This window comes from Gossypium hirsutum, chromosome D08 (assembly GCF_007990345.1).
Source record: "Gossypium hirsutum isolate 1008001.06 chromosome D08, Gossypium_hirsutum_v2.1, whole genome shotgun sequence".
Lineage (NCBI taxonomy): Eukaryota > Viridiplantae > Streptophyta > Magnoliopsida > Malvales > Malvaceae > Gossypium > Gossypium hirsutum.
The window spans coordinates 63,947,381-64,019,469 of NC_053444.1; the positions used below are offsets into that span (position 1 = coordinate 63,947,381).

The 72,089-nt window shown below is 32.0% G+C and overlaps 5 protein-coding genes and 3 long non-coding RNA genes across 15 annotated transcripts; 2 read left to right on the forward strand and 6 right to left on the reverse strand.

Annotated features, from left to right (window-relative positions):
• The first annotated feature begins 2,332 nt into the window (after window positions 1-2,332).
• LOC107933799 (ethylene-overproduction protein 1) lies at window positions 2,333-7,268 on the forward strand. Of its 2 annotated transcripts, XM_041098813.1 has the most exons (5): window positions 2,333-2,803; window positions 2,850-4,650; window positions 4,868-5,159; window positions 5,807-6,116; window positions 6,601-7,268. In XM_041098813.1, exons 1-5 carry the CDS (start codon window positions 2,668-2,670, stop codon window positions 6,834-6,836), a joined length of 2,775 nt encoding a protein of 924 aa, XP_040954747.1. In that variant the 5' UTR covers window positions 2,333-2,667; the 3' UTR covers window positions 6,837-7,268. The 2 variants fall into 2 exon arrangements, with proteins under 2 accessions (XP_040954747.1, XP_016721567.2); XM_016866078.2 differs by having other exon boundaries at window positions 2,334-4,650.
• A 294-nt stretch (window positions 7,269-7,562) lies between these two features.
• Window positions 7,563-11,847, reverse strand: LOC107933800 (inactive receptor-like serine/threonine-protein kinase At2g40270). The gene is made up of 10 exons (XM_016866079.2): window positions 11,720-11,847; window positions 11,284-11,446; window positions 11,054-11,192; window positions 10,493-10,564; window positions 10,264-10,407; window positions 10,021-10,161; window positions 9,121-9,647; window positions 8,664-8,854; window positions 8,450-8,582; window positions 7,563-8,344 (listed from the first exon to the last, which is right to left on the reverse strand). The coding sequence occupies exons 2-10, from the start codon at window positions 11,402-11,404 to the stop codon at window positions 7,746-7,748; spliced, it is 2,067 nt and encodes a 688-aa protein (XP_016721568.1). The 5' UTR covers window positions 11,405-11,446; window positions 11,720-11,847; the 3' UTR covers window positions 7,563-7,745.
• A 9,301-nt stretch (window positions 11,848-21,148) lies between these two features.
• On the reverse strand, window positions 21,149-24,353 carry LOC107933798 (uncharacterized). Of its 3 annotated transcripts, none has more exons than XR_005917002.1 (5): window positions 24,063-24,353; window positions 23,772-23,935; window positions 23,320-23,420; window positions 22,785-22,872; window positions 21,149-22,481 (listed from the first exon to the last, which is right to left on the reverse strand). It is a non-coding gene; the product is annotated as an uncharacterized lncRNA (long non-coding RNA). The 3 variants fall into 3 exon arrangements; XR_001693711.2 differs by having other exon boundaries at window positions 22,750-22,872; XR_005917003.1 differs by having other exon boundaries at window positions 23,772-23,978.
• Window positions 24,354-26,965: 2,612 nt separating this feature from the next.
• LOC107933775 (protein NODULATION SIGNALING PATHWAY 2) lies at window positions 26,966-28,471 on the reverse strand. Its single transcript, XM_016866059.2, has one exon. It carries the CDS (start codon window positions 28,469-28,471, stop codon window positions 26,966-26,968), a length of 1,506 nt encoding a protein of 501 aa, XP_016721548.2.
• A 4,444-nt stretch (window positions 28,472-32,915) lies between these two features.
• Window positions 32,916-34,597, forward strand: LOC107933787 (uncharacterized). Its single transcript, XR_001693707.2, has 3 exons — window positions 32,916-33,045; window positions 33,487-33,562; window positions 34,380-34,597. It is a non-coding gene; the product is annotated as an uncharacterized lncRNA (long non-coding RNA).
• A 2,561-nt stretch (window positions 34,598-37,158) lies between these two features.
• LOC107933761 (uncharacterized) lies at window positions 37,159-39,767 on the reverse strand. Of its 3 annotated transcripts, XR_005917004.1 has the most exons (7): window positions 39,242-39,767; window positions 38,967-39,022; window positions 38,615-38,737; window positions 38,408-38,525; window positions 38,259-38,314; window positions 37,840-38,089; window positions 37,159-37,632 (listed from the first exon to the last, which is right to left on the reverse strand). It is a non-coding gene; the product is annotated as an uncharacterized lncRNA (long non-coding RNA). The 3 variants fall into 3 exon arrangements; XR_001693702.2 differs by having other exon boundaries at window positions 38,408-38,737; window positions 39,242-39,766; XR_001693703.2 differs by lacking the exon at window positions 39,242-39,767 and adding an exon at window positions 39,117-39,237 and having other exon boundaries at window positions 38,408-38,737.
• A 3,597-nt stretch (window positions 39,768-43,364) lies between these two features.
• On the reverse strand, window positions 43,365-44,371 carry LOC107933781 (uncharacterized protein At5g39865). Its single transcript, XM_016866063.2, has one exon. It carries the CDS (start codon window positions 44,104-44,106, stop codon window positions 43,384-43,386), a length of 723 nt encoding a protein of 240 aa, XP_016721552.2. The 5' UTR covers window positions 44,107-44,371; the 3' UTR covers window positions 43,365-43,383.
• A 1,564-nt stretch (window positions 44,372-45,935) lies between these two features.
• LOC107933802 (ubiquitin-activating enzyme E1 1) lies at window positions 45,936-53,356 on the reverse strand. 3 transcript variants are annotated; one of them, XM_016866084.2, is made up of 7 exons: window positions 53,195-53,356; window positions 52,591-52,964; window positions 51,285-51,502; window positions 48,688-49,482; window positions 47,451-48,319; window positions 46,943-47,375; window positions 45,936-46,815 (listed from the first exon to the last, which is right to left on the reverse strand). In XM_016866084.2, exons 2-7 carry the CDS (start codon window positions 52,958-52,960, stop codon window positions 46,219-46,221), a joined length of 3,282 nt encoding a protein of 1,093 aa, XP_016721573.1. In that variant the 5' UTR covers window positions 52,961-52,964; window positions 53,195-53,356; the 3' UTR covers window positions 45,936-46,218. The 3 variants fall into 3 exon arrangements, with proteins under 3 accessions (XP_016721573.1, XP_016721574.2, XP_016721572.1); XM_016866085.2 differs by having other exon boundaries at window positions 47,451-48,229; window positions 53,195-53,337; XM_016866083.2 differs by lacking the exon at window positions 53,195-53,356 and having other exon boundaries at window positions 52,591-53,125.
• Window positions 53,357-72,089: the final 18,733 nt, after the last annotated feature.

Sequence of the window (72,089 nt, forward strand, 5' to 3'; positions counted from 1 at the left end):
TTTTATTTTTTATAATTTTTTTCCACGTGTCACGTTGTGGTTGTGATATGGGATGACTTTAACTAGATAAATTAGGGGCAGTTAACTTTAACGGTCAACTGTTAAAGTTAACGGTTAAAGGGTATTTTCGATGTATTTTGACAGTTCAAGTACTTAACTGAATGTAAAAAAAAAATTTAATTATTTTTTTTTAAAGTTTGAAAGTTTTTTACACCTTTATACCAAAAGAAAAAAAAAATCTTTGGATTTATAAATAAAATGGTAAAATTGTTACCATGCTCGTAGGTTTGACTTGATTGACTTTTTCTGAAAAAAAAAATCACGCGGCTGTATTATAACTGTTCAAATGTGTATTGCCTCATCATACTTTAATGCCGTTAGAGCTGGTACCTTTTAGGAAAATGGAAGCAAATTATAGGGGCATATTGGATATTTAGAAATTTTAGTTACCATATTGAAAGTTATTACTAAAGTACATGGGTAAACATGACATTATCCCAATAATATTTGATGCACCATTGACAAATGAATCTTATATATTAATAATTTTATTTAAACATAATTAAATATTAATTATAACTATTATAAATAAATATTAATAATTCTAATGTTTAAATTAAGGTTTAATTAAATATTAATAATAACATAATATCTACTAATTTTTGTTTTATTTAATGATAAAATTTTATATATTATTCATTAATAATACATTATATTTATGCACTCAAAGTTAGAGAATACACGTATATATTCTCACATATTATATATATGCAAATGTACATTAATAAATATATTTATATGCTTCATTCGAAGAAATATTTATATGCAAATACCAATATTAAAATCATAAATAAAATTTAATAATTTAATTTGGTGATTATATTTTATTTTTAAATATAAATATAAATATAAAAAATAAAAATATTAAAATATTTAGTATCAAACTATTCAAAATTGTAAACCAAAAGAGAGAAACAATATATATCGATGAATGCAAGCGATATCAATGCAGTCTCAATGACTATTACGTACTGTGTGACGCTCCATTTGCTATCATTAAATGCTGCGTGATGCTATGTTAGATTGTATAAAACTATAATTTCATGTCATCTTTATCATTTTTTAACTGGAGGATGACAAATCAAAATTTTTTTCCTAATTTTCAGCTTTTTTTTCTCTTCAAAAAAAATTAAATCTAACTAAAAATGCTAAAAATTAGGAGGAAAAATCTGATTTGTCATTCTCCTATTGAAAAGGATAAGGATGGTGTTAAATCACAGTTATTCTTCCTTGACGTTCCATTAAATTGTATGAAACTGTGATTCCAATCATTAAGTATTCTTGAAAAGATGACAACCCTAGGGTGAATTAATTTAATTAAATTAGTATAGTAAGACGTTGATGGATAAGGATTGAGCTAATTATTCAAAAATTTTCTCTGGATAAATGATAAGCACCAAACTTCATAAATTTTGAGTGAAATTGCCGTTCAATTTTGAAAATACCACGACACCTTCATTTATCTAACACATAAACAATTTTCTTTTGTTCAAAACTCAAACCTTACAAAACTTAGATTCTACCCAAGCAAATTTACCATCATTCATGCATCATAAATTTACCAATGAATTATAAAACTTTGACTTAGTTTTGCATCTTAAAAGTTAAGGTGATTAAGCTACCTTTGCTTAGCCTATTGATAGCCCAATTTTAATCCTTTCCTAATGTTAATTAATCAGCAATTAAAGCTTAAGTTACCTTAGAATAAATCAAACCCATACAGTTGACTAAAGATCGTCGGTCGATCTCAATTTCGATAAAAATACTATAAAAACTCTTGTATTAGGAGCTAGATTGTATTTTATTTTTATTATTAAAAAAAGAGCATATTAGCCACTTATAAATTAAAGAGTAAAATGATCATTTTTGTTAAAAAATTCATCAATTTCTACTATTTAAACCGGCATAATTGACAAAATAACTAAAAAGTTACACCATTCTTTTAACCTACAAAGATCAATTTTTAACGGTAAAAATAAATAAAAATTTAAACAAATTAATCTAATATATAGAGACTGATTTATTCATTATTTGAATAGATAAGACAAAATACATTCAGGGGACTGTAGTAGTTTTACCCCAATTCCATCCTCATCCAATGCTTACCTGGCAAAAATAATCCGGTGGGTAGGGTAGTACCTCCGAATTGTATTGTTCAGCATTGGCGTGTGTTAGCCGCCAAATTAACCCAGTTTGTTTGAGGTAACAAGTTGTATGGGTAATACCAACTCAAAACCGCCAAAAGTTTCATAATACTAATGAAAGAGCTCACTGCTTTTCCCCATCAGAAAGAGAGAGAAAGCTATAAGAATCTATCACATGAAAAAGAAAGCAAACTCAAATACTATCTCTTTCTGTTGGCTTACTTCTTTTTATTTTATTTCCAAAAAAAGGAAAAAGATACAAAATTTTGTTTCTTTAAGTTTCTGCCCTCTCTCTATTCTTGGTCATTGGAGCAAAGAAATAAGGTAAACAACAACTTGCTTAAAAATCTCTTCTCTTTCTGTTTAATTTGTTGATTTTTGAGTTGGAGGCACAACCCTTTTATGTCAATACAAGATAGTATATTCGTTTGAAGAAGTAAAGAAAAAAAACACTACCTACCATATGGTGCATTTTGTAAAGAAACTGCTTAGTCTTAAGCTAAAAGGAACATTCAAAAGCACTCAAGTTCATGCCTCGAGTCCACCAAATACCCCAATTGTTAACACTATTGGCTCTTCTTCCGTAGCTAGTAAGCTTAGTAAATAACAAAGAGTGAGACTCATAGGATCAAAACTCAAATCCAGTAAGGTCTGCTGTCTCAGGAGCTAAAACCATGCTTCCTTTTGGACTTCCTAAAACTGACCACCTTGAACCAACCATAGAACCTCAATTAAAACCAATTCAGTTGGTAGAAACCTTAGCTGATCTTTACCGCCGCCTTGGGACTTGTTTAGAATCAGAGAAATCATTGATATGCATTGAGCAGTACTCGATTTTGAGTAGCCTTGGCGATCCTAAGTTATTGAGAAGGTGCCTCCGTGCTGCAAGGCAACATGCCTTTGATGTGCACTCCAAGGTGGTTTTATCAGCTTTGTTAAGGTATGAGAGGAGAGAAGATGAACATGATGGTGTATCACCAATGGATTGCAGTAGTTTCATTCTTGAATGTCCTAAGGCTACTCTGGAATCTGGGTGTGATCTGAATTCAATTTATGACCACTGCAAGTGTTATCAAGAGTGTACTAACTCCGCTGATGTTCAAATCTCCAAGGAGGATGAGCTTTTGACATTGGAAGAAGATAGTGATATCTCCTTTTGTGTTGGCAATGAGGAGATTGATTGTGTTCGATCTAAAATTGCTGCACTTTCAACTCCTTTTAAGGCAATGCTATGTGGAAGTTTCATTGAGTCAAAAAGATCTAAAATTGATTTTTCACAAAATGGGATCTCTGTTGAGCTAATGAAAGCTGTGGATTTGTACAGTAGGACTAAGAGGGTGGACATGTTTTCTCCTAAGATTGTTCTGGAGCTCTTATCTTTTGCAGAAAGGTTCTGTTGTGAGGAAATGAAGTCGGCTTGCGATATTCATTTGGCAACCTTTGTCAACTGTATGGAGGATGTTTTGGTCCTTATTGAATATGGGTTAGAGGACAGGGCAAATGTTCTAGTAGCTTCATGTTTGCAGGTGCTGCTAAGAGAGCTCCCAAGTTCTCTTCATAGCCCCAAAGTGATGAGGATATTTTGTAGCTCTGAGGCAAGGGAGAGATTGGCAGCAGCTGGACATGCTTCTTTCTTGCTGTATTATTTCCTAAGTCAGGTGGCTATGGAAGAGGATAAGGTGTCAAATACAACAGTGATGTTGTTAGAAAGGTTGAAAGAATGTGCCACATTAAAGTGGCAGAAGGCTCTAGCTTTGCATCAATTGGGTTGCGTGTGGCTCGAGAGACTAGAGTACAAAAGTGCTCAATGTTATTTTGAAGCAGCTACTGAGGCAGGTCATGTTTATTCATTAGCTGGTATTGCAAGATCTAGGTACAAGCAAGGGCAACAGCATTCAGCCTACAAGTTGATGAACACACTTATCTCCGAGTATAAAGCGGTCGGGTGGATGTATCAAGAACGATCTTTGTATAATACTGGGGAGAATAAGATTGCTGATTTGAACACTGCAACTGAATTGGATCCCACCCTATCCTTCCCATATAAATATAGAGCAGTCTCAAAAGCAGAGAAGAAACAAACTAAGGATGCTATTTCAGAGATTGACAGAATCATTCAATTCAAGCTTGCACCAGACTGCCTTGAATTACGGGCTTGGTTCTTCATAGCGATTGAGGATTATGGAAGTGCTTTGAGAGATATCAGAGCAATGTTAACTTTGGAGCCAAGTTACAAGATGTTCAATGTGCGATTAAGCGGGGATGATTTGATAGATCTCCTGAACCATAAGGTTCAGCAAGGAAGTCAAGCTGACTGCTGGCTGCAACTTTATGATCAATGGTCTTCCATTGATGATATTGGCTCTCTGGCTATAATTCACCAGATGCTTGTTAATGATCCTTGGAAAAGTCTCCTTAGATTTCGGCAATCTCTTCTTCTTTTAAGGTTAGCTTTCTATTATAAAGTTTCCATATAGTTTTCTTGAGCTGCAATTCCTATAGTGTCTATGATTTTTAATAAGTTGTTGCTTTTCTATGATTTTAGCAATAACTGCAGCAATGTTTCTGTTTAAAATCTCCTGTTCTGGAATGTGATTGTTCTCAGCCTTGATCCTACTATATTTGATCAAATGAAGAATACTGGATATGCATTAACATTGCAGGCTAAACTGTAAGAAGGCTGCTATGCGATGTTTGCAATTAGCTTGTAACCTTTCAAGTTCTGAGCACGAAAAGTTAATTTATGAAGGATGGATTTTTTATGACACCGGCCATCGTGAAGAAGCTCTTGCTAAGGCTGAGAAGTCCATTTTGATTCAAAGGTCGTTTGAAGCCTTTTTCCTGAAAGCTTACACATTGTCAGATTCAAATCTGGATCCTGAGTCTTCTTCTTATGTCATTGAACTTTTGGAGGAAGCAATTAGATGCCCTTCGGATGGTCTTCGGAAAGGACAGGTGAGTGTTGGAACATTTTTCAAATATTTATAGTGTTCCAATAACTATAAATGGATGGGTGTAATTAATCAAAAGATTATATTATTTGATTATTTGAAAAAAAATTATAACTATTTAAATAATATTATTTGAATAGTTATAATATTAAATGAATAATTATGTGTTTATTTTACTGACATTATTATTTAGAAAGACATCTTTCATAAAGACATAAAGAGATGTCTTTATGAAGAGAAATAAAAATTCCTATAAATAGAAATGAGATTTTATTTGAAAAAGACACTAACAAATTCTAATATTCTAATATTGTTAGATTATTCTATAAAGTATTACGGCAGAAATCCTTTGTAGAAATTGAGTTTTTATTATACATTTCTCAGTGCGTAGTAGGCTATTCTCGTCAGTGCAAAATGCAAATAGTCATTAGTTTCATTGTATCCTCGAGGTTAATTTGTTTGGAACTTATTTGCACGCCGAAAATAAGTGGGGGTGAAGGCAAATATAAACTTAAAGATAGTGCCTTGATACACACCTTGGAGCCTTATGCTATTTCTTCCTTTTCTGTTCGAGTTCCATTTGCGTGTTCGAGTTCTGTTCGTGTGTTCGTTTGTTATTTGACCATCATTGTTTATGGTGATATTTTGCAGGCACTCAACAATTTAGGCAGTAAGTATGTGGATTCTGGTAAACTGGATCAAGCTGCAAACTGCTATATGAATGCCCTTGATATCAAACATACAAAAGCTCATCAAGGTTTGGCACGCGTATACTCTTTAAGAAATCAGCAAAAAGCTGCTTATGCTGAGCTGTCCAAACTGATAGAGAAGGCACATAATAATGCCTCAGCATATGAGAACCGGTCGGAGTATTGTGACAGTGAGATGGCAAAGAACGATCTCAACATGGCAACAGAACTGGATCCACTCAGAACATACCCATATAGCTACAGGGCAGCTGGTAATTTTCTAATGTCCTTTCTCAGTTTCTGATATTTGATTCTGGTTACCGACACGTATTTTTGCTCTTTAGCATGCATGACTCATGGTTTACAAAGACTAGTTGCAAATCTGAGAAATAGATCATTGGAACTGTTTAGATTTAGTAGGAGTTCTTCCCTTAAAGTTCTATACATGTCCACTTTCCTCTATTCTCCATTAGCATTAGAAAGGACATGAAGTTCTTATCTAGATATAATGTAAAGATGGAGCAAAATAAAATTGATTAAATGTCAAGCATCACCTCTTTTAGAAGCCTGGTTTTCCTTCATCCAAGAAAGAATAATCTTCTTCCAATTTTCTTTTTTGATAAATTTCAGGAAGGATAACTTCTCTATGATCATGTGTTTCTATGGATCTTTTTTCTTACTGTTTTGTTACTTCAGTAAATATATTATTATCTGAGAAATTTAATCAGTACTCACATCCTGCATTACTTTGGGTAGTGCTAATGGATAACCAAAAAGAAACTGAAGCAATTGAAGAACTTTCAAAAGCCATAGCTTTCAAGCCTGACCTACAAATGCTTCACCTTCGAGCTGCATTTTACGAGTCAATTGGTAATCTCAATTCAGCTCTCTGTGATTGTGAAGCAGCACTCTGCTTAGAACCGGACCATATAGACACGCTTGATCTGTATAATAGAGCACGGGACCAAGCTATCCACCCTCAACAAATTTAAGAGGCACTCTTGTTATATTTATGATATACTTGAGGAGAGAGTTGTCATTAGTAAGGAAATGAATCGTGGAGTCTTTCACATAATGTTACTTCCCTACTGAAATGATGGGGTTGCTAGAATTTATCTGCAGATGGCCATGAAAAATGAAAGACGAGAATTGCATGTAAATATGAGGGGTGACATAGAGCAAGTAGCCTATCCAGCCTATTCCTGGATGTTGGTTTCGTGCGACAGATTTAGGTCTACAAGGTAGTTGCAAAGGTTTAACCATGCAGGTTAAAGGGTTTAACTCTGTTGTAATCATTCCTTATAGAAAGAAAACTGTATATATTGTACAAATATCATTGGTTGGAAGACTTCTCATCTAAGTTTACTTGTACTGTTGTACCTGAACAATGTTAAAATAGGTTTAAATCTCTCTTTTAACTGTAATTTTTTGGTTCAAGATATTCTTCCTCCATGTCTAAATATCTCCCCCTTTCATCAAGCCACTTGATTTCATGCTTAATAGAGGTGGTGAGAGAAGTGGAAGAGTTGTGATGTGAATGGTCTTATTCAGATGGTGTGAAAGGTATTGGTACAGGATAAATGGAAAAGCAAAGAGAATAAACATATATTCATTTCCCAAGTTGCTGTACTAGAATTTATACAATCAACTTTAAAATCAGAATGAACAAATGAGTAAAAGGAAAGGAAACAAAAGCAAGCAAAGAATGGAGAAGCAGCAGCAAATCAAGGCTCACATCATATATTTTTCTCTAAGAATTATATACAAAGATTCATTTCTCTTTCCAATATTTTGATTAAAGAAAACAGAATCTACTCAGAACTCCGCTGCTTCGGAGCCCAACAATAGAAACAGGGAAAACAGAATGCAAATTTATTAGCGTTAAATTCCAATTTCACTGATTAACTTGATTCTGTAGACAATATTTCAAGCTCAGCCCACCAAAGGGGAGAGAGTTTTGGAGTTGCTCCATCAGGTCCCATTGCTGTGATCTCTTTTAACTTGGCTGCAACTTCTTTCATTGTTGGTCTCTCTTTTGGATCAGGATTAACACAAGTTTTAACCACTTCAAACAAATTTTCCAGATCATCTTCTTGGAAAAATTTAAGAGTTGGATCCACCGTTTCTTTCAAGGGTTGGTCCCTTTTCAAGTAGTCTGAGGCCCAGTCTGCAAGGGAGCCATTGTCTATCGAATACGGGATCCTACCAGTTATCATTTCAAACAATATCACCCCGAAGCTGTAAACATTGCTCTCTGCATCTGCTGATGGAGATTCTAAGAGCTCCATGGTAGCCGATCCCACCTTGGCTGCGGTAGCATTATTCAAGAAGCTGAAATCAGATATTTTTGCAGCATAGTCTTCAGTCAGATACACAGAGCAAGACTGCAAGTTTCTATGGGCTATAGGGGGAGTAAGCTGATGCATATGCTCAAGGCAGTACGCTATTCCCATGGCTATCCTTAGGCGCATTCCCCAGTCCAAGTGCTCAGCTTCTTGTACTGCAAGAAATCCAGAATTCAGCACCGCCTAAGCCGTATATTATGTGGCATCTATCAATAAACACTCTTCTAATGGTACAGATTAAAATGTAACCAAAGACTTACTATGTAGATGCTCAAAGAGTGATCCATTAGGAACATACTCAAAAACCATCATTCTTGTGAAGGGCGTATTTTCTTCACAATAGCCAATAAGGTTCACGAAATTCTTGTGGTTCACTTTAGACAACGAGTCTATCTGAAAGAAAGAATAAATTGATATTCATGTAAAGGCCTAAAAAGTATTTTAAGACTATAGTTATGAATAATGTTGCAGTACCTTGTTTCTAAATTGTGTCTCTAAATTCTTTGACCAGTCTTCACGAGATGAAATCGCAGTTGATGTCACTGCTATTTCGACCCCACTTGATAAAGTCCCCTTGTAGACTGTTCCATCAGAAAAGGTACCAATTACATTGCTGAAATCCTCACAAGCTGCTTCAAGTTCTGATCGCTTGAGCTTCGGTACACCTGAAATGCAGACATCAGCATAAGAGAGTGCAAATCTGTAGACTCACAGAGAGAGGTTGAAAGACTCCCATCTTTGTTTCACCAAGGAAAAACTTCAATCCGAAATTGAGCCAAAAGGCCAATATAGAATAGTATTTTGGTAGAAGATTCCAATATAAATTCCCTGAAAGAATGCTTGTTGGGTTCCATAATTTTTCAGCAAGTTTTACTGGGTCTGCAAACACTTAGAAATTTGCAGGACGTGTTTTGTAACGAAGGAAACATACCTGTTACAAATGCCTTCTGCAGCTGCCCACTTAATCCCGTGGCCCAAGGTTTGACAGAAACCACCTTACTATTTCGGAAGAGGATAATGCTAAGGACTGAAACCAAAACAATCAAGGAACCTCCAATACTTGCAATCAAAATTGGAAAAATATGATGTTTTGAACCAGAATTCTCATTTGATATTTGCCTTGGAGTTGAAGCAGGGGAATTGGCTGGGGCATTGCGTGATTGGGGTGGTTCAGAGATAGATACTGATGGATCTACAGGAGGTTGTAAAGCTGGAGCTGGTGCTAATTCAGGTGAAGGTGAAGGTGAAGGTGAAGGTGCAGGAGTCAAAAAGATACTGGAGGGGGATTCTGAAGGAGACAACGATGAAGGTGAAGGTGACATTGAAGGTGAAAATGAGGATTCTGATGGCGAAGGTGATGGTGACAGTTGGGAAATTCTTTCATTGGCTGTCTTAGAGGGTACAAGCACCTGCTGCAGCCGCCTCCCATAAGCTATATCTCCTGGCTGGGCAATGTTCCTAACAATGAGAAGACATCATGAAGCAAGTAGTTAATACTCTATATAACAAACTTTACAGCATAAACCAAAAACTTCCTCAGTATAGAAGGATGTGAGAGCTTGCTATAACTTCTCAATTGGAACCACTAAAGTTATATAGTAAGTAACATAGGGAGACACATCCTATAAGCGTCAGAACTCTGGGCTTCTTTCTCTGCATATGGTTCCTTGAGCTTTCTGCTCAGCTTTTTTCTTTCTTTTTTGGCCCATGGCTGACAGAATGAGGCAAGTCTAGAATTTTTATATGGACAACTTCTTTTTCTTCTTAAGATGGATGCATCAAAAAAGAACTCAAAGGAAGTTGATATATTGCATCAACTTTAATTGCTTACCAGGGGAAACCACTGCTTTTACAAGATGGTATAGTAGCAGCATCAGTTAGCCGATTCTCATCTACTTGAAATTCAGAAAGCATCTTAACATCGTATATTTCAGGTGCTAGATTTCCAAGAAACTCATTGTTGTCAAGTAAACTGCATTAAGAAGAAATTCGAATAAAATAAGGTAAGGGACTAAATAGCAGCTAGAAATAAAATAAAAACCGAAATATAAACAACTTGAAAAGAGGATCATACAGTGTTGTCAAGGAGAGATTGTTGCCAAAATCAGATGGAAATGGTCCACTAAAGTTATTGAATCCTAAATCCAACACCTCCAGCTCCTTCAATTCCCCAATTTCTTGAGGAATGCTTCCAGAGAAAGAGTTGTTGCGCAATATACTGCAGCAGTATATAAAGCAGAACTAAGAGAAAGAGTGACATAAAGGAGATTTGTCTAATTATAGACCAAGGATGATAAACTTACATAGATTTTAAATTCTCCAGCTTCCCAAATTCAGGTCCCAGGTTCCCAACAAGGCAAAGATCTTTCAAATTTCTGCAAGAAGCATAGCTCTGAATTCAGGGTTACCATCTAATTAACTATACAGTGAAAAACATGGCACATCTACAGGCAAAAGCCACAGGGTAGAGAGCCAGTTAACATCAACAAAATCTAAAATAAGAACATTACATGTAGCATTAAAACTTGGTTGTCTTATTTTTGTCAAGTTTTATTTATGTTAAATTCAGTTCTTCATAAACAACTTAAACATCAAACAACATCCAAAACAGGTCCATATCCCTTTAGAGAAAAATCACTTTGAGAAAACAAAAAGAGCCTTTTTTAGTATCAAGAGCCAAAAGTAGAAATTGACTCTGCAGTTTTCAACCCGTAAAAATTATTAAGAAAAGAATAGAACCTAACATGATCAGCTATCTACCATATGCAAAGGGGATTCCAAATATTTTCATATACTTCAACAATCTCCCTGTAAAACAAATTAAAAAGAACGCAATAAAATGTGCAAAAAGAGACAAAACTCACAAAATTACAACTTTTTCATCAGAGCATTCGACCCCGAACCAAGAACACGGATCAATCTCTCCATCAATTTCCTTCCAGTTCGATAAAGCACCAAAAGGGTCACTCACCACTCTCTGTTTGAACCTCAACAAAGCCAAACCTGCACCATTTTTTTGCCACACAGGCAAATAATTTCTTGTAAGAACATATATAATATACAAAGAAACTCTTGTTGAGGCCTGAATAAATACCTTCACGGTTCAAAGGCGAGGAGAAGCTCATATTCTGCTCAAACAATGATAAAACCAGCATTAACAGCATGACCACCATCATCCTGAGCTTCAACCGCTCGAATCCCCAGAGCCCATACATGTCCAAAAGAAGAAGAATTTTTTCTAGCTTTTCTCTATCAACCTTTGAGAACAATGTCAAAAAGAGTCGAAAATGTATTAATAGAATAAACACAAAAGAAAATGTAAGAGAGCTTCTTGGAGGCTGCTAAATGCCATAGGCAGCTAAGTGCTAGCAAATTTAGACAATACGAGAAGAAAGCGCGTGTGGTAGCGGCGCCACTGCCGGTGATCGTTTACTTTTTTTTATTAAAAAGGAAACCTTTTCGCAAGTTAAAGTCGACATTAGATAATTAAAGGGGGAGAAGAGAAGGCCAAGATACAAGACAGAACTTACGGTTTTAACAAATAGAGAAAGAGCAAATCAAGAATGTAATATTGGGTTTCGGTCTGAATCTGAGTTTGGTCTTCTTCGTCGATCAGCTGTCGCTGGTGTTCTCATTTTGTCGACTTGTTGGTGGACTCACTCTCTCCATTCTTTCCTCTATTTATAGCGCCGCCCTATGAAATCTCCCCCCACGTGCTTCTCACATGCTGAATATTCTTCCTTTCATTAAATTTTAAGGGTTAATTTCATCAAATTCCTCAAACTATCACTTAAATTTTAAATTAGTCCCCATATATTCTAATTAAGTTATCAAATATAATATTGCACCAATTAGGTTCTTTGGTCAGCCTAGCTGTTAATTTTTGTGTTAGTTCATACATGAAATGGTGTACATAGCACGTGAATCAAATTGTAAACATATATGTATTTATCGCATAGACACCTTAGATATGACGTGTTAAAAATAATCTCTTAAATTTTATAGGCAATGTTTATTTTCTACATGTCAAATCTAAGTCATCCATATGACAATTACATATGTATTTATAATTTGATTCACGTATTTTAAATATGCTACACGTAAGACTTGATTGATATGATACCGATACCTTAAGAACCCATATAAAATGTTTCAAAGTGACCAATTTAAAATTTAAGACATAATTTGAGAATCTTTGATACAATTGCCCCAAATTTTAATTTTTCTGAAAAATAAAACTTACTGAAACATTTTTGAATATTACAAGAGCAGGCTGGCAGAAGAATATTGTAGTTTTTTTTTTTTTCTCTCTAAATCCGACAACTCAACTCTGGCATGAATCCAGTGGCTTGTGTTACATCCGCACATATGAGGTTCGTTTACTTCATATGTAGTGGCATGGCATAGATATGGTTTGCTTTTTTCTTTTCCTATGATTGAACAATAACTATGACTTTTCGTTTTTGGGTTGAGGCTATTCAATCATAAAATGTGTACAAGAGTAATATTTCAATTTATCGATATTGTATATAACAGTTATACACTATAGTTTCTTTCATTAACGAAATGAATAAAAACTTCAGTTTTAGTGCATAATCCGAAATGATAAAGATATTCTTAATTTTAATTAGTAATCGAAAGATTAAATTCGAGCTTTAATCTAAAATACAATGGTTTTGAGACAACCAAATAATCCTTAAATTAATCTAAGAATCAGCCGTCATTTGTTTTTCTTACCATATATAACATTAATTTATGCCACATGCCTTTCACTTGTAAGTCGGCTATACGAGAAAGGTCCCAACATAAACAATACAAACTCATTCGCATGTTATTTCTTGCCGTTTTCTGACCAAGTTTTTTGGTGTCTGAATTTTTAAAAAAGAAAATTTCAAAACCTGAATATTTCTTTTTGGTTTTTTGTTGGAAACTTCAACGTGGCTGTCAGCTATTGAAATGTTCATTTTCATCACAATCCAAAAAAGAAAACACCAGTTCAATTCTGCCTGCAAAGGACAAGGACAAGCCATTAATTACAATATATCAGGATCAATAATTCAACAAAAGTTTGCTCAAATATTACAAGGTGGTGGGTCACCAAATAATAATATATAGTGTGTATACTATTTTACACCCTGCTTTGTATTGTGTATATGTTGCCAGGTAGATCAAATAAAGCAATCAACTCATAAAGTAGATAAACAGGAGTAAACAGTAAGATACCTAGATATTTACATTTATTTAATTCTACTTGATGGAGTTGTGATTGGAGTATGGAGAACATGGCTTTGAAGGTAAGTTCCAAAGGTTGGGAAAGTGGTATAACTTTTATATTAGTATATATGGAAAGATGAGAGACAGAAAAAGATGTCTAAGCTTCTATGAATATGATTTGAAGGCTCAGTGTTACTTTGTAATTCTTTTTTTCTCTCAAAAAAAAGGTCAGATGTGCTTGTGCTTATAGTGGGCATACCCTTTACGTGAAGTAAAATGTTGGACAAGTACAAGATTCAATAATTTAGGTGATTAGGAAATATGATAAGAAGCCATTTGGAGCACTCGCTGTGGGTGACGCTTAAATGTGCCAGAAAAATCGACAGTTCACCCGTACAAAAGCCAAGAATAATGGGTCTGTTTTTTTTAACTTATGGTTACAAGTGGAGGGGCTGAGTGACTGGACGCATGACCGGATCATCATCACACTGAGACTAACCAGGAGGGTTGCAAAGACTTGTGGGCGTCGTCGGGTTGGAGTCATGGCCTGAAATGGGCTCCTTTTTGGTTACCTTCCAAATGAGACATGACAACCTCCCCTACCCCTACGCAAAGTGGTACGATACAACCTTTTTCAAGCTAATAGATTAAATTACTAGGCAAATCTAAATTAGGTTAAAACACCTCTTCAGTCCCTCTCAATTTCAATATTGACTAAATTAGTCTTTCTAAAAAATCGTAACAATTTAATCCTTGTCAATTTTGAAAGTCAGCAATTTAGGACAATTAATCATAATGTTAATGATTTCCATCAATTGTACATAATTTTAATTGGTATAATAACAAATTTAGCTCTTAAAATTTACACATTCTATCAATTTGGTCTTAATTTAGCAAATTTAGCTTACGACATTTTGTTTAAATGTGTAAATGTTGAGGCTAAATTTGTTGAATTTTTTTAGAACGAAAGCCAAATTGACAAAATATGTAATCATCGAGAGCTAAATCTGTTATTATACCAATCAAAATTATGCACAATTGACGAAAGACATTAACTTTGTAATTAATTGTCCTTAGTTGCTCACTTTCAAGTTGACGGAGATTAAATTACTTTGATTTTTTAGAGGGACTAATTTGCTTAATTTCAAAATTGAAAGGGGTTGGAGAGTTTTTTTACCTCTAAATTACACACATAAATGAGGAATTTAATTTTGAAACAAAGATGTAAGAATAACTATAAACAATGACTATTAACATTTTCTTAATGAGAAGATGAGGCGGAGATTGTTTTGGGGTTTGTGAGGACTTTTGGCCTACAAGAGAAGAATAATTATGGGGCAATGCATTGAAGCTTTTGGTCTAATATGTTTTCCGTTAGTTAAGTCAATAAACAAAAATGTGATGAGGATAGAAGGAATGTTTTAGTAGAGTATCGGCGGTGACGATGATGATGATCATACCGGCAACGATGAAAATTCCCAATATTTATCTTGATGGACCCTTGTAACTAGACTTGATTATAGGTTAGGTTTGAGTTGGGTCGGAATAAAATTTTAAAGGCTTGTTTTTTAAGTTTTTGCCTAAGTTCAATTTGAATTTAAAATGCTAAACTCAAGTTTAATTTTTAGATTATTTTTTATATAATAAATTATGTTGACACCACTTTTTTTTTATAAAACGGGGTCGACTTGAATTTTGAAAACAAAAACGAAAGTGGGAGTTGCCACTAATCCTTTTTGATAAGGTGTGTCGGGTCACCTTGAAAAGTAGTTGTTTTTAATAAACAATTTAATTTTATTAAAACAACGATTTTGGTCCACGAAATTAAAAAAACGGGTTCGGAAGTCGGTTATGTACGAGGAAGAATGAGTACACTCGTAACGCCCAAAATTGGTACCTAGTTGATTAATTAATGTTTTAGTGTCGAAGATTGAAAACTTTAAAAAGATTTAAAATACAATCCTTTATTGAAATGTTGAAAATTTTCGGGAAAATGGCATATTTCACGTTAATCGAGAAAGAGAAGTATATCCAGTAAGTTAGGACACAATGTCTTAAATTCCCGATGCGCGAATGAATGCCAAAAATTTACTCATTTAGAAGATTTTTAACTATCTCGGATTTAAAAACAGGGATCATGCCCAGTAAGTTAGGACACGATCTTTTCTTAATTCCTGAGATCATTTAAAACTTGAGAAAAAAAGGGATCATGCCCAATAAGTTAGGACACGATCTCTTCTTAATTCCCGAAATCATTTAAACTTGAGTTTGAAAAGATTCGTGTATTTAGATTTATTGAGAAGATCGAAACCCAGTAAGTCAGGGTACGATCTTCTCGAATCTAAATACGAGATTTTTCTTGTTTTAAAATCATGATTCATGCGTCGAATTAATCTAACTCGAAATGGTAGAAATGAAACTCAATGTTAAAATGCGTACAGAACACTATTGAACATGATGGTATAAAAATAATACGAGCGAGAGCAACAAAAATATGATAAATAAAAAGGACAATTCAATAACATACAAAATAACAAGTATATAAGCAAATAATATTAAAACATTTTAAAATAATTATGAAAACATAAATAGATAAAATTATAAAGAATGTAAGAAGATATATATGTAAGTACACATCAAAGTTTGAAAATAATAAAAATATAAGTAAGTAAATAATGATAATTTATATATATTAAAAAATATGTCAAAAAGTATGTACGTATATATATATTTTAAAATTATAAAACCTAAAAAATATATATGTATTTAAAAAGAAATGTATATATGTACATAAAAATTATAAAATATAAAAAATATATATGAGTATGTATATACATTCGTGAAAATAGAAAGATTTATATAGAAAAAAATATATGAGTACGTGTGTATATATATATATGAAAATAAAAAATGTATATAGATTATAGAATATAAAAATATATATAAGTATGTATATATATAAATTGAGAAAAATATGTACGTGTATTATAAAAATGTATGCATGTATATATGTATATAACAAAGTTTGGAATTAAAAAAGTATAAATGAATAAATAATAATAATAAATAATAATATAATAATATTAATAGTATTAAATAATTAATTTTAATAGAAAAATAACTAAAGTAGCAGATTGAGGATTAAATTGAAAATAAACGGAGTTTTAGGGCTGGATTCAAAAATAAAAAACACAAGGGGACTGATTTATAACGCCCGCGAAGTTCGGAGGATTGATTTGGAAAATATCCCAAGCCCTGCGCATAGCATTTTGACGCGGACTGAAATAAAACAAAAATAAAACTATGCAGCCAAATTAAAATAAAAGAAAAGAAAGAAAAAAGGGCTAAATTGCAAAGCATTGCAAAAGTGGAGGGACTGCGCGCGAAAATATTCCTTTTTAAGAAAACACGTGAATCCTCCCCTCAGAGTCGGGTCACCACACGGGTCAGGGCCAAAACGGCGTTGTTTTGGCACCTGACCCTTAATGTCAAAACGGTGTCGTTTCATATGTTTATAAAAGTTAAATTTTTTTTTGAAAAAATTCATTTCTCCCTGCTTCTTTAAAAAAAAAAGCTTATGGTTCTTTCAAACCTCTCCCTCTCCTCTGGCCAGAACCCAGAAACCGGTGAATAGGGCAGCCGTTGTGCCGTCGCCACGCACGGCGTTCGGACTCCGGGTAAGTTTGTTTCCCTCTTTTTTTTTATACATTCGACGTATGTATATACATTGCTTTTCTTTTTAAACTAAAAAAAAGAAAGAAAAAAAAACTTCGTAAAAATAAAGAGAAAGTAAGAAACCTTTTCGTTTTTTTTTTTGCTGGGTTTTTTTGCTGTTCTTAACCTTGAAACTTTTTTGTATTATTTCTTTTTTTGAGAGAAAACAACAAAAACCGAGAGCCTTTTTTACAATATTTTTCCCGCCTTACATCGTTTTGTTTCTAGGCTTATAAAGACGAAATACAAAAATATTCCTTTTATTTTTCGCTGTTTTAAAACTTCTGTTACGCTGCCTCTCTTGTCTTTCGTCTCTTGGTTGCTGTTTTCTGTTTCTTTTTCCATGTTTGTTGCAGGTCTTGACGAGGCAAGTCAGAGGAACAGACCCTGACCCTTGCCATTTTGGTGCAACTGGAGGCCGCCTCGGGTGGTGAGCGCGCTGACAGCAGCACATGGAGGCAGCGGCGCCTTAGGGTTTCAGTTCCTGCTAAAACCAATTAAGGTTTCGGGCCGTTTGGGCCATTAGTTTTTTCTTTAGAATTGGGCTACAAAAATTTTGGGTTTTGGGCCGGGCAAAATGGGCTTGTACACATTAAATACACTAAAAATATTAAAATAAATATTTCTCAATAAATTAAAAATATATTAAAAAATTTTATACTTAAATAACATTAAGATAGTTAGAGTTTAACAAGTAAATGTCTTTAAAATAGTAATAAAATCAACAATAAAATAAGAGTTATATAATATCCAAATAATAACAAAAAAATAGTAACAATATAATAGTAAAATGGTAGTAAAATAATAACAAAACATCAACAAAACAATAGCAAAATAGTAACAGAACAACAAGAGAAAAAAGTTCAGGCTTATTTAAGTTGGGTCAGGCCAGGACTAAAAAATTCTATCCGAAACCCAACTAATTTAGAAAACGAGTCTTATTTTTTGTCCAAATTCATTTTTTTGGTTTATAAAGTTAATATTTATAATTTCACCTATTAAAATACAAAAAATAAATTGTTGATTTTTAATTTAAGAAGATTAATTTACTCCCTAACTTAAAAAACAAGATCTGCCAAATAATAACCTGTGAGAATGATATGTTGATGTGATGACATTCAGATCCATTGCTTGCTAAGTTTGGAGGTGCTCTTCGGCTTTCTGCTATAAGTCCGAATAACATACTAAGAATGGCCCGTGTCGTAACCTTGCCTTACATTGCAGATATTGGGCTTTTCTCTTGGATAGGAGGTAACCCATAACACAATGCTCATAGTATATTTATTTATGGTCGGATTATCCGTCTAGATTCGAAGGCTTGTCTGAAATATAGAAAAGTTTAATAAAAATATTAGAGTCGAAAAATAGACATGGACAGGTTCAGGCCTGAACATAATTATTTGTAAGTTTATAATACTTTATATTATGTTATTTTTATATATTATGTAATTTAGAATACATTAAAAAAATAAACCTATACTAAATGTATAATACTACTCCAATGTAAACATTAAAATAATGTTAAGATGAATATATAAAAATTTTCAATAATGTATAAAATTATTAAATATTAAAAAATTATAATTTAAAATAATATGGGCGGGTTTAAAATAGGATTGAGTTAAGTCTTTTACAAATATGAGCGAATTTGAACAAAATTTTAAACTCATATTTGGGGTTGAGTCAAGCTTAAATAAATATAAAGTATATTAATATTATATTTAAGCCCAATCTAAACCTGATCCTATCGATGAACACCTCTAACTTATACTCATCTTGTTAACTACTTGTCTTAATTTCAAAACATAAATTCCAAGATTACAATTAATTTATAGCAAGAAAAGAGAGAGTAAGAAATATGTTCAATAAACCTTTTAACAAATTAAATACTTTTTCTTTATTAAGGTAAAGGTATAAGGGAAGGGATTGTCGAGATTTAAATCGGGATTTAATGTTAATAGACCTAAGCAATATAAGTCCATCATTAATTAAAAATTTAGGGTGCGTTTGGTTCGCTGTATTGGATTAGAGGTGTATTGGATTAGAGGTGTATTGGGATTAGAGGTGTATTGGATTAGAGGTGTAATAGCTAATCCACTGTTTGGTTGAATGTAATGGAATAGAGGCGTAATAGTAATCTTGTGTTTGGTTGAATGGAATAGAGGTGTAATAGCATAATGGAAAAAACTAAAATGACTAGAATACCCTTAGCATAAATTTGTTTTGGTAAATGATTATTGTTATTGTTATTTAAATTATAATAAGATTATTATTATCAATAATAAATAATTTAATCATATTTAAACATAATTATTATTAAATATATTTTAATTAAAATATATAATTTAATAAAATTCTTAATAATTAATATTCTTATATTAATTTACTGAAATCATAATATATGATACTGTAAAATATAAATTAACATAATTATTATTAAATATATTTTAATTAAAATATATAATTTAATGAAATTCTTAATAATTAATATTCTTATATTAATTTACTGAAATCATAATATATGATACTGTAAAATATAAATTAACATAATTATTATTAAATATATTTTAATTAAACTATATAATTTAATAAAATTCTTAATAATTAATATTCTTATATTAATTTACTGAAATCATAATATATGATACTGTAAAATATAAATTAACATAATTATTATTAAATATATTTTAATTAAACTATATAATTTAATAAAATTCTTAATAATTAATATTCTTATATTAATTTACTGAAATCATAATATATGATACTGTAAAATATAAATTAACATAATTATTATTAAATATATTTTAATTAAAATATATAATTTAATGAAATTCTTAATAATTAATATTCTTATATTAATTTACTGAAATAATAATATATGATACTGTAAAATATAAATTAACATAATTATTATTAAATATATTTTAATTAAACTATATAATTTAATAAAATTCTTAATAATTAATATTCTTATATTAATTTACTGAAATCATAATATATGATACTGTAAAATATAAATTAACATAATTATTATTAAATATATTTTAATTAAAATATATAATTTAATGAAATTCTTAATAATTAATATTCTTATATTAATTTACTGAAATCATAATATATGATACTGTAAAATATAAATTAACATAATTATTATTAAATATATTTTAATTAAACTATATAATTTAATAAAATTCTTAATAATTAATATTCTTATATTAATTTACTAAAATGACAAGAATACCCTTAGCAGAAATTTGTTTAGATAAATGATTAATGTTATTGTTATTAAATTTTAATAAGATTATTAATATCAATAATAAATAATTTAATCATATTTTAACATAATTATTATTAAATATATTTTAATTAAAATATATTTTAATTAAATATAATTTAATAATAATATATAATTTCATAAAATTCTTGATAATAAATTTTCTTATATGAATTTATATAATTTAAAATAATTAATATTAAATATAATTTAATAATGATATATAATTTCATAAAATTCTTAATAATAAATATTCTTATATAATTTACTAAAATCATAATATAATTTGAGAATTATATTCTGCATAAACATTATTAACTTATATTAAGCCACTTCACTTGTTTGATATCATAGTAAATAATTTACCTTTTTTACACTACTTATAATCATAAGTTTGTATAAATTATTAACAATAAATAAACACCATAATTAACTTGAACCCTATATTAACTTGATGGATAAAGTATTTATCACCTCAAATATGATTTGGGTGACCGCAAATGTGATTTGAGTTCAAATTAGATTCATAGTAAGCTCAAATTTTTATTAATGCCAATGCCAACACTACCACATTTGGGTTCAAATTATACTCATAGTAAGCTCAAACTTTTATTAATGCCAATGCCAACACTACCAAAACCTTTTGGACAATTATTTCGAAGATTTAAACCAACAAAAAGAAAATCAATAAGTAATAAAACCATAGAAAATAAAAAAAAAATTGCCTTTGAAGCACATTCAATTGAGCACTTGATTCTCTTTGATATCTACATGATTTCTTCATCTTTATTCATAATATCAAACATAGGCAAACAAAACGATAACTGTAACCCCCTACCCCTACCAACATTTTATTGTAACTATACCTAACATAGGATAACTAGTTGGCCTCTTAAAACAGTCAAAGACCAGACCCCAAACCAAACCAAACTGCTAAACAACAAAGCAGACATCATTAAAAAGACCCCATCCCCAGATTGCATCATTTTCAATTCTTAGAAAGGAGGAGCATAGAGCTGGAGAACCTTCTGCCAGAACGGTCTGCTGCTAATGTCATCCCACCAAGCACTCACATGCTTACTGTTGGTTGTCATGTATTCCTTTCCCATTTGACCCACCAAGTACTGCGTAAATGGTAGGTGGCTCAGGTCAGCAAGGCTGAAGAAATCACCAGCCAAGTACTTGTTCTTTGACAGCCTCAGAAAGTAAGCAAGCAAAATAGCTAAGCCACCATATATCTCAAAATAGCTAAGCCACAATTTAAATCTCTGGTTGCGGTAAATTGGCTGATGCAAGAATCTAACAAGGTCTTGTGCAGCTCTGAGAGGTAATGGTTGCATCGTGAATGTCTTACCACTACCTAAAATCACAAACATATAACCATCAATTATTAGTGCAGAAAATAGCAACAATGCAGGACAACATTAAACTGGAAAGACAAGAAATGTAGAGCAAGAATAAGGACAAGGAAAATGAGAAAATGAACAATCATGTCTTAGGTTTATGTGATCTAGTTCAGAACAGAGTGCTGCTTCTCTTTTTCCAGCACTAGTTGTTCTCCTAGCAGTAATTCATTAATCTAATCAAACCTTGTGATATCTAAATTACAAAGCCTAATCATCTGCATTAATTAAAGCATACAAAGTAGAATGCAAAAATATAGCACATGGCCCATTCAGGAAGAATGCAGAAACTTTGGAGAAAATTTAAAATTTTCAATGAACAGAGCTATTAGGCACATTAAAATTTAAAATTCTTGTAACTTTGGAGAAAATGATAAAAAAAATTCTAAAAGAAAAGTAAGCTTAGACCAATTAGCACAATTCATGACAATATCAGAAATCAAACACCAAGATCTGCAGTAATATGTATCTCCTAGAAAAGAATATCTAATATGCAACCTGCAAATAGGAGACCAAAACAGAATCAATTTCTGGTGAAACTTCTGCCAAAATGTCCTCCATAGCACGAACCATTGTTCCACGATTAGCTGTATCTTCCTCCCCAAGTCGACCAAGAGTATATGTTTTGCCAGTACCAGTCTGACCATAAGCCATGATTGTCCCATTGTAACCATCCAAAACACCCTATGAACACAAATACACAATGACCTTGTTAATAAAATGAATAATGCATCAAAAAAGGCACCAAATCCTTTATAAGCTATGACCAAACACAGCAGTTATGTACAGCAGAACAAAACAATTGATAACTTGGGAGAAGACCGACACAAAACACAATGATAGGTTGAAACTATTTTCAGCCACCGCCTCTGCTGTTGCCAAGGAAGAATAACTAATAACAAGTAAAATTCTAACAAATTCTGGTACAATTAGAAAAGCCCTGTACTCAAACCTCAACAACTGGCTTTGCAACAACTTCATACACACGTTTTTACGATGCAAACTTTGTCAGCGCTTCATCAAACTCATAGGTGTCTGTGTCCCAGTTGTTTTTGCGAAGCTTTAACCTTTTAAGCTGAAAGAGAAAAGTTGAAGCATTGGTGAGAACTTTACCAAAATCAAGTAATAAACACTTACAGAAACTGGATGGGAGTTAATTTCAATAAATCTAAAAGCTAGTTAGGTGAGCTACGTGCACAAGTACAGGCATGTCGACTTCACTTTTTCTTAGGTGGTTAGAAACTAAATCCTTCTTGACTAATTGAAATGAAGTGATAATTATTCAAGAATTTGCTACTTTTCTCCATTTTCATTTGAATAAACTCACTTTTAGGCTGATGCATCCCTCAAGATGCCAACCCTGACAAAATATAATCGATATGCCCTTCTCTTAGCTTTTCCTCAATCATTTGTACTTCAAGATCAAACAGATAAAAGAAAGCAGATAAAGACATCTAACAAAATTAAGGTCACTGAGAATTGTATTCCCTGCATATCCAACTGTCAGATAGCAACATAATACCTCTGGTTGAAGTTCTACACAATCAGCAAAATCAGCATCTGCTACTAACTCTTCTACATTATGTGGACGTAATCTCACAGCCACTCAAACTCTTCCAGGAACTGAAGAGAAACATAAAGGCTTCAAATTAACAAATAAAATATACAGAAAAAGCAAAATAATAGAGTTTCTTTTCCCAAAGATACAACTTCTGCAATGTAGAGGAAAGGTTTCTCTGTTTCTTGGCCAATTCTTCATTGAAGTCTAGAAAAGCCGGATCAGTATTTTTAGCCGATGAATCAGTCTTAGAAGTAGATGGATGAGATGATACTAATGATAACGAATGAGTAACTACTTGCAACATCTTCGAAGCTGTTGCAGAAAAGTTACCAAACCCCGCAGCTAGTATTACTATTAGAGCAAATAGATAAAATAACACAACAATCCAGTAAAATAATGATGAAAATCATTACCATGTTTACGGTGATAGGGAAGTGTTCCCACCGCAAGCAACTTTACAATTTCACTCCCTGACTCAGAAGCTTTAACAAACTGAACCTGTATCTCTCTAATCACCTCAAAAACATTCCTTGGAGGGCCTTTTGATCCTCTAACTTCGAACTAGAACATCCCATCACTGACGAAAACCAAAAAAAAAAAGACCCAGCAAAGTATAGCAACTGCTTTACATGAAGGAAACGAAAAACATGATAAGAGTGATTGTTTCTGGAGAAAAGTTCAGGGTAGGAGAAATAAAGGCTTACCAATAGTGCTTTCCTTGTGCGTCGGTGTGTATATTGCTGGAGAGTATTATAGGCAGAGGGACAGAGGGAGCAAATAGGCAGAAACCCCAAGCTAGAAGGAAGGAACAGAAGGCGAAAAAGGGATGTGTCGATTGGGAGGGTAAACAGGGTATAAAACTTGAAGCAGCACCTAAACTGAGCTAAAGGGAGGGATTAGAAATCGGTGGATTTCACCGATTAGGTCAGTAATGGTTTAGCCCCGTAATAACAATACATTGAACCAAACAACGGATTAGAGGCGTAATAAGTGGGGCCCACCGATTAGGGGTGTATTGGCTATGCCAATACACCCAACCAAACATGTTGTTAAGGTTTAAGGGTGTAAAAAGTCTTCAATTTTTTTCAAGAAAAGCAATTAAGTTTTTTTTTTCGCACTCAATTGAACACTTGAACTTTCAAATGTATCAAAAAGGCATTGACAAGAATTTAAGACCTTAACAAAAAGAAAAGTCAAACTTTGCTATTATACAAGTTGTAGATTTAGGGCTAGTTTGGATGGGCGGTGTGTTTACCTCCGGTGAGGTTAAAAACAGCGGTGGCAGTGAGATTTGTTACTGTAGCAGTGAGATTGGATACTGTAGCGGTGAGATTAGAAACAGCGGTGGAGTGTGTGTTTGGATTCAAACGCAGCTGTAGCGGTGAGGTGAGAATAAAAAATGACTATTAAGGACATGAGATTAGAATTGATATAAAAAGAAGTTTTTTAAATTATTTTACTATTTTAAAAATTATTAAAATATGTGAATTTATAAATTCATTTAATAAAAAATTAAAATGTATCTTCCAATATTTTAATAAATTATATAATTAAATTAAATTATTTATTAGATAAAATGATAATTATTTTTAATTTTTTTAATACTTGTTATTGGAGACTTTTAGTTTGAAGATATTAAGACAATTGCATGTGCGTAAAAGTGCAAATGTTTTAAGTTGAAACCTCAAGTCAAAACTTTGGATGCTATTAACAAAGCTCCTATTTTGGATCCTATTTTGGTTTTTAGGAATCCAAAGCTCAGTTGCTGTTAACAACAATGCATCAGATGATGCAGATGAGGGTAGGAGAAAGGGATTTTTTTCTTTCAACCTTGTCATGCAATTTTTTTCTTTCATCTCTAATTTATTTCTCTTTGTTGGTTTTAAGTAGATAGGTTAACTCTCCATCTTTCTCTCTCAATTTCCCCCATTTTTCTCACTGCTTTATTAGTGATTTTTTTTTGTTCTTTGGCAGAAAATGAGTTGCCACAGCCTAGCAGCATGGGAAATAAAGCCCTTACTGTCAAAAGGTAAGTTTAGTTCTATGGATAATGATGAGATCGAGAGTTCACAGAACCTGTCTAAGCAACCCAATCTTGTTTCATATCTAAAAACCAAGCTCAATGCTCAAATTCAAGTCTTATTCAGCCAAAGATCCTAGCTTTCAAGCTAAAAACGATGAAATAAAATCAAGTAGAACTCAGCAAATCACAATTGGCCAATCAATACAATAGATAATTGAACAACTCCAGCTGTTGGCTGTGTTTTTGTCTGCAAGAAAACTGGATAAAATTGTAAAATAATAAATGAAAATATGGGCATTTTTGTCTGCAAGAAATCTATTCTGCTGGCTGTGTTTAAGCTGGATACATTTTTGTCTGCAAGAAATCTATTCTGCTGGCTGTGTTTAAGCTGGAGGTTTTACCTCCAGTTGGAAATGAGGCTGCCAGTGAGATTGAATTCTTCAGCTGCACCTCACCGTTGTTTCTCCAAACGTCATCACAGTGCAGGGAAAAAGAATATTCCCTCAAAATCCCATCTCACCATGGCTGCGTTGGCATCCAAAGGAAGCCTTAATTTGGTCAATTTTAGGAGATGTGCTTTTTGTTAAAATTTTGTTTTGTACTATACATAAAGTTCATGTTCTCTAATTGAATCACTTTAGTCCCTATATTTGTTGAATTTCAAAATTTCAATCTTGTACACTATTAAATAACTTTGTTGTGACAAATATATGGAAATAGAAAGGTGACATATTATTACATATGTGATAATATGTTTATCGCATTAGATTTTAAAAATAACATAAATTAATGAATTTAACCGTTACCAAGATCAAAACTTTTAAATTAAAAAATATAGAAAATTAAAATTATCAAATTAAAATATTACCTATTTTAACTAAAAATAAATGATAAGCAGACTCCAATAAATATTAGAAGACAAAGAAAACCGACCTTTGCGAGTGAGGCGAACAATTTCTTTAGAATTAGATTCAAGGGTGATGGTAGCTCCTGCTTCATGTTCCTATTGGGAAGGGATTTGTTGCTGATGTGTGGGTTACTAGATTAGAATTTGAAGTCACTGTCAATGTGTCCTCCATCTCTATAATTACCAGCATTATTACCATATTTTATTCTCTAAATCATTCATTCAGAACCAAAATCTCTTTCCAGAAAGGTTATAATAATAATAATAATAATTGGCTTGTTGTGAATATTAATAGGAGTTTATTTAGTGTTAAAATATTCTCTCAAATAATTATCTGGCTATCTCCATGGCTGATATAAATTCACAGCCTTTTCTCTGCAGGTAAGTTAGTATATACCATATGGTGCAATATTGAATGGTTTAGCAGATTGTGCAGTCTCAAAAGATATTCGGGTTTAAACTGATCATTGAATTTTATTCCCCAGCCTATGGAATTTAATTTCAATCTGTCGGTAACCATGAACATGGCAACTTTTAACATACATCTATGAACTTTTTTTTATTTTCTGTACTTATCTGCACAATGTTTATAAAACACTAGTGATTAGTTTGTCACTACAAAAGAATTGAGTACTGCACTACGTGATGTATACTATGCAAGTGTTCTGATTGTTACACTATGTCCAGCTAGACACTCTGACAAGGGGAGCTCCCATGTAACCCAACACCATTTCATTGTTATTCTGTCCTTCTGTTTTCACCGAACATGAACCCTCCGCTTGTCTCACCAGCTCCTCTGCTTCCAAATAGTTTTCCCAGCTCATCCTCCGAGGTTCCAAGCCGAGTTTCGTGAGGGAACACCCTGTACTGCAAGTTTCTTTCCATTGTTGAGCATTAACAAGGGAACAAAGATGGGGTACCACAAACAAACATTCCATAGCTATTCTTGCCTCTAGGAATTGAAATTGCTCCATGGACTCAAGCAAGGCCTGGAAGTAGACCAGCTGTGCTTCGAAGAATGAATCGAAACTCGTATCATCTGTCCATTTTTTGATACCAATTCCATCTCCCAAAGTAATGATGCCTTTACTTGTATCACTCCTAAGCAATGCCTTTGCTGTTGTAAGAAATTCCTCCACGTGCTTAACACTCCTCTGTTTTTCCATGTGAGGTAACCCAACCATACAATTGAATGCTAACCACTCGTTATCCATTTTAACCTTGCTCATTAAACCTTCTATATCCATCTCCTCTACCTCCATTCTAAGCCCAACAGTCTTTGCATGTTTACACAGCTGCTTCTTCGTCTCCTCGAAGCTAGTTGTAGCATTGCAACTGCCATCCTCTTCCTCCCATTTTATTGTGGTCAGCCGCAACGTTCTTAATCCTTGCCTTCCAAGTGTTTCGATCAAAGCAGGCCATTGTATGCCTTTACCAATATCGAAATCCACAATATGTAGTACCGTAGCATAGGCAGGGATGGATTCCAGTATGGCCGAATTGGCAGTGAAATGAGCAAACCTACCATAGGGGAAGATCTGATACAAGGCATTGAAGGCTGCATCGTAATTTTTGCTTGCTTCTTGCATTAAGTAGTTAGCTTGCTTGTCCAATGATAGTGTCAAATAAAATGCAAGTCGTTCGATGCTTTTGCCGGTCGGAGAGGCCTTTTCGTTTAGTCTCCTAATGATTTCTTGTGCTAGCTCCATCTGTTTGCTCCCCATGGCATCCCCACAAGCTTTCAATAGATGAAGAATCGATGTTTGGTTATCAATTTCCATGCTTTCATCAGGCAGAACCAAGTAAGCTTGAACCAGTGGGATGACATCCATGGAAACTTCACCCGACGTTGGTGAGAGATTCTGGCAGCTGACATCTTCCATAAACATCTGTTCCGAACAGTAGTTTTCAACACCATCAAGACTAAACTGGTCATTTGGAGTATCACCCTCATTAACCCATTGTAAGATGCCTGGCAAATGAGTGCTTAAAAAGTGGGAACTATAGGCTTCATCGCCATATGGAGTTGAAGAAGAAATGTCTGAGAAATCTTCAATGGAAACAGATGAAGTGGAAAACTTGAAACTATTAACTAGGGCATCCATGTCTGCCAAGCCAAACCCTTCATCTTCAATTGGTAAACCTATTGGATTGTAAGTTGGCCAAGAAGCGTGGAACTCCATTTGCATCTTCTTGGATAGCAATGTAAAATGAGATTGGTGTTCTCTTCCTTGCACAAAGAAGCTCTGCTATATATAGCCATGAAAAGAAAATTCATAAAAATTCTGCACATTGTTTTTTTATAGGTAGGCACTTTCTCAAGACTTCATCCTATTGAAGTTCCCTCTAAATTCCTCCCACTTCTTTGGCAGCTACTGAGGAAGAGTAGCGTTGTGTGTTTAATCTGATCCCCATTCAGAATATTGTGATGGAATATAGTCTCTGTCAAATGTTGTTCAGCTCAAGTCAAAAAGAAAATTGAATTTTTAATGAAGTCCTGTGATACAAGCTACATTATATCATACTTTTCAAAACTCCCCTCTAATGATAATTAAATAATGGGATTAGTTTATCCTCTTACATCCAAATCCCTTTCAAAGAAATTATATCAATTATGACCTTAACATTGACGTGTTTGAAATCATGCAAACCTATCCCATTTACAGATTATAGTAATTAATGAATGATGGTGAAAATTTTTTTAATTCACGTCATAATCAATTGTTATAAGTGTTATATGAGAAATTAATGGATATTTCAAGATGTGTATCAATGTCAATTTTTTTCAAGATTTTATTTATTTTGTATTGACGAAAATAGTTCAATGACAGAGTAAATTTATCAATTTTTATAAATAATTTATGCAATATCCCATTATTAAATAATGTATGTTTTTGGGTGTGTCATACAAATGAAATATCATAAGAAATCTCATGTCTCTTTATAAGGACATAATTACTCAAATGGATAGTGCAATAAATATAATTATTTAATAGATATCAGGCTCGTGGTTTTGACGTGAGGGGTAGGAATGGCTATATTTTCAGGAGCAAACTCTAGACGAATATGAAGCGTATGAATACAAGTTATACCTTGAAATGAGAAACAATTCCGAACTAGCTTTGTCTACGAACAAAGAAGCTATAAGTAATGCAATTATGAATCTCATGGAGAGTTCAATCCCGGCTCAGGATGAACGCTGGCGGCATGCTTAACACATGCAAGTTGGATGGGAAGTAGTGTTTTTAGTGGCGGACGGGTGAGTAAGGCATAAGAACCTACCCTTAAAAGGAGAAAACAACGAATAATTATGACCATTTATTAATAACCAATTGATATAATTTTTGGTTAACTTTTCATTTGATACCATTAAAATACTCTATATATTTTAAAAATATTCCAAATATTGAACTGAATAAAGGTTCCAAAGCCTTGGCTCTTTCCTATCAAGTATATGGTAGTTTTGACTCTAGTTTTTTAATCTTGCCAGCTATATCCTATGAATTTTTATTTTGGATTATGAAGAAACGATCAAACATTAAGAAACATCAAATAATTTTCCACGATTTATGTTTAGAAATTTCTTTAGGTAACAGGATAATTGCGTACCTACCATCCCTCTTTGTCATGACAGATACAGAAGCAATAATTTGCAGGTATCAATGTTTCATGATTGAAGACAAAAAATGGATTGTCTTATGTTATGGGTTCCTACAAGTTTTCCGAAAATTTTCACTTCCATGGCCATGGGGTGTTACATGGTCAAATAGCGTTGAAGATTAGTTATCTACGCATCTTCTAACCCGCATTTGGCTACAATTCTGGCCTCTACTTGCTGTCGTTTATGTTATTCTTTTTACCTAATGGCCGATGTTTTAATGCAGAGTTGATATTAACTTGCATCAAAAAACCACCATTTTATTTCACTTCCATAAGCAAAAAAGCAATTAAATCCGAAACCAGCTTGCCATGCTTTGAAAAAAAAAAGACCAGTTTTCATCTCTTCACTGTCAAGCATCCAAAATTTGGTTTCTTTTTACCAGAGTCAACAACATGGGAAAGGTTGTTGGGTGTTCAGTTCAGACAATGGAATGTCAAGAATCTGCCGACTGACAACAAAAATCCATACACCAGTGGTCGAAATCAGTTGTAAGCGAAAGTTTTAAAGTAGGAACTTACAAGTTTAGGGAACAAGCTATATCCATAAACACTATCAACACCAAATACGACAGAAAAGTGCAAATACAATTACAATCCTAGGCCCAATTTGCCCGGGGCCCATTCAGAATAAGCAGAAAACCTAGAAAAAATAATAAATAAAATTCAGTCCAAAAATAGTTCATTTACAATTGGCCCAGATCAATTTACTCAAAAATACAGACTCTAACCCTAAAATATACCAAGACCCAAAATACAAACCAAGCCCATTTATAAATGGCCCAGTACAAACCCAAACTCTAGCCTAAACACCTAATGGCCCAACTCAGCCCAAATCCCAACCTAATGGCAGAAACCCTAGCAACGAGCAAGCCCCAGCACCGCAGCAGCCCCAACTCCTCCGCACGTGCCAAGCCTCTGCCCCCACGCATGCGCCTTTGCCTCCGTACACGCCACGTCCCCAGCCCTGCTCTCCGTACTTGCAAGAGATGAACAAACGAGCAGCAAAAACAGACAACGGTAAAAAAAGGAGCAACAATGAGGGATTGACAGCAAATACTAGCAGTAAATAGAAAGTGTAAAATTTTTTAAAATTTCTTTGTCTCTATCCGGCTATAAAAAGGGCCGATTGAAATTTGTAAAAGGGGGAGGCATATTGAATACAAGAAAATAAAAAAAAATGTTCAGAGAAAACAAAAGCAAAATTTGAAAGGTGATTGCAGTGTTCCTTTTTTTGGTTTATTCTTTTCTATTTATTTATTCGACAATTATTCTCTAAAAAAGTAGAGGAAAAGAGAGGGAGAGGAGAACGAGCAATTGGAGTTGGATGGAGGTTACAGGCATGAAACAGCGCAGAGATGAGAAGCTTGCTTAGGTTTTGTTTCAAATGACAAATTAGGTTTAGTTTAGGTTTTTTATTTTTATTTTTTATGCTGATTATTGAAACGACGCCGTTTTAGGCCGCGACCCGATGACCCGACCCAGATGCGGTTAGATCCGCATATTCTGGCGTAGGGAGGGATATTTGCGCGACCAGTCCTTCCCTTTTCTGGTGTTTTTGAATCAAGTGCCTTCTTCTTTTCTAATTTGGCCTCGTATTCTGCTTTGGTTTCATTTCAACCCAGCATGCAACGCTGCGTTTTGGGGAAGCGGGATATTTCCCAATCGGGCCCCCATATAATACGCGCGTTGTAGTATGGTCCCTCACTTTTCTTTAATCTTAGTTGTTCCCTGTTAATTCGACTTTGTTTGTGATTTAATCGTTTTTGTTATTTAGTTTTTTTTATTAAGAAATCTATTGTTATTTTATTATCATACTTATACTTATTCTTATTATTGTATTATTATTATTTATTTGTTTTCTACATATATAATCAACTTTATATTTTTATAGAAAGGTAATTTCTAATAATAATACTTTATACTATTATATGTATATAATATAGATTTTTCTTACTATGCGTACATATATATTTAATAATATATTATTGTTTTCAAAGGATATTTTTTATGAATGAAAACCTTATTCCTTTTAAATTTGTTATCTTATTCTATTTGTTTAACTTTTATATTTTTATTATGTATAAACTATTGTTTATACTAGATTTTATTTATATAAATTAAAATGTAGGCATTCATTTTAAGTTATTCACTTTTATTTCATTTTGTTTTTTTTTAAAAAATCTTTTATTTGTTTCCTTAGTTCTATTACCAAATTGTATCAAATACTCATATTACTTATTGTTCTTATTGTCTTTTTCAGTTTTTAAATGATTATGAATTTATGAGTTGCTTAATTTTAATGTGGATGCTTGTATAATATGATTAAAGTCAATGTTTGTATTTGCCTATTATTTGTTAAATTGCCTCTAGTTTAAGTTTAAATTGTTATTCATCTTTTACATCATATATATTGTTATTCAATCATGTTCTCTGTAAGGACCCAAAAATTCACGAGCATCGAAAAAATATAATATCGGGTCTCTGTCTTAGTAATTTGAGTTCGAAAATAATTATTAGAAATATTTACTAGACTAGTTGTGTGTTTAATTAGGTTTTAGATAGGTGAATTTAGCTTAATTAAGAGTAATTAGTAAAAAGGATTAAATTATAATAGAAGTGAAATTTTAATTATAGATTAAAATAAATTAAAGGAAAATAATAGGGACCAAATGGGCAATTAAGCCACATTTGGAGGTTGAGGGAGCATAAGATGGTAAAAATCTTAGATTTTTTTATATTATTATTTATATAAATATAGAAATTAATTATAATGTATATTATTAAATTAATTATATTATATTATTATATTTTAAAAAAAAAGTTGATAAATGTATGGTGCATATGAAGATATGTGGAAAAGTGAAATACATATATTAATAATTATTACATATTTACTTATCATTTAAGTAAATAATATTTTATTATTATTGTATTGTTATTATATTAAACTAATTAAATAAAAGATAGAAAAGGAGAAGTAGAAACAGAAAAGGTAAAAAAAAAAAAAAGACACAGAGAAAGACGAAAACAGGGGAGAAAGGAAAGGGGAAGAAAAATAAAAGGAAAACCTAGGGATTTGAAGCTTGAAGTTTAATAGGTAAGCTAAATCAAGTCCTTTTCTCATAAATTTGATGTTTTTGAAATCCTAGAGTGAAATACTCTTGGATTTAAGTTGAAAATTTGAAAGATAATAGATTTTTTAGTAGGGTTTATGTTAAATAAATGATGGAATTGAGGGTTTATTTGATAGAATTTCTAGTTAGAATTGATAAAAGGGGGTTAAATTGTAAAGTAAGCTATAAGTTTTGAATTTTAGGGATTAAATTGAAATAAATTCGAAATTATGAAAATATGATAAAAATTAGATAGTTAAATGTGAGTTTGGTAGGAAATTAAGTAGTAAAAAGGTATGAATTGAGAAAGAAAAATATATAGGTTAGTTAGGATTAAATTAGAATTAAAGTAAAAGTTAGATAAAAATTTCAGCAATTAAATTGTTTTGTGCTAATGATTGTGAAATTATTTTAATTGTTCGTAGCTAATATCGAGCATGAAGCATCGGCCCAAAAAGGAAAAGAAAAGATCGTCGAGGATTAAATCCGAAGAGAATTCCGGTTTGTTTTACTATAATTCAAATCTATTTATTATTAATTGTTATATTTTAATTAAAATTCATGGTAAGTAAAATTAGGTAAGCAATTGGAATGATAATAGTGGTTTGAATTGAATTGAAATATGATTATATGTGATTATTTGAAATATGTATTGGTATTAAATTGTTAATTGATTAGAAAGTGGAAAAGTAATCTTGAATTGAAAATGAAAGAGAATTGAGAATTTGAATACCCTATTAACTAGTCGGGCTAAGTCGGATATAGTTGGCATGCCATAGGATTGGAAGAGTAAGGGATTTATCGGCTTTGCCGATCAGACACTTTATGTGTCGTATCAGGCACCTCGTGTGTCGTTTCAGGCATTTATGTGTCGCATACTGATCAGGTACTATGTACCGTTTTAGGCACAATGTGCCGTATTGGTGTGTTTGGGTTGGAATCTGTGTATCCGTCAAAGTCCAGATTGTTAATAGGGTGAATAATTGAAATGAGAAAATCAAATGAATTTGATCGATTGTGGTATTGAATATGAGAAAATTTAAAATTGCGGATTGAAACTGATATTGAAAATGAAATGCATGAATTTAATGTTTATGTAGTGATTAAAATTGCTACATGTGATATGTGATTGAGATTGAAGAATAGATAAAAATTGTATTGTTATTGTTAAATAATGAAAGTTTATGAATTAATTGATATTTAACAAACCGGATAGTTATATGCTCGGTAATTATAATTCTTTATTGCTATTATAATTTGAATTATGGTAATACCACTGAGTATAAAATACTCAGCGTACGGTTGTTTCCGTGCGTAGGTTGAAAAGGGGTCTGAGTCTCAGTTCAGCATCCAGGACAATCCCGACTCCTGCATAGAGATTTCGGTGATGTTTTCTTCCTTAAATGAAAGTGGCATGTACATAAGAATTATAATAGTTATTTTGGTATGTTATATAGTTTTGTTGTAAAGTAAGATATTATGTGTTTTGATGATTATATTAGTAAAATGGTAGAAGTTCTTTATGGCATTGGTATCGAATTGAAATGATTTGATTAGTTTTATGAGTTAATTAGAAATGATAATAGGATTTTTATTAATTAAGTTGTTATGTCAGTATGTCAAGTAAGATTTGAGTATATAAATGCCTTGATTGAAATACTGGAATTGGGTTGGTTATGTTTAGAAATTTTGCAGGGGGTTTTATGTAAAAATAAGCAGAAATGCTGCCGAAATTTTTATAAAAAAAACAAAAAAAATGAATGAAATCAATTAGTAAAATTTATATGAATTTATGATTTATTTTAATATGTTGGTTATTTATTTTGGAATTATTTGTAAATTGTTTGATATGTCTGGTAATGCCTCGTAACCCTGTTTCGACAACGGTTTGGGGTTAGGGGGTGTTACATTCTTTTTGTAAAAGTTGATCTTTATTAAAGCTTCATAATCGTGTTATTTCGTAATCCTTAAAAAAGGGGCTTGGCGTTCATAGGTTCTCGAGAGAATTGTACCCTAACTTACTGGGCTTCGATTCTTCTCGATGAATTTAGATAATCAAGCGCCCATTCTATTAAAACCATTTAGCTATTAAAATAAATTCTTAATATTTCAAAATATTGGATCCTAATTTACTGGATACGACATTTTGTTATCTCGATTTTAAAATAAAGGCAATGTTTGATGTTTAAGAATTTCGAGAAATTGAACCCTAACTTACTGGGTTCGGATTTCTCGATTGACTTAGATAATCAAATAACCTTCTTAAAACACATGATTTTCTTAAAAAGGGACAAATTTAATTTCAAAGATTGAATTGTTGCACCCTAACTTACTGAGTGTGATAATTTTTTTTTGGAATAAATGAATCTCATCATCCAATTCATTTTATTCAAATTTTTTTTCAAAGGATTGTATTTTAAAATCTTTTCAAATTCTCAACGCTAAGACATTAAACAATCGATTCGGTACCAGTTTTGGGCATTATGAGGGTGCTAACCCTTCCTCGTGCGTAACCGATTCCCGGACCTATTTTCTCAAATCTCGCAGACCTAAAATTTATTTTTAATGGTGAACCGATCACACCTTAATAAAAGATCGGTGGCGACTCCCACTTTATTTTCCAAAGTCGATCCCGTTTTTCCAAATTTAAAGGTGGTTTCGACACCTACTATTCTCCATTTCAATGTTCACTTTAATAAAGCTACAAAATTTAAAAGAAAAATTACAAAAAAGGTCATCTCTTGCAATCTTAAGCAACAACGCCATTGCTTGGGCGAAAAAAGAAAGCTACTCTAACTAACCCCAAATTTTTCCATTTATGGTAAAAAGAAATTTATAGGTGTGCAAAAAAGCAATACCATCATAATTAAATTATGAAACGCTCCGTAATAAAATTTATAAAAAAAATTATATAAAAATAAAATATGATATTAGTAGAAATGATAAAATTGAGATAACGAAGATGGTAATGTCTTAATTTCAAATTATATATATGTATTTTTTTAGATTTTATATAAAAATATAAAAATTAAAATACTCTCGAAATAATATTTATTGTTTCGTGAAAATAATAATTTCAACTTACTTTGCTTCTCAAAAACAATATTAAAGAATCTTACACCTTAGTTTCAAAATCAAATATCTTACCATCCCAAACTCAACATTTTTATTTACTTCTTTGTGCATCTACACGTATAAGATGGGCTATATGTTTAAATCCTTTCATTTTAAAAATGTCATATAATCTGAAATTATTTTGGTGGTGTTATCAATTGAACTTCAATTATTATGTCAAAAGAGTAGAAGGACTAAATTTAAAAGATTAAAAGTATAGTGACCAATTTTTAAATGTATAGAAAGTAGAGGGACACGAAAGCATACTTAGACCAACTTTTATATAATAATTGAATAATGGGATTAGTTTATCTTTTTTACATCAAAATTTCTTTCAAAGAAATTATCAATTTTGATTGTTGACATTGACGTGTTTGAAACCATGCAAACCCATCCAAGATATAGTGATTAATGAATGATGGTGGATCACGTTTGGTTCGCTGTATTGGAATAGAGGCGTAATAGCAATTCAATTGTTTGGTTGAATGTAATGGAATAGAGGCGTAATAGTATTCTTGTGTTTAGTTGAATGGAATGGAGGTGTACTAGCGTAAGAGAAAAAACTAAAATGACTAGAATACCCTTAGAGAAATTTGTTTAGGTAAATGATTATTGTTATTGTTATTAAATTTTAATAAGATTATTAATATCAATAATAAATAATTTAATCATATTTTAACATAATTATTATTAAATATATTTTAATTAAAATATATAATTTAATAAAATTCTTAATAATCAATATTCTTATATGAATTTACTAAAATCATAATATATGATACTATAAAATATAATTTAACATAATTATTATTGAATATATTTTAATTAAAATATCTAATTTAATAAAATTCTTAATAATCAATATTCTTATAACAAAATTCAAAGTAATTTCCGACGGCTAAAATGTTAAGACTACAATTGTGATTGTTGTGATTGTTGTTGTATGTGTGACTGATTCAAATTCTATTCTTTGCAAATGAATATGATTTGAATTGTTAGATGCACACTGACACTGCTATTGGAACAACAAACATGGTTTTTTTACAAACATACGAGAGTAATTTGATTGAATTCTAGTGCAGAGAATCAAAAGCCCAGATGGAACATTTTGTACTAACTTTTTAAGTACATAAATAAACCTTTAGAATCCTAGGATTAAACGAATATAAAGACAATAAAATTAAACATGGAAGGAGGGATTGTTCAAGGAAATGAATTCAATCTGGTTTCTTCAAGTTGAGACAATTATCTGCTGCTTGACTGAATAACTCCTGAACCTGTTTCAGTTCCTTCACTGGTAAGGAAATAATCAGAATTGTGAAGATCATAGATATGGAGGTTTCCCTCACAATCACCAACAGCCATGTATTTTCCATCTGAACTAATTGCCATTGACCGCAAACCTAGATTGCCAAAAGCTGTATCCTCAGTGGCGATCTCAAAACTTCCGGCACTCACTGCTTCAGGCAAAAGAAAAAAAGAAATTTAATCCAACAGTTGCAGGGTGGAAAGTACAAATATAAATTAACTTACTAAAACACATTTCAATTCATAATAAATCCAAAAAAAAAAAGATAAAGTGCCTGGAATGATAACTAAACAAATCTGCACATTTTAACATGCTTCCAACTTATGCTAGGACCTATTATAACTGAGGCCTTTACCTATATTAATAATCCCCTCTGCTTCAGTGATCAAATAATTATTGTCAGCATTATCCCTTAATAGATCAGGTTGTAAGACAAGATCCCATAACCTAACTGTGCCATCAGCTGAACAGGTTGCAAAAGAGACTCATCCGGAACATCCCTTCGCAGCACACATAAGAGATGGATCGTGCATTTTTTCACAACAGAGATTCTTGATATCCCATATACAAGCCGAATGAGAAATAAGAGCAAAGGACCTGGTAGCCTGGAAAGATACCAATAAAAGTTCACTTAATCAAGTTCTAATCTATAAATAAGCTCAAAATACCAACTAAAGGAGAAGACCTTAGGTTGTAACTAATTTTCTTGTAGAATTAGGTGGTTTCTTCCTCAGAACAAATAAAAAATGAATATCACTAATATGAAACAATCACCTCATTCTCTTGATGGAAATTCCATATATGGAGACTATGATCTCCATAGATCACAACTGCAAAAGAGAAAATTTGAAAATGTACCATTATGAGTTACAAAGAGGTGGAATATCAAGAGTAAAGAGAACCAGTTGAGTTAAAAAGCGCACCAAGCTTTTCTGAGATGAACTGACAAGCAACTGCATCAGGAAGAGTAGGGGCTAACAGAAAATTATTTTCACCAGCTTTAGGGCAAAAAAGATCAATTTCTCCATGGCATGATTTGGCCTTAGAGTACAATAGGCTTCCCACATATCCAAGATCCTCACCATTGAAGAGCTGTACTTGTCCGTTACTACAAGCACAAGCAATTAAACCTTAGAGTACAATAGGCTTCCCACATATCCAAGATCCTCACCATTGAAGAGCTGTACTTGTCCGTTACTACAAGCACAAGCAATTAACTTGCTGGATGCAGATAGTGCAAATCCTTTTTCAACCTGAAAGTTAATTTTGGAATGCATCAAACTCAAACGTGACCCAAATTGCAATAGTTGAGTTATATTTGATGCAGTTCTACACATCCATACCACATTCTGTAATTTAGAAGCTTCAGACCTCAGTGACAACTTTCCAGCTTAATGACTAACTAAAATCTTACCATAGTATCCAAATATGTTAACCTTAAAGCAGAACGAAAAAACATAACATCATAAGTCTCAAACGTACCTTTAAATCAACCGAATTTCTTAATGACAGCCCAGAATCTATTAGGCATAGAACTCCTGTACGTAAAAGAAGAAAGATTGAAAATTTTGACTATGTTTCAGAATCTCTAATCAATTTAACTCTTAAATACAATGGAAAGAAATTCGTAACCTGCATCAGTCAGTGCGTATATAGGAAAGAAACTGAGCAAATCGGATGAAGATATATATATTCCACGACTCTTCTATTACTGTAAACAAAATTTAGGATAGATTAGGCATCTAAACGCTACGTACCTTGGATGACGCTGGATCTGATTTCTTGAGCTTTCGATTAGTTTTCATATTGGAAAGGGAGAAATTGCTAATATTTTTGGAGGAAGTGAAGTTGTTTATGGTCTACTGGTAACGTTCGAACTTCGAATGAATAGGGATTGAGTATGGGGGCGGGAAATCTTTGCAAATCAAAAGAAAAGAAACTGAGCAAATCAGCAGAAAAGAAAAGAACAGAGGGAGCAAATCGGCAGAAACTGAGCAAATCGGCAGAAGCTAGAAAGAAGGAACAGAAGACGCAAAGGGAAAGCCGATCGGGAGGGTAAAACAGGGAGGGTAAATTGAAGCAGCACCTAAACTAAGCAAATCGGTGGATTTCACCGATTAGGTCAGTAATGTATTAGACCCGTAATAGCAATAGCAACGGATTAAGGGGGATTAAGTGAGGCCCACCGATTAGGGGTGTATTGGCACCAAAGATGATGTTAGTGTATTATCTCACACAAATCCAAATCAAAGTTTCTCTCAAATAATGATTACTTCTGTAAAGCCCGGGCAGTTTTATTTATGATTCTGTTTTTTGTTTTTATTATTATTTTTATTTACTTCACCTATTTGTTGTCGGTTTATTATTATTTCTTCAACATTTTATAATGAAAATGACTTTTAAAATAGATTAGTCACTGCCTATTATTCTTTTATTATTGTGCTTGTTTCTTGTACATTTTGTTGATTTTGTCATTTCTTTTAATTATTAGGTTTTTCATATTATTTTATTCTTTCTAATTTTCATGTGCTACATTTTTATGTTACTTCATTTATTCTAGTTGCAATTTAACTACCCTGTCACACCATCATCATTATACTCCATTATTTACGTTTAAATATTTCATTCATAATGTATTTTGCATCATTGCATTAGTGTTGTATTACACAATATGTTTAAGAAGAAAATATTTGTTCTCTTCCATGCGATACCTACATTCTATCAAGTACCATGTTAGTTCGTATTAGAATTCAAAAAGAAAGTTTTAAATAAGGCAATGTTTCGCGTTTTAGGAATTCGAGAAATTGTACCCTGACTTATTGGGTCTCAATTTTCTCGTTAAACCCAAATAGCAAAATATCCTTTTAAATTTCCAAACACAATAAATTTTGAAAATAAAGGCAATATTCTGTATTTAGAAAATTCGAGAAATCGTGCCCTAACTTACTGGGCTTCGATTTTTCTCGCGTTGATCCTAAATAACCGAATATCCTTTTAAAATTATAACAAATGAGGTTTGAATAAAAAAAATAAAATAATAAAAGGCAAGCTTACTCTCAAAATACGAGGTGTCGTGTCCTAACTTACTGGATGTGACATTTTGTTACTTCGAGATAAGAAGGCATTTTCCATTTTGATTTATTAGAGTAATTTTAAAATAACGCAATATAAAAAGGGATCGTATTTTTAAATTATTTTCGAGTTTTTATTTTTCGACACCAAGACATTAAGTAATCAATTAGGTACCAATTTTGGGCGTATCGAGGGTGCTAATCCTTCCTCGTGCTTAACCGACTCCTAAACCCATTTTTCTGAATTTCGTAGAGCAAAATCGTTGTTTTAATAAAAATTAAATCGTTTATTAAAAACAACCACTCTTCGAGGTGACCCGATCACACCTCATCGAAAAAGGATTGGTGTCGACTCCCGTTTTCGTTTTCGTTTTCAAAATCTAAGTCGACCCCGTTTTGTCAAAAAAATGTTGTCAACAACTTCCATCTTAAAATATATTATATTCTAGCTTTGATTCTTGTTCTATAATCTTGCTATTTATATCCTATGATTTTTTTCCGATTATGAAGAAATGATTAAACATTAATAATTATAATAAAAATAATTCGACTCGAAATTCGATCCCATTAATCTTCCTATCTAATAAAATTTTAAAGACTCTATGAGAGAGTGCATTCCAAACACGACTGAATAATCTTTTTCTTCCCCACTTCTTTTTCATTTCTGATGATACCATGTATCAACAAAGCATATTTATTTTTTGGAATTATGAATAATAATAAGAAGTAGAAGAATTGAATAAAAAAATTACCTACCCCTTTCGTGTATTACTCCACGTTTCCAAGTTTTCTGAAAATTTTTACTTCCCTCGTCTGTTACGTGGTTAAGCAACGTTGAAGAGGAGTTACGTACGCATCTTCTAACCCTCATTTGGCTACAATTCTGGCCTCTACTTGCTGTCGTTTATGTTATGTTTTTCATCACCGATACTTTAATGGCACCATTTCTTTTTATAAGAGACAGGGTAGGAAACTTACCTGTAATTCATTCAATTAATGCACCACAATTGATACGAAGGAAACTCCAAATTTTGTTTTTGTTTTGAACTTTCCTCTCGTTATCCAATGTCATTGAATTATTAGTAATTTTATATTTTGGTCACTCAATTTCAAAAAATTATAAAATAATCACTTAACTATTCGAAAGTTTATACTTTGTTGACTAGGTTGTTAAATCTTTAACGGACGGCTAATGTAGTTATTAAATTATTGTTTATCATTGTTATACTTCCCCCATGAGTGGGAGCATGCGGTAGGTCAGAAGGCCACTTGAGGGATGTACTCCACCTGTTACAGGTTGGAAGGTCGCTAGAAGCTTCACCCCTCGTTTTATCCATCTGAGCAGGTAAAAGGTAACCATTCGAGGAAACTAACCATCTGTTCCTCTAGGCATCCAACTTTCTGTTAAGGATGTGATCCTTTTTATCATCAAATCTCACGCGGGCTTAACTATTTCATACTCCAAATCACAACGAATGACGAGATATGTCCCTATATGACCAAACAGAATGTAGCCTTTTGAGGAAACTAACCATCCATTCGAAGAAACTAACCATCTATTCCTCCAGGCACCCGACTTTCTGCTAAGAACATGATCCTTTTAGTCACAAAACCCCATGAGAGCTCAATTGCTCCATTACCCCAAATTAAAACGAATGACAACATATGTCCCATCACAAACATCATTGTCTCATCAAAGACATTCACCCTATGCCTCTTGCAATTATGACTTGATTGCAAATCTAACACGTGAACGTCATCCTACGTAGGACCTTACCTATAAATAGTCCCCAATACGATGACGAGGGGATCGACTCTCCAAGATACTTGCCTACACTCTACCAACTTACCTCAACACTCAACCTTCATACTTTCTCCACTTTCACTCTTTGTAATTTTCGACTCTCTGCCTCAAATTGGGTGAACCGACCTTCATTAACACCACCATATTCTCCTCTATATCTCCTCATTATTATACACTCGATATCAACAATCATATGTAATATAATATATATTAGTCTCGGAGTTTCCATGTGACTTTAAAAAAAAAAGCGTGTTGGATGCCTTTTTATCTTTTAATGAATTAACTAAACCTATTTTCCCTACAAGTACTAAACTAGATCTAAGGATTTTCCTAAAAACAACTAAAACTAGGTTAGATTAATTCGATTTAAAAGTCACTTGAAAAGTATGCAGCTAATATATATATATATATATATATGATAAAAAGTTATTTAATGGTGACATTAGTAGTATATTAAAGATTTTACAGTAGAATGATTTTAAATAAAATTTTTTAAATAAATCATAATTATTTTATAATATTTTGAAGTTGAGTAATTAAAATATAAATTTTTAAATAGTGTAATGAATTGATGAGGACTTACCGCAAAACATTTTCTTGTAAAATGACTGTTGATTACTACATTTGTATGGTTTCTAACATCCAAAGTTCCGTTTCTCATACCAGGATCAGCATCGGAATTATTGTTGCATGTTCAGTTCACAAAATGTAATCTTCATAAACCAAGAAGAAATCAGTGGTAAACAAAAGTTTTAAAGCAGATTGCAATTTTAGTCAACAAACTATATCCATCAATCACGACACCAAATTACCTCAACCATTTACATCTTCATCATCATAAGAAACTCTACTCATTAACTGTAAATACAATTACAATCCTACTATTCTTATGTTCCTTCCTTTTTAGAGGAAAAAAAGGTCAGCTCTCAGCTCTTACAATCTTAAGCAATGAATCCATTGTTTGGACTTTGGACAAATAATAATAATAATAATAACTACATTAACTAACCCAAAATTTTTGCTTTTATGTTAACAAAAAAAAAAAAAAAAGAAAATTACAAGAGCAAGAAGGGCACCTAATTAGGCCATTTTCATTACAGGCCGTACAAGTCTTGAACCCAGATTTTTGAGTGTACAATTTACGGCTACCGTTACATTCGTTGCACAAGAGGAATCTGTAACCGCCGCGGACGACACAAGTGCCAGGTTCAGCTGCGGGCAGTCTTTCGACGATCTTCTTGAGCTCGCCGATCTCGTGGAGCTGTTTGATCTCCTCTGCCCCTCCCATGTATCTGCCGCCAATGAAAACCCGCGGCAAAGTCAAGTTGCTTTGACCCAGGATCCCACGCAATTCGTTTAAGAACCTGGAGTCCATCGACAGGTCCCTCTCGTCGATCGAGACTCGGAATCCATGGAGGATCGACCGCACGGTCTTGCAATCCTCGAATGTCGACCGAACCACCTGAAGGCTTGTGAAATAGACCACAACCCGCTTCTCGGCGCCCGGGATGGAAATGGAAGGATCCGAAACCGAATCCGTGATTTTCCATGTGCGGGCGGGGCCCCATGAACGGAGGAGGGAGTTGACGATTCGCACGCGGTAGAAGACATTGGCGTTTCTTTTGGAGGAGGCGGAAGAATCCTGTGTGCAAAGGTGTTGGATATCTTTGAAAGAAGAGCAGGAGAAAGGAGATGAAGTATCATGAATCCGCAATGGCATTTTCTTGTTGCCCCACGGTCGCCACATTTGAATAGAAGTTGAAAGATGAGATTTTCTTTTTTGCTCTTCAAAAGCTCAACGTAGAAATTGTTTAACCCTTACTTATAAATTTTTTTTTAAAAAAATCAATACAAATACATTAAGTTAAGCCACCATGGGCTAGAAGACCACTAATTTTATCTGCGTAATCCTGTTTTCCATTGATTAGTTATATCTCCAAATACTTACACTTTAGAAGTTATCTTGATTATGCAGCCGGTTCATCTTCTTTGGAACATGTTCCATAGTATCCGAATTTTCTTTCTCAATAATCTTAAGAAAAAATTTGCCCAATGTCTATTTTGAAGGACATTAATCACCTCTAAATTGTCATCACCTTTAAAAGTGTTAAAAAAAAACCATCAACCAATCAAAACATGTCGAGTGGCAAAAGTTGACCCTAATGTAGTTGTTGATTGTGGGTGTATTTGTCAAATGTTAACTATAATGTGGTCGTTGATTGTGGGTGTATCTGTTGATAAGCATTTGACTATGTTGACTAATCAATACTGATGTTGATTGAATAAAAAATTGTTTAAAAATATTTAAAATGTGGTAAAAGAATATTTAAGAAATGTAAAAAATTATAAAATAAATATTAAAAATTTTATAAAAATAATTAAAAATAAAATTAAGTTGTCAAAACTATAGAAACTGTAAAAAAAATATTTTAAAAATGTATAATTTCTTACATTTTGTCTCAAACTCTCAATCATTTCTCATATTTGTTTCTCAACCTATACTCCCTCACTCAAGCATTTCTCTCGACCCGAGTGAAAGATTTTGTTTGAAGAAATAGAAATATGTATCTGATTTCTACCTGTAATTGCCTACTGGGATTGGATGAAATCCATACAAGCTGGATTGTTCATAAAATAGATGAAATATTGATACAATCCAGTACCACATCTAAAATCCATATTAAAACCCACAAAATGAAAAAATAAAAAACCCACCGTTAGATCGTCAAGCTAGATCTGACGAAGGGCTTGGAAGAGATGATTTTAACTATGAATAGGAGGTTGTTGATGTGGTCGAAGGTCATTGTAAGCTATCATCAATGGAAAAAAAATGGAATTTAGAATTAACTAATTATGTTGAAATTTTTAGTTAAATAACTTTGTAGTTTTAACTTCGATTTAATTTTTGTAATTCTTTTAGGAGTTTCTAATATATATTTATTCTTTTAAAAATTTTAAATAATTTTAATTCTTCTTTTACATTTTAAATATTTTTTTATAGTTTTTTCAAATTTTTTGACAAGTCAACGGGGACATCAGTAGTCTAACATTTGCCATATGATGTGTTTTGATTGGTTGACAATGATTTTTAACATGTTAGTTTCAAGTATAATGGAACGATAGTTTTAAGTATAATATGAGAAAATGGGTATAATTCAAAGGTCAAATCGACAATAAAGCCTAAATATTGTTAGCCAAAAGCAGAAATGGAAGCAATTTTGAGCTTTTTTTCAGTATTCTTACCTCTCTTTCTTTTTGTACAGAAAGAAGGTGATTTTTCTGCTGCCTTAAATTTCACTTCAGCAGCTTAACAGTTAAAGCTTGGTTTTTACTTACCAACTTGGTTCAGCCATTAAACTCATTAATGAAACATGGACATTTGTCCCTTCACCATCAAATGAAATGCTAGTAAAACTTGTATTAATAAGCCTAACACCTCTTTGCCATCGATTTTAATTAAGATATGAAAAGAGAAAGTGATAAATTAAAAGGAGATGGATCCCAACATGTGGAGATTGGGACCATAGATAAGGCAGCCAAGTGCCATAATTCCTGAACAGATAGACAATCGTGTTTGGAAGGACAGAATGAATTGTTTCCAAAAGTTAAAAAGGTTAGAGATCAGAAAAGCAACATCCCAAAGTGGAGGACTCTGAAAAGTTTCACCATTTCACATGGTTTGGAGACAAAGTGAAAGAGTATGACAATACAACATTATCCACAGGCACATGCTCATCAATGAAGTTAATATAGTTATGTTCCATTTTTGTATGCTCATTGCTATAACACCAGAATAGAAGAATGCCAATGTCATCCTAAAATCACAGCCTCGTTTATCAGGTGGATTGAATAAAACACCTCAACGATAGTATACGGAGATCTGAGGAATGTTGATGTCATTGTCTTCATCATCCTCACATGCCACTACCACATCCAAGTGGGACCGGTAGGGAGGCAAGTCTTCCTTGGCTATTTCCCGAGCCACATCTACCACCTTCTTATCCAATCGCTCTTTATGTCTCGGAAACATGTTGTTGAAGAGCAGGCAACTTCCATAAGATATGCTGTAAGCATTCAAGCCCTTATCTTTGAGCCACTGGATGAGTTCCCTCACTGTGGGATTACCTCTCAAGATCCATCTGTCCCACACAGTCCAGCTCATGTCACGGTGCTTCATGACCTTGGGCGGGACTGGCTCAGCCATAGAGAACAAAGGCAGTGCTAAGTTTGCAAATGTATTTCGATAGTCCTCCACTTTATGTGCTCCATCAAGAACCTTGTATAGTTCAAGGCATACAAGGCCAGTAGCCATAGCTGTTGAAGTGGCAATTGCTGGAATGATTCTTCCAGCAATAAACTTTGCCTTTAGCTTATCCACCTCGGGAATACTATAGTTCCTTGCCCTCATGTTGGCAAGCCCAGCTATAAGATCCATGTGATAGTTTGTATCATCATCCTAGAATTCATGAGATTACATTAGCATTAACTTCCATCAAAAGTTGATTATAAGGTTTCTAGAGATAAATAAGGATAGCACAAAAAGATATCGTTACAAGTTATCACCAGAGAAGATGTAATCAAACCTTTTCAAATTGAATTGGTTTCATCCTGAATCCTGAAGGCAAATTGTTCCTACAATGCTCTAACTTGAGGAGTAACTCATTAATGACGGCTGCATCATCCACAGAACCAGTGGAAAGACTAGTAGCCTTCTCATCTGTCTCAATGTTGACTCCTTCCTTCGGTTGGAAATCTGGGACTATTACCTTCTCAACTGCCTTGGCCAACATCTTAGTATTTTTGACCCAGTCAGGGACTGGGATCCCAAATGTTTCAGCTCTAAGTATAGATGCAGCCATAATAAATTGAAGATGGCTAGGATCAGTAGTTGAAAATTGAAGAGGACGTGGGAATCGCTTTGGAGCAGACCAGAAGGGAGCCCCAGTACTGGTTATGGCATCTTCAGGAAATGTAAATGTTAACTGCTTCACCCGGTTAACAAAATAGTCTTCAAATCTAAGTTCAAAAGTAAATAATATCAATCAAAAGGTCCTACAAGAAAATGATGCAAACAAAGAATTCTAGTACTACCTTAGACGAGCCCAAGTAACACAATCCTGGAATGTCTCACATTTTTCCTGCTCAAGGCACTGAAGGATGCGCTCCAAGTTATCCTTAGCTTGAGCATCAGCAGCATTTCTCATTGCAGTAGCATATTCAGATGGATTGGAAAGATAAGCATTCACTTCCGCAGGAGTTTTCTCAAGCAAGCCCTCAAACTCAGATCGAGCCCAAGTCAAACAATGGTCAATGTTGTGTGGAAATGAGTGCACCGTGCACATTGGAGCCTGTTTCTCGGTTGGGTCTCTTGAGGCTCCGTAGTTCTCAGTTAGATGAGGAATCACCATCTGGGTGTTGCATTTAGCACCAAGAGTTCCTGACTCAAGAAGTGGTTTCTGGAAATACAAGCACCTCTGATCAACATACAACCTAGCATTGACATTATCCAATGCATTGATGACCACTGTTAGGTTCTCCCAGAAGTCGTCATTAAACACACACTCAGTTTCAGGACCCACACGATTTTGCAAAGCTTCAATTTTAAGCTGAGGATTTATAGATACAGCAGCAGAAGCAGCAACAGTAGATTTAGCTTGCCCGATGTTCCAATCCTGGAACAAAAACTGCCTGCTAAGGTTGCTCTTCTCAATTACATCATCATCAGTGATTGTTAGCTTGCCCTGACTACCACATGAAACACCCATCAATGCCACATTTTTCAGGAACTCACAGCCTAAGGCCCCAGATCCAACTATAAACACTTTTGCGTCCTCCAGATTCTTCTGAAGTTTGGAGCCAAATACTGATATCTGTGCATCATAACGGCTATTCAATGGTTTAAAATCAATGGGGTCCAAAGGTTCAACAGGGAGAGACTCCACTGAGTCAAAATAGAAGAACTGTTGAAAACAAATGATTTATGGTTAAATTTCCACTAAAAATCAAGTTCAAAAGCAACTAGAATTATATATCAGTTGTGAAAGTATCACGAATTAAGTTGCACAAACTATCACCTATTTAACAAAGTCTCCTAATTCTTACAAAAACAAAATTGCTTAGTTTGACAGATTAATTTAGTTAAGAAGTGCCTAAAAGTTCAAACGAGTTCATGCATTTGTTACTAATAGAAATGAAGTCCCAATAGCATAATTAGAAGGTGTTAACTATCTAAGCATTGGCATCCCTAAATGCATGTGTAGATAGATACCATCTAACATACATGCGTAACTATGAGAAAAACATATGGAATAGAGTAGTTCCGGCCAACCTGAAAAAGTGGATGAAATTTTCCAGAACATGCTTTGACTACCTCTTGTCCCACAATTCCTCCAAACATGGCAGCCATGGGATTCAGTACTGCTCTGGCACCAAAGGCAAAATGCGTCAGAAGTTTTGGGCTGATATCTTCCAGTCCACCCTCCCCAAGGCATTCATTGATGTTACCAGCAATAGATATAAACTTCTGTGCATCTTCTTCCGATCTAGCAACAGGAAAGCGGCCAAATTCACAAATAAACCTATTCAGTGCTTGAAACGCAATGTGCAGGAGAGGAGGGCGGTCAAACTTCGAGAAATCACTCAGAAGAAAATCACCAGGGTCTTTAAGAGCTGCTCTCAATGGCTTAAAATTCAACACCTTGGGTTGTTTCACCTGAGTGACAATGCCACCTTTAACATATGTACCAAAATTTGTGGTGTCCTCCTCAAGAGTAAACGAGTATGGCCTCACACTTTTAATCTTCCGTGGCTTTCCATCATTGAGTTCTTTCATACCCTGAATTTCAGAGAACACAACAAGATTCCCATCCTCAAACTCAAGCCTTTCATCATCGACACATGATACTAGGGCAGGGTTGTCATTGCTGATGGATGCAATTATACCCGTGTGTGGTTCCTCTCCATCAACATCAAAAACAGTAAACTTAGGACCAAAGTCGCAAAAGACAGTACCAAAAAGGCCTCTAACTTCAGTCTTGATAAAGGAAATTGGAGGCTGATGATTATGGCAATAGTCATTATACTCGAGGGATTTTTCAAGACTTATATCAGTGAATACAACAGCCTGCACCAGTTAGAAAAAAAAAAACCAACAGAACACAAGATGACATATGTGCTGAAAAAGTAAAGAAATTAAAAACATAAGACGAGAGAAAGAGGAGGAAGCCATGAATACTCAATCATAAATAGAGGTGAAATAGTAGGGGTTTTTTATTTATTTTACAAGCAATCAATCTCTACAACTTGAACCCACCGCATGGACAGTAAGACGAACATCCATGACCAATAAGTCAAACAAGGGTTAAATCTTATTCTTCCAAACAGGAGTTGTAAGCGAAACATTAATGTTTGTAAACTATTTAAGTTCAATTCGAAAAAAAGTTCAAATTTGATTCAATAATTCAATCGAGCTCAAGCTATTGAAAGACTTGAATTTAAGTATTTTAATTTTGATAGGAGCAACTTGTGAGTCTAATGAAGTTTTTCATTTATAACATATTTATAATATTAAATTACTACTTTACCCGCAAACTAAAATCCAGCCTATATAATTTTTTTCTTTTTACTCTTTCCTTTGCAATTATGCCGTTCACTTTCTCATTTTCGTTCGAGCAGGTAAATGCCAGGGGTGAATTTATTTATTTATTTATTTTTGGATATAGTAAATGTAACTGATTGAGTTTTTACAATTGAATCAAATTCTAGCAAGCGAAGTCAGTGTTGAACTCAAGAAAAACCATGAAAGTTGAAGACAAATAATAGTGTGAAGATGAAGCAGCATTTCGGACTACTTGCTAAGTTTCTGAAACTCGTTAGTTATAGTGGTTTCTGGAGGAACAAGATGTGCTTCAATGTTTCAAGACCCACACACTAGTTCCTAGGAAGCAGCATTTCTGAAACTCGTTAGTTAGTAAACAACTTTCACAGGAATCTTAGCTAGTTTCTGAGTTTTCCTCTACTTGGTTCTATGCTAACCAATAATCAACCAGAATATTTGACTATGCTCCACCTAAGAAACGAAAAATAGTTTTTACCATCACTATTGTTGAAAGTAGCATCACCACAGATGATACTGAAGTTTCAAATAAGGTGCTACAAGTTCCTAAGGCTAAAACCCAGGGGTTATTGGAGATTAGTTGGATGTTAAATAAGTTTAGGCTTAGAAGGGTAATCAAGATACGAGATTTTTGGTGAAACTACCTGGATTGCAGAAGAAGAGCCGCAAATAATTGATCACAAAATTTATGCCCAGTGAAAGTTTCCTTGTTTTCAAAGCCAAGGAGAATGACGCAAGACCTTTCCTACTTTACTATTACATTATTTTATTTTTATTTATTAATAAGGGTAAACTGCAAAAGTAATCACTTTTGTTTACCTCATGTTACGTTTTAGTCGCTTATATTTAAAATGCTACGTTTTAATCACTTATATTATTGATTTGTAACATTTTAATCACTGAGTCATTAATTGTTATTAACAATATAAGGGTAAGCTGGCATGACATGTTAAATCATCATTTCAGCTTACCGTTACACCGTTAATGACAATTGATGGCTCAGTAACTAAAATGTTAGAACACATAACATAAGTGATTAAAACATAATATTTCAAACATAAATGACTAAAATGTAATATGAGGCAAACAAAAGTAACTATTTTGATAGTTTACATTATTAATTATTAGACATGGATAGAATTAGGTTAAAGGGTATTAAAGCTCCCAGAAGTTTCAAAAAAGAAAAACCAATTAAAACTTTGATTTTTTTTTTGTACTCAAATGAGTCCTTCAACGTTAGAAATACAATTTAAACAAAAAACCTAAACATGGGCAAAGAATTAGATAAATGAGTGAATAAATTGAAGTACCTGGAAATCAGAAAGTTTTTGCTTGGTCAAAGTGGTCGTTAAGGTGGAAATGACGACAGCATTGTTTAGCTCCTGCAACTTTTGAAGCGAAGCAAGTGCTCTATTCTTACCAACATCATTCTCAGAGAAAACAAAACTACTGGACAAATCCCACATCTCCACCACTCCTTCATCATGCAAGGTCACGGACTTAACACCAGTAAGTATTAGATTCTTTGCTACAGAAAGCCAAAATGAAATTGGAAATCATTAGCTTCACATGACATTCAAATCAAATTAAGTATAGTCCTGCACTGAAGATTATAAACTCCTCACACATTGTCTCGTTAACCACCGTGAAAAATATTACGGAACGCATAAATTTTGCCTTTATGTGATATATATTTTAATTTTTAACGCTTTTTAAAATTTTCTTTTACTTTATTTTCTTTTTATTCTTTTTTTATTCTTCCTTCCTTTTTCACGTTTCTTATTCTTTCCTTTCTTTTTTCTTAATCTGTTCCTTCATCACCATCTTCATCTCACCCATGAACTTTCACCATTATCATCTTCAACCCACGAACCAAAAACCCCAAACCACTGAAAACAAAACCCAGACGTAAACAGCAACAAACGCCCAAACCCATGAATTTGGATTGTGGAGAGGAAAAGCCTGATGAGGCTTTGGTGCTCCATTCGCAGATCCCAACAGTGAAATTGAAGCTTAAGAGTAGATAAACAACATATAGAAAACGGAAGCTGATCCGATGATCGGGGAGGGGGATCGGAAAAACCTAGGCCGCAACTTTGGTTTTAGATCTACGAAAATCGATGATAATTTTGAAGAAACGGAAAATAGATTCGGAAAGAGCATGAGAAAACGAATTTGAAAGTGAAGTTTGGGCTCCGGCGGCCACCGGCGATGACAACCAGCGCGGTGACCCGACACCAGAGTTGGCCGGATTTTGGATCTGGCTTTTAGTCTCGGAGAGTTGATGCAACATTTGAATTGGAGAGGGAAGAAAAGAAACCGAAAAAGAAAGGAAGAAAATAAAAATAATATATTTTTTTAAGTATTAGCGAGCCTCACAAAAATATTATTATTTTAATATTAAATTAAAAATGACATGGTGATTAAAAAATATATGGTTGATTTTAACATTGGATGATGGCGCAGTGATCAAAATATCATAAACTGATAACATTAATGATTAATGATTATTTCAAAATAAATTAAAATTTAGTGATTAAAATTCATACCTAAATGATTATTTTATAATTTACCCTAAAATAATTATTATAATAAATAACGTAGAAAAATGGATACCAATTTCAGCACCGAGGCCTTGCATCCCCGAGATGAGGATATTGGAGGCAAAAAGGCGTCGCATTGTCTCGCGGCCATACACAGCAAGTTGTCGGCTGTGCAGATCCTCATCTATATCATTGTGATTGGCATCTCTGGGAGCCATGACCGATGGCTCAATCACGAAAGTGTTACTGTAGTTACTGCTATTGTCCCCTGTGGTTACGCTTTTTTTATCAGCAGTCAAATCGGCGGCAGCAGTGGTGGAAATGCGATGCTTCTTGGTTGGCGGTGAGACAGTGACGTCGTTTATGTTGTTATTATCATTTTCAGACTCTCCTTCTACAACCTCTCCTTCACCTGCTCTCTTTCTAGGAAGCATATAGTGCATTAAACTGCCGAAAATGCCATAAAACCCAAGAAAAACGATCGTCAATGCCGCTAATGTAGACAATTTCATGTTATCATCCATCTCACACATCTCACTTTTATTTAAAAAAAAAAACAACAACAACAACAAAGATGGGTAAATCGAACCTTAGTCTTATCATGATTGTTATTAAATATTCTTTTATTCTTATTTAAGCATTTAAAAGAGAAAAAAAAATAAAAAGGAAAAACGTACCGGTTAGGACTCTGATCAAGAGGAGAAAAGAATCCGAGGAAGGAAAATTGGTTTCCTTTAGAGTATATTTTAATTTTGCTGGTGAGTTTGTTTATGCTTCAAGTTCAGTGAGGGAATGAGAATGAAAAAGAAGCTTTCCTTTTTCTGATTTAGGGTTTTAACAGTTTTAATTTGGTTGTTAATTTTTTATATTAAATTTGGGTTCGAGTTTTTACATTTGTTTTAATAAAAATAAATTTTATTTATGGCTTTGGGTAATATATGATTAAGTTTTAAATTTTTCTATAAATATTTTTAAAAAATAATGATTTTTTAAATAAATAAAAAATAATTTATATAGTATTTTCAAATATATATAATATTATTATTTTAAATATAAAATATTTATTTTTACAATATAAAATTTTAAATGAGAGAAAAATGAAATCAACTCGGTTAGATTACTCACAATTTTTTAAGATGACTATGTAAGTTTATTTACAATATTTGTTAATTGGTGCCTTTTGATATTTAGATTAATTAACACCTTTTATATATATATATATATGCTTTAAGACTAATGTTCTATTTATTCTATAGAAAAAAAATATTAATGTTATATTTATAATAATATGGTTTAATATTAATGTTCTATTTGATAGTATGCTTTTATGTCAGGTTGATTATTTATTTGTTTTAAAATACAGATTAAAATTTTTAAAATTAAAATATACTCTAAGTAAGATTTTCATAATTGAATCGGTGGCCGAACTGGTTAGGCCACGGTTCATATAGTTTTATTAAAAAAATCATAAAAAAATTTGTTCCATTGGTTTTTTTAGCTTAGTTTAATCGGTCAATATCGGTTCACAAGTCAACTAGTCTAATGCCTTTCTTCGAACAGATACTGTGACTGGTTCGATCCAATTCAAACAACCATGACTCTAAATCTCTACATTTCATACATTTGAGATTTAGTCTTATTTTTACTTTCGTGAATTTAATCCTCTACTTTTTAGATTTAAAAGTCCACTTTTAAATTATATATTATCAAAATCATTTTTAATTAACAATTAATTTGACAAAAATAAATAAATTTTAATTTTGCAACACTATTTTTTATTAAGCAAATTGGAGTTGCCACTTATCTTTGTCTAGGTATGATTGAACACTTATTAAATATTTAAGTATGTTATATAAATTACATAATACATTAAAAAACAAAAACATTACATTATATTACAAAAATATAAAATGAGTCAGATTCACCTGAAGTCAAGCCTTAAATGCTGAGCTAAAGCTCATATTTTTTAATGGGCCTAAAATTTTTCATGATAATTTAATTAGTTTCAAATTTCGGTTTTTTCATATTAATTTTGTTTAAGATTTTCACTTACCTTTTATCAAATAAATTTTTTTTATAGTTTTCTTAATTTTATTTAGTAAATTTTAATGAATTCTTTTATAAATATTTCTAAAATCAACTTTTCAAGTAAAAGTTAATAAAAAAATCATATAAAAATTTTAAATTATTTTTACTATTATATATATAAAGCATTTAAATTTATATTGTAAAGATTTTATAATAATTATAAATTAAATAAAAATAAAATTCTATTCTTTTCGAAGAATCATAATTTTAAAATTTTTATTTCATAAAGAATCCACGCACTTCTATTCGAATTGATTTCTTCTCAATTTGGTTGCTCGAACCCTAATCAAGTTCGATTTATTCTTTTCCTTTACTTTTGAATTAGTACTAATGTTGGTATCTTAACCATTATGCTACCTCACATCATTTATGCCTCCAACATTTCATTCTCATTTCATTCATAAAACAAATACCTTTCTCATTTCTCAGCCAATTTATTTTGTTTTTCTTCAAAAAAAAAAATTACTTGTCTGAATATTTTTTATCTTGAATTAAGTCGAGTTTAAATAACAATAAATTCGAATTTGATGAACATTTATTTTAAAATTTAGGTTTGTTTTGAGATAAAATTGAGCTACTTAAATTTGCGCTCAAGCTTGAACTCGATCTCGATCAAGGTCGTATGTGTTTAAGTTTGAGATCAAGCTTGACTTGATAATTAAGCTTAAGTTAATAATATATATTATGAGTTAGTATTTGGTACACTAGAAGTACTCTTCTTCTTTTTGTCTCACAAACAACCTTAAAAAATTTTCACTATAAGACACTTGTCAACCCTTAACTTTGTTTGTGGAGTGTACCATATATTTTCCCATATATTAAAGACAACAATATAATTTAATAATATAAAATATTTAAAATATATATTAAAATAAAAAAAATGATAAGGCTCGTGAGCCATTCGAGGCGAATATTACTAAGCTTAAATTCAGCCTGACTGGCCGCTTAAACTACTTGAGCTTAAAATTAAATCAATAATTATTGAATTGACTTAAACTCGAATTTGAGTTGATGTCTTATTTACACATTTAAGTGTATGAAAAAAATGACAAAAGCCCATAATCAACAAGGCTCCAATTTGCTGTTGGGCTACAGCTCACATTTTCAACGAAGCCAGGCCCAGAAAAGAGATGTTTTGCTTTCTTCTAACCAAAATTTCTGACGCTCAAAATTGTGTTTCCAATCAAACATATCATGCTTATGTCACCATCTTTAACCACATAGGAGAAGTTTTAGTATGGATTAAAATTGAATTATAAAATTTTAAAGGAGTGAAAGTGCAATTTTGTTATTTTATTAATTTAAGATTACATAATTTCTTCAAAAAGTACCTTAGTTCCACCTATAGATAAAAAAATCCACATGCTTTTCAATGAGAATAGTGGATAAATTGTTTGGCAGTGATTACGTAAAAATAGCGGTTTTCATCGTAATAAGCTGATTTTGAGTTGACTGATTTAGGGTTTGGATCCTATTTTCTCTACCTTCTTAATATGAATTATTAATGGCCTTAGGGGTTATGGTTATATTTTTCAACAATATTATTTTTAAAGGTTAAATTTGGGTCCTCTCTTAAGAAGTGTAACGTACTTTTTTTTGTACTAGTAATTATAAACCAACTAAATTCCTAAATAGTAGTAAAAAATAATATATCTAAATCTCTATGCAGCAGCGCTAGAGCTGAGTTTAGGAGTTCTTCAAATCTCTGTAAATTATTAAGATTACAACTTGTTAATTTAATCATATAGTCAAAAATTTTATTATGGTATCTAAGAATACGTCGAATTTAAATACTCCACTTGTTAATTTTATATTAATGTTTTTGGTTTTATAATAATATTTTAAAAAATTACAATAATCATATAAATTTATCATATTCAAGCATTCATGTAATATTTATATCAATCTTACGTTATTATTTACAATATTTATATGATATAATAGTAGTTAATTGTAATGAGGATATCCATCATTCACAAAAATGTTTAATTCTATTGCTATAAATGTTGTTCGAAGAAATAAATGAGACATCGAATCGTTATTTTTTGTTCTTTTAAAGATCAAACTTATAGATTTTCACATTTTTGAGTCAACATCAAGACCCCACAGTAGAATAGGAACAGAGGATGGTGGGTGGGTATAATAAATAAAACAAAACAAAGGCCACTGTCCCACACTTTAAATACCATCAATGCTATCATGAACCACTCATGTCATGCTACGGGCACCATTATTTATAATCTATTTCTCCCCCCTTCTATTTGGAAAATATTGTAGTCCTAATTTTTTAGGATAAGTTTAGATAGATTGTGCGTATTTACATGTGGTTAGTGTACAAGTAATGGTAATAATAAGATTAAATATTGTAATGATAAAAATAACTAAATGCTCTAAACTCACCTTTAATATTTTTAACTTCAAACTAAATACAATTTTATCAATTTCAATGCATATAATGGAGTTCCTAATAATAAAAAGGATGAAATTGCCCAAGTCCTTGTATTTTTTTACGAATTTGGAATTTAATCTTTATGCTTTTATTTATAAAAATTTAATCCTTTATTTTCTAGATTTCAAAATTTAGGTCCACATGTTAATATTGTTGATATTATTTTGTTAAATTCAGATTCATTACAACATCATTTTTTAATTATATTACTATTAAGTGAGTAGTTTTTTTATTGTAAAATGTCACACCAACAAATTTAATAAAAAAAATAAAATTTGTGAAGTAAGGGGACTAAATTCTTGAAAATAAAAATACAAAAATCAAATTTCAAATTTATAAAATGTATAAAGACTTATAACATATTTTAACTTAATAAAAATAAAAATTCAACTAAAAATAGATAGTACTAACATGCTAGCTATATTAGTTAGTGGTGTTATCTTCTATTTGATTTTCTTTTGTGAGAAAAAAAAAAGCATTGGATGCTTTTTCGTTGTTGCATAATAAAGAGTTGAATTTTAAAATTATATTTTCAAAAAGGTTTTAGTCATTATATTCCTTTCCGCTACTTTAAAAAAAATAAAAAAAAATATACACACAAAAAAACCCTTTTTGTCATGTTCATGAATCGTGAGTCGAGTTGAATTCAAGGAGAATAAAATTCACATTGATTGTAGTTTTGTAACACCCCTTAACCCCGAACCGTCGCCGGAACAGAATTACGAGGCATTACCGGACGTATCAAACGATTTACAACAATTCTTAAATAAATAACCAATATATTAAAATAATTCATAAAATTTATTAGTTTGTTTACCAAATGGCTTCATTTTTTTTATAAAAATTTCGGCAGCATTTCTGTTATTTTTACATAAAACCCCCTGCAAATTAAAACCACATAGTTCCCAAATATCACCAATTCAACCAATTCATTTCACATTCACATTTTCTATTCTAAATACTTCTAATCAAACTCAATCTACACAATATCAATTTAAAATTTAACAATGTACTAATTAGATAAAATAGATAGACTTCTTTCATAAAATCCATAAACTTTTAATACTAACATTTTTAACCATTATATATTAAAACATAATAACCTTTATACACAATCTATGTACATGCCACCTTTACCAAAGGAAAAATACATCACCAAGTTTTGCCGAAGCCGGGATTAATCTGGATGCTGAACCGGGACCTTTGACTTCTATCGACCTGCGCACGGAAACAACCGTACGCTGAGTAATTCATACTCAGTGGTATTACCATAATTCAAATTATAACAATAATGTACATGTAATGCATAAATCGTATATACAATTTAAATTCAATATTTCAACAATAGCAAATCATCAACCAATATCGTATATCCACAATTTGAGTTTGAATAAATCACGAACCTTAGGTTCATTTCTCAATCTCATTTCACATTTCAATTCACAATTCAACTTTTTCATATCATTTCAATAGCTCGTTTGACCAACTCGTTCGGTTTATCATTTCATCATTTACCCTATTAACAAAACTCGGACTTTGGCGGATACACGGATCCAACCAAACACACCAGAATGGCACCCAATGCCTCATCGGATAGTTCGAAGCAATAGTTGACACCCAGTGTCTCATCGGCAAAGCCGAAGAAAGTTGGTACCCAGTACCTCATCGAATCTATCCGAAGAAATATAGTGACACCCAGTGTCTCATCGACTCGAGGTCGAAGTATCCCTGAACTCTTCCAATCCTATGGCATGCCAACTATATCCGACTCAGCCCGACTAGTTAATAGGGTATTTAAATCACATATATTCTCAATTCAATCACAATTTCTCACACTTTCAATTCAATCATTTTTCCACCTTCAATCAATAATTATTTCACAAATTCACACATTTTCACAACTCAATACATTTCCATACAATTTAATACCATTCACAATTCGATTCAAATTCATTTCCCGCTTTCAATCAACAAACAATTCAAATATTAATTCATATAAACTATTCAATTTAATTCCCACTCATAATAATAATAATAATACTAATAATAAATTAATACTAATATTATACTTACCTCACATTTCATTTACTAGACACATAAATTAAAATTTAGCATTTAATAATAAATAACTTGAATTATAGTAATACAAACCGTTATTCTCCCGTTTTAGTCCTCGATAACTTTCTCCTTTCCTTTTGACGCTGATGCCTCGGGTTCTTTGTTAGCTACGAAAATAATAATTTGTAATATTAATTACAGCACTAATTATAATAAATAATTGAATTTCTATTCAATTTCTTCCTAATTCTCAATTTAATCCTAACTAAATTCACTTACTTTCCTAATTCAATTCACACTCTATTTCTATTCAAATTTCATCCAAACTAAAATTTAACTATCAAAATTTCAGCATATTTTGCTAATTTCGAATTTCCCTCAATTTAGTCCCTAAAACATAAAACTTATAGTTTCTTTTACAATTTAATCCCTTTTTCAATTCTAACTTAAAATTCCTTCAAGTTAATCCCTAATTCATCTCTTTTGTTCAACATAAACTATACTTGAAAACCTATGAACTTACAAAATATCAACTTAATTCCATCAAAACTTTGTTTTAAAGCTTTTAAAACATTAGAATTAAGAGAAAAGGGCTAATTTGACTTACCAATCAAAGCTTTAAACCTTAAACCTTCAATTTTTCCTTTTTCTTTCTTTTTTCTTCTTTCTCCCCTGTTTCTTCTCTGTTTCGTCTTTGGCTATTCTGTTTCTTTCTTCTTTTGTTTCTTTTATTCTTTTATTTTAACTTACTTTACTTTATTTCCTTTATTTTATTTCTTTTGTTTTCTTTTATTTAATTACTTTAATATAATAATTAAAACAAATATCTATTTAGTAATTAAATATAAGTATTACAAATGTATGTATTTTATTAATACACTTGTATTAAATATCACCATACATTTGTCTTTATTTAATTTATTTCTTAATATAATATTTATAATATAATTAATTTAATAATATCCTTTATAATTAATTTATATATTTATATAAATAAATAATATAAAAATCTAAGATTTTTACAATGTTATGCCGCCTCAACTTTCAAATGTGGCTTAATTGCCCATTTGGTCCCTCTTATTTTCTTTTGATCTATAATTAAACATTTACCCTTTATTCAATTTAATCCTTTTTCCTAATTATTCTTAATTAGATTAAATTCATCTATCTAAAACTTAATTAAACACACAACTAGTCTCGTAAATATTTCTAATAATTATTTTCGGACTCAATTTACTAAGACGGAGGCCCGATATTATACTTTTCCAATGCCCATGAATTTTGGGTCATTACAAGTTTTAACACGTCAGTATATGTCTATTTACTTATTTATTGTTTTATGTACAAGATTGAAAGCACTTATCTTATTCTTTGTGAGAAACTTATTTTAGTGCATAATTATTGTAACCAAATTGTTATCATTGTTCAGTTTGTAGTTAAGTTTTCAAGGAAAAATATTTAGTGTGTACTACATATTGATAGTAGATTGCTCTTTGGATAAGATCATGTAGATGTAAAAAGTTTCTAAACTATGTAATCAATTTCTATGCCCATTTTAAAATCGACAAACTCTTAGAAAGAATTTAACTTTATTATATATATAACAATGAAAAGTGTTGAGGTTGAAGTCCCAACATGTTAGATATGGTTTCAAATAGGGGTTTTCTCTCCCGACTTTATCGAGAGTTCGAGTTTTGTTGAGGATTAGATTCTTGACATGTCGGGTATTATCTTACGTAGGGGATTTTGTCTCCCAACAACGTCGAGGGCCCGAGCAAGTTCACAAAGTAACTATGTCGAGAGCTTGAGCGCCTAAAAAGGCGGTTTGAAGAGACAGTGTTTCGAGTTAGATCATACAAAATACACACAGTTCACTTTTTCAAGCACTCGACGAACACTCGAATTATATAAAAAATTGAAAGGCAAAACCCCTATTGAAAACAATATTGTCGTAAATAAAAGGATATTTTAAAAGAAAAACCTATCCCATATCACTTAAATGAACTTTAGCTTTTTGTTTATAAACTATAATGCTCTATAAATCTTGTAAGAGTCAAATGAGAGGATGGACTCATGTACACAAGAATCTGACTCAAATGTTTAGTTTAGTGCAAATCGTTGGATTTTTTTCTCAAATTCTTTCTCTTAATATACCTATTTCCTCTTTTGTAACATATAAATTTATATACGAGTAATTTAAGATTTTACATTAGTTCAATGTTAAATTATAACTTATTGATTGAGTGTTTATATTTTCTTAAAGATAACTTGAATTTGAATTAGTCAACGAACCAGGTACAGTAGTGAAATTAACGGTATATGGTTGCACTTACAAGTCATAATTTATCTGTATTCAGTAATTAAAGCAAGGAGAAAAATGGAACATCATCTTGATATTCCCTTGTGTAGTTCTTAGCGAGTCAAATAATGTAGGGAATTTTAATGGGGATGGTCCATGGAGTAAGGCAAAATGGAGCAGAGGTTTTATGAGTTTCACACGTTATCATTCCCTTCTCCAGTTATTCGAAGAAGGGCTAAGGCTATTCCCGATCCCTAACACATTCACCCCATCAATCTGTGCTTGATTTGTATTGACATTTAGAATTTTATTGTCACCCTCATTACTCATTCTCTCATTGAGGCTCCTATTAGTCAATCATCACAAACTACGAAACTCACTGAATTGGGTTGCATGAGTTATGGTTCAAATTATTTTACATTTTTATTATAAAATATTAAAAATCATTTTGCACCAATAACTAAATTTATTAATCAAAATTGAGATTTTACTCTAACTAAATTCTCGAAAATTGAAATTAAACGAAAGATTAACCTTATCATACCCTTTTCTTGGTGCCCTCTATTCAAAATTGGTAGAGGAATTAGTGAAAGTATTTTGTTTCAAATAAAAAGATCAACAAAAAGAACAATACAACGGGCTACAAAACAAAATGAAGAAATAGAAGAAAATGAAAAAAAGAAGAAGCTATTGTACAATTCAAAACCTCTATTTATGACCATTGGGGTGGGAAAAGTTAATGAAGAAAACTAACTCACCACATATAATGAACAATCATAATAAATACGTCACAAACCCCACTAATCAAATAATGATGTGTAAGATGCAAGCCAAAAATAATGATGACACGCGAGTGAAAAACGAGAAGCTATCATGAAAGAAATAGTAAAATCAAAATCCAAGCATTGTTGCAGCTCACTTCTCGCCAAGCACACTTGTCGGAACAACCTTGCTGTCATTAGCTTTGGGGCAAGCCACTTTATGGCTTCCCCCTTGGTTTTGGGTTGGGGTAGGGGTGGGAAGGGGGAGTGTTGCACCTACGTAAAATACTCCCTAAAAGACCTTGCTAAGTAAATTCCACTTTGCATGACCACTTCGCCTAGAGAATCTACTAGAAAAAGAGCTACCAAATCCTAAAGGGAATCATTTGGAAGACCATCCTATCACTCCATCACTTCTCAATACAAACTCATAACAGGATTTTGTTTATCAAAATAAAACAAAAAAAAAAATCCAAAATAAAACACTCCCACCAGATTTTCCAAAACTGAACAAATTTTGAAGGAGATGGGAAATTGGTTTTCCCAAATCAATTTCAACATTTCCCAACAATTTCACAAATCCTAAATTAATTTTTCTAAAAAATACACAAAATATGATAAGTGTTAGTCATAGTCAACAGGTCAAGTCAGGTGTTAATTAATGACAATTTACTGTACAGATCAAATCAAATGATGTAGGAAGTGAAATTTGTGTAAGGAAATCGATTTGGAGTAGCCCAATTTCTAAATCATTATTCTCTTAAAATTTGAAATTTAATATCTATATTTTAAATAAAAATAAAAATTTTAAATTTTAAAAATTACTTTTCATATTTTAATTAAAAATTAAAAGCTTATGAAAAAAATAAAACCTCTTTAAAATTTTAAAATTTTAAAAATATAAAATATAAAATATATTAAAATATAAATAAAATTTTAAAATTCAATGTTATCTAAACTGGACCAACGATTTTAAATTTTAAAAAACTACAGGGTTTTAGTCTTGGTTTTAAAATTTAATCTCTGTACTTTAATTTTGAGAGATTGAGTCCATGTACTTTTTTATTTAAAAATCTTTGTCTCTCTATTTAATTTTGTCGTTAAAGTTAACAATGCCAAAGATTTAGACATTTTTTAACCCTCAACATTTATAGTTTTTCGTCAATTTGGTGCTTAGCCTTTAAAAATACATATTTTTTTAAAAATTAATTTTTTTCATATTTTAAATAAAAACATAAAGATTAAAAAATTAAATGACCTGTGAATCAGTACGAACTAGTCGAACCTAGCTAAAAACTAAAGAGTTTTTATTTTTCATAATTTTTAAATTTCTATTTAAAATATGAAAAAATAATCTTTAAAATTTATTTATTTTATTTAAAGTATAGGAACTAAATTTAAAATTTTAAAATAGTATAGGGACTTAGAAATCAGGCTACCCCAAATCAATTTCCTTTCACAAATTTGACTTTTTACGTCATTTGATTTGACATGTAGAGTGGATTGAAATTGATTGATATCTAACTTGACCTATTAACTATGACTGATACTTGACACATTTTGTACTTTTTTTTTCTAAACAAAATTTTTGGGATCAATGAAATTTTTGAGAAACGTTGAAATCGCTTTGAGGAGCTCAATTTCTCCTCTCTTTTAAAATTTGTTTTTATTTTGGAACATATTATGGAGTGTTTTATTTTGAATTTTTTTTAAAATTGTTTTATTTTTATAAAATAAATCCTCATTAAAGCAAAGTCTTACTTTGACTAATTAGATCAAGTCAACTCTAACATCGCTTGGTCTACCACTCTATTCCGTTGACTATGACTGACACCTGACACATTTTAAGTTTTTTTTCTAAACAAAATTTTTGGTATCAGAGAAATTTTTTAGAAACGTTGGAATCGCTTTGAGGAGCCCAATTTTTCCTCTCTCTTTTAAAATTTATTTTTATTTTGGAACATATTATGGAGTGTTTTATTTTGAATTTTTTTAAATTGTTTTATTTTGATAAAATAAATCCTTATTAAAAAAAGTCTTAACTTTGACTAATTACATCAAGTCAACTCCAACACCACTTACCTACCACTCTATTATTTAAACCTAGTTAGGTGGTAAGATTTATATTTGATGAGACTCAAATAAGCTCTAAGCTCTCTTTAAAATAATTTTCTTTATTAAAAAGCTCAAGTAGTCTATTACTCGATGGAGCTCACAGTAAACTAAACTTGCTCATGGTGGCTCGACAGGAAGGCCCGCTCGAAAAATGGGAAGATTTGGGAAAGAATAGGCTCGAAAAATGGGCTTTGACAAAAAAAATAAGACTCGTTTAAAAAATGGGCTGAGCCTCGAGTAAGACATTTTTAGATAGAGTTCGGCTTGAATTCAAAAAAGGACAAAAAAAATCTACTATTTTGTTTTATTGTTTTAATGCTATTTTCTTGTTATTTTTCTCACCACTTTGCTACCATTTCACTATTATGTTACTACTTCACTTGTTAAGTTGCATCTATCTTAGTGTTATTTAAATATACATGTCGAAACTTTTTTTTTTGTAAAAGGTCGTCAACTTTTTATTTAAAAACGAAAACGAACATGGGAGTCGCCACCAATCCTTTTTGATGAGGTGTGATCAGATCACCTCGAAGAGTGGTTGTTTTTAATAAACGATTTAATTTATCAAAGCAACGATTTTGGTCCACGAAATTTTGAAAGACGAGTTCGGGAGTCGGTTACGTATGAGGAATGATTAGCACCCTCGTAACGCCCAAAATTGATACCTAGTTGATTACTTAATGTCTTGGTGTCGAAAATTGAAAACTCGAAAAGAATTTAAAATACGATCCCTCTTTATATTATGTTATTTTTAATTAAAATTACTCAAATAATTCAAAATGTGTAAAATGTCTCCTTATCTCGAAGTAACAAAATGTCATATCCCGTAAGTTAGGACATGAAACATCGTATTTTTGAGAATAAGCTTGCCTTTTATTTTTTATTTAAACCTCATTTATTTTAATTTTAAAAAGATATTCGGTTATTTAGGTTCAATGCGAGAAAAATCGAAACCCAGTAAGTTAGGGCACGACTTCTCGAATTTCCAAATACGAAATGTTGTCTTTATTTTTCGAAATTTTATTTTTTAAGAATTTGGGTAAAAATTAATGTAATATTAAAATTGATATATGAATAAAATGTTAGGCTAATGAATGACAACAATATAAATGTACTAATAAGCAATTCATAATACATATCACTTTAATGCCAATATTAACAATCAAAGAAAAAAATAAAATAAATCAATAATAAAATAAATAATAACAATGATAACAATAATAGTTCTAATGACAAAATATGCGCATGAAATGACAATACCAATTTTTAAATATAATGAAGACAAAGAAATAAATAAATATGTAAATAAATGTAGAGGAAAATATTATATATAATATTGAAAATAAAGGGCTTAATTAAAATATAAATGAAATTATGGGTGCAATTTGTAATAAAATACATAAATAAATAGTAATAATAATAGATATAATAATAAATATAGTAAAAGAAAAACAAAAAATAAAAACAAAAATAAATGTATAAATATAAATAAATAAATACAAAGAAACATAAAAGATTGAAAGTAAGGGACTAAATCAGAATCTAAGCAAAATTTAAAGTAAAAATCATAATAAAATAAAGTAAAGGACTAAAATCAAATGCGCAAAAACAAGCGGGGACTAAATAAGAAATTAGCCCTATCCCCAGGACAGGTGTCCTTTCCTCTGTAGATCAACGAACTAGGAACTAAACTGAAGCACAAAAAAAAAATCAGTGGGCAAATTTAAAAAAAATCCAAAAAGGTAACAAATGACTAAATTGAAGCGCATCGCAAAATAGGAAGGGCTGATTACGCAAATAACCCATGCACTAGAAAACATGCGGATCTTAGGGGTCTTGGGTCGGATCTCAAGGGTCTTGGGTCGGATCTCAGGTCAATGGCCAAAACGGCGTCGTTTTAGGGCTATTGAAGCCTTTTTCTTTTAAAAAAACTTTGAGAGCTCTCTCATGCTCTTTTTCAACTCTCCAGAATCCGGCCAGGGGTCCGGCCATCAGCCACTACGCCGGCGCCGGCTCCACCGTCCGCGGTGGCTGAAAAAACCAAAATCCCCATCTTTATCCTTTCAACCTTCCTAAATTCAAATCTGGGTCCAAAATTTCTGAAATATTAATAAAAACAGCTAAAAAACCAAGAAACCTTTCGTTTTCTGGCTACCTATCCTCGGAGGTGGCTTCCTCAGTCGTCCACGGTGTTGAAAACTTGAACACCAGGTGAGTTTCTTCTCTCTTTTCCCCTTTTTTTATTTTCGTAGGTAAAAAATATAAGAAAAAATAATAAGAACTTTGAGAGTAAAAAAAAAAACAAAAACAAAAATCACCTTAAAAATTTAATCTGTTTCCTTTTATTTTTTTATGTTCGAAATCAACTCTTTTGTATTGATTCTCTGTCCCCTTCAAAATATTATAAGAAATCAGCCTTTATAGCCGTTTAAAATAACAACATTTTTCCTTTTTCATTTTTATTCATGCGTTACTGTTTCTCTGCCATTGTTTCTATCTTTCTCTTTTCCTTGTTTGCAGGTCTTAGCGAAGTCAATGGAGGAAGAGAGCTACTTTGGTGCAAGGCTGAGCAGAGGGGGTCAGGCCTCGAGAAGAGGCATGGGCAGTGCGCCCGAGGAGGAGCGGTGCACATGGGAGCTAATGTTTTCTTTTTTTGCTGACAATAGTTTAGGTCGTTGGGCCTTAGGGTTTGATTATTTTGGGCCAGTTGGGCCTCTTTTGTAAATGGACTATTGATTATTTTTATTTGCTTAGTCTGTTTAGGGCTCGGGCAAATTTGGGCCTATACAGCTGCCCCTCTTTGCTCATTGCCGTGTAACGGGAATGAAGCAAAGACTTTAAAAGGGCCAAATTTGCCTATTCTTGCCGAATCTTGACTTTTTTGGTGCTCGTATTGTTCAAATAGCCTCATTTTAACCCACTACTCTTCAGGGAGATGAGACTCTCGGTTTTAGTCTGCTCCACTACACTACTTCAGGGAGATAAGACTTGCTATGGTAGATTTAATCCGACCTACTACAACCTCAGAGGTATAGGATTCATTGTTTTAATTTCGTCCACTGCAACTTTAGGGAGATAGGATTAGTAGCTTCAATCTGCTCCACTACAACTTTAGGGAGATAAGGTTTGCTATGATCTGCTTTACTGCAACTTCAAAGAGATAATATTTGCTATTTTCAGTCTGCTCCACTGCAACTTCAGGGAGATAAGACTTGTAACTTCAACCTGCTCCACTGCAACTTCAGGGAGATAAGGTTTGCTATGATCTGCTCTACTGCAACTTCAGAGAGATAAGATCTACCATTTATAGCTTCAATCTGTTCCACTGCAACTTCAGGGAAATAAGATTCTCTATCTTTAGTCTGCTCCACTGTAACTTCAGGGAGATAAGACTTATAACTTCAACATGCTCCACTGCAACTTCAAGGAGATATGGTTTGCTATGATCTACTCTACTGTAACTTCAGAGAGATAAGATCTGTAATTTATAGCTTCAATCCGTTCCATTGTAACTTCAGTGAAATAAGATTCGCTATCTTCAGTCTGCTCCACTGCAACTTTAGTGAGATAAGACTAGTAACTTCAACCTGCTCCACTGTAACTTCAGGGAGATAAGGTTTGCTATGATCTTCAATCCATCCCACTGCAACTTTAGGGGTATAGGATTCATTGTTTTATTGCCCTGTTACACCATTCTCTGGATAACATGACCTTTAGAATCCATTTTATGGACCTATTTATGCCTAGTGATTAGGATGTCATGATCAGAATGAATCAAATGCTCCTAACTAGATATGTATGAATGATATTTGCATGAATGCAGATGTCACGAGAATGATACCCTTTTAATGCTTAGGTTGACATTGCTCGTTGTTCATCAAGGTTCTATCACTGACGTATTACGCTGCCTTCTTACTCAGCTGGTATTTTTGACAGAAAACCTGAAGAAATAGCCACAATTTAGACTATTCTTTCAAAAATGTTTCCAACCTGTAACACCTCTAACCCATATCCGTCGTCGGATTAGGGTTACGAGGCATTACCGGACATAGCATGATAAAACACAATCATTGAACACTCTTTATACACTAAAGAATAATGATACTTTTATAGCTTTGACAGACTTAGCTATTCACAAATAGATTTAATTACAAACTATAACTTACAAATCAACACTATTCAAAATTTTCAATTTATTCAATTCGAACTTACATCTAAACAATATAACATGTTCTATACTTGTCGAATTCGTAATGATATGAATACAACTTAAAAAAATTAAATCATATAAGCAACATTATGATATGGCCATGTATACCTTTGTTATCACTATGTCATGCACAAAACACTATGGTTACATTAAGCATTTAAAATCACAAGTACAATTCATAGTATACCAATTTTGTATGCTTAATAGTCAGTTCTACTGACATATACTAAACCATTCAAAACAAACAAAGTTGCAAGCTTTACCATCACAACCGAACTCAAATAATCTAGCATATTCAAACATATATTTATCTCATATCAACCTACATTTCTGCTTATTACTAAATTCATGTATAAATGACCATATCATTTGAGCCATTTAAAAACATCCATATTTCATAATCACTACTTAGCATATTTTATCATTGCATATAAATTATTCAATCCATAATATATTTATATAATACTATGACCGAACCTAATTTAATCAACTAGCATACCCGAATATGCAACATAACCAGTCCATATATGTCTCATCATTTTAATACATCTTATATCCAAATGTAATAGAACTTTATAGCTGAGTTTTGTAGCTACACATAAGGCCGAACATATACCAACTATTGCATTTTTACTTTTTAATCAACCGAACCATTTTAGTAATTACCTATCATTATAACATAAGTTTATAAATACATGTTATAGACACATTAATATAATCACTAAAACCAAACATACCACACACTTATATATGACATGTTAAACTTTAAGCTTTAGTCGCATATACCATTATATTAACTAAGACACAAACCTAATTATCAATATAATGCAAATATCAAGACCGAATATTATAGGTACTTACAACTTCAAATCAAACATATTTCAAGACTTCAATGTCTAACATAAGCCATGACTTAATTTAACATTCATTAGCAAAACATATCAACCAAATCAAACATAAACTTAACAACTATGTTTCATATATCATAAGCTAAGGCCAAATTATTAAAACCAATTTCAATAGGCACGTAATTAAGAACTCATATCATAGCCATATATACATAGTTAACAACATCATTTCAAGTTAATTTCTCAAATGCATAAAGACCAAACTTAACCTTTCAACTACATGCCATAATCGAATACATATCACACCAAAATCAAACAAATCATGCACATATATGGCATACTTACTATTACCAGCCCACACACACACATTCAACTTAATATCCTCCAATACATATACATTCGACATTTAGTTTATCTCACAACTAAATCAATCAATCCAACACATATGTATAACACTTATTAACCAAACATAAGCTTAAACCACATTCAAATAAAAATAAGCAAAAGACTCCATTTTGAAAATTAAGACATATGCATCAATTCTAAACTTGAACAAAAAGGAGATAAGCCATTTTCGCATGGATATTAATTATATATACATATTTGTTCTATAATCAACGTTTCGACTATGATATACATGCCATATACTAAAAAACAACTTAATAAAGTACCGAAAGAAACTGTCGATAGTGTGATAAGTCTTGCTGACGATCCCCGACCTCGTAATGACTTCCAAAATCTATAAAACGAAGAATAAACATACAAACAGTAAGCTTTTGCAGCTTAGTAAGTCATAAGCAAACATTATTCATTTTAACATTAATATCAAACCAATTTGCCAATCCAACCAAATCAAATATAAGTAAGCATTTAACTTTATAAAGTTGAATGCATAAATACTCAAATACATGTATACTTATCATTTCATAAATTACAACTATAATAATAGGCCAAATCTTCTTATATCACAAATGCTTCTATAAGCCAAATCACTTATAAGTACAAACATACTCACACATTATTCATATATCAATTAACTTTGAATCATCAATTCAATATGCAACTTACCTTAATTTCATAGCATGATATAAATACATACCTGAACCTTTTAATTCGATTTCACATTCGGTCTTCACTTAACATTGCTCGTTGAACCGTTCGGAATTAAAAAGAATACGCGGACAGTCGGAAGCTCTTACAAAGCCAACGTTCCAGACGTGGTCTTACATGTAATCACATATCGATGCTACTGTCCCAGATAGGGTCTTACACGTAAACACAAGTCGATGCCAACGTCCCAGACATGGTCTTACACGATAACATATATCAGAAATCATATGTCATGACTTATGTATCCTAACTATTCATAAGGTTCGTACGGGCTTTCGGACATTGAATCTCAATCGAATCGAACATTATAATCAGGCTCTCAAATCACAATTGCTTTCGACAATACACATTTAGATTCATAAAATTTCATTCATCATGTAACAATAATATTTTATCAAATTTATCAACATTTATATGCCTATAGACATACCTCGGATGTTGACGGACACAATCGACTACTCGACTACTTTTGACTTCCCCCGATCTAATGTCGTTTTCTTCAGTTCTTGATCTAAACATATTCAAATTTAACCCTTTCATTCATCAAATCATTAAATTTAATCCAAAAGCATATAAATGGGTGAATTACCATTTTGCCCATAACATTTTACACTTTTTTTGCAATTTAGTCCCTATTACATAAAACACAAAATACACAAAATTTCCTTACACTATGCTAGGGCCGAATATTCAATAGCTTTATACAAGTCCACACATTTTATTTATTTTTCATTTTAGTCCCTCAAAATTTTATTTTTTACAATTTAACCCTAATTACTCAATTCCATCAAAAATTCAAAAACAAACTATGTTAATCTAACACATATATTTCATATTTCACCTACAAACATCACAAAACTCATAAATTCATCAATAGCATATTTAAAAATCATCACCAATTCACAAAATTGAAGCATGGGCTTTAAAGAACACAAACCAACGATCTCAAAAACATAAAAATTATCAAAAACTAAAACCGAAACATACCTTAATTAAGCTTAACCATGGCCGAATATCACAAGCTTCAAACTTTCTTTTTCTTTTCTAGTTTCGGTGGAAGAAAGATGAGAATAGCTTTGTAAATTTTATGTTTATTTTATTAACATTATTATTATTTTACTAAATTAACCTTTACTCATTAATATATATAACATATAATATAAGGTCATTCTTGACCATTTCCATCCACTAACTTATATAATGGGATAATTTCATCATAGAACCTCCAGATTATAAAGACAACAACAATTAGGCACTTTCATATTTAACCATTAAATTTTTATTTTACGCGATTAAACCCTTTTTTTCAAATTAAGCACTCGAACAATAAAATTAATTCACGAAACTTTCACACATGTAAATTCACACATAATAAACACAAAAATAAAATTTTAAAATGTTTATCGGACTCGAATTTGTGGTCCTAAAACTATTGTTCCGATTAGGGTCAAAATCGGGCTGTTACACAACCCTTAGGTTTGTTTAGTTCTAAATAATAGTCCTATTTCAGGTCTTTGTACTATTTAGAAGCTTTCAGAGTATTATGCAGAACTCCTTTTGCTTGAATATTATCAGTCCATTAATCGTTATTTCAATGAAAAATGCTTGAAAAAGATTATCACAATGGAGAAGAT

Coding starts and splice junctions, on each gene's coding strand:
- LOC107933799 (XM_041098813.1), top strand. CDS start 2,668: ATGGTGCATTTTGTAAAGAAACTGCTTAGTCTTAAGCTAAAAGGAACA. Junction 4,651..4,867: donor CAATCTCTTCTTCTTTTAAG/GTTAGCTTTCTA, acceptor TTAACATTGCAG/GCTAAACTGTAAGAAGGCTG. Junction 6,117..6,600: donor ATATAGCTACAGGGCAGCTG/GTAATTTTCTAA, acceptor TACTTTGGGTAG/TGCTAATGGATAACCAAAAA.
- LOC107933800 (XM_016866079.2), bottom strand. CDS start 11,404: ATGTATGGGCTCTGGGGATTCGAGCGGTTGAAGCTCAGGATGATGGTG. Junction 11,193..11,283: donor CTCGCCTTTGAACCGTGAAG/GTATTTATTCAG, acceptor AAAATGGTGCAG/GTTTGGCTTTGTTGAGGTTC. Junction 9,648..10,020: donor AAAAGCAGTGGTTTCCCCTG/GTAAGCAATTAA, acceptor TCTCATTGTTAG/GAACATTGCCCAGCCAGGAG.
- LOC107933775 (XM_016866059.2), bottom strand. CDS start 28,471: ATGGAGTTCCACGCTTCTTGGCCAACTTACAATCCAATAGGTTTACCA.
- LOC107933781 (XM_016866063.2), bottom strand. CDS start 44,106: ATGTGGCGACCGTGGGGCAACAAGAAAATGCCATTGCGGATTCATGAT.
- LOC107933802 (XM_016866083.2), bottom strand. CDS start 53,050: ATGTGTGAGATGGATGATAACATGAAATTGTCTACATTAGCGGCATTG. Junction 48,320..48,687: donor AATTTCATCCACTTTTTCAG/GTTGGCCGGAAC, acceptor TGTTTTCAACAG/TTCTTCTATTTTGACTCAGT. Junction 46,816..46,942: donor AACCAATTCAATTTGAAAAG/GTTTGATTACAT, acceptor CATGAATTCTAG/GATGATGATACAAACTATCA.